At 42.3% G+C, this 68,658-nt stretch overlaps 2 protein-coding genes across 4 annotated transcripts; both read left to right on the forward strand.

Moving 5' to 3' along the window:
* Positions 1-22,689: 22,689 nt before the first annotated feature.
* Positions 22,690-39,215, forward strand: LOC149436148 (nuclear factor 7, ovary-like). Of its 2 annotated transcripts, none has more exons than XM_089661956.1 (2): positions 22,690-22,837; positions 35,411-39,215. In XM_089661956.1, the coding sequence occupies exons 1-2, from the start codon at positions 22,717-22,719 to the stop codon at positions 36,841-36,843; spliced, it is 1,554 nt and encodes a 517-aa protein (XP_089518082.1). In that variant the 5' UTR covers positions 22,690-22,716; the 3' UTR covers positions 36,844-39,215. The 2 variants fall into 2 exon arrangements, with proteins under 2 accessions (XP_089518082.1, XP_089518083.1); XM_089661957.1 differs by having other exon boundaries at positions 22,714-22,797.
* LOC149436149 (E3 ubiquitin/ISG15 ligase TRIM25-like) lies at positions 22,704-53,889 on the forward strand. 2 transcript variants are annotated; one of them, XM_089661954.1, is made up of 2 exons: positions 22,704-22,797; positions 50,908-53,889. In XM_089661954.1, exon 2 carries the CDS (start codon positions 51,056-51,058, stop codon positions 52,670-52,672), a length of 1,617 nt encoding a protein of 538 aa, XP_089518080.1. In that variant the 5' UTR covers positions 22,704-22,797; positions 50,908-51,055; the 3' UTR covers positions 52,673-53,889. The 2 variants fall into 2 exon arrangements, with proteins under 2 accessions (XP_089518080.1, XP_089518081.1); XM_089661955.1 differs by having other exon boundaries at positions 22,751-22,837.
* The last annotated feature ends 14,769 nt before the right edge of the window (positions 53,890-68,658 follow it).

A 68,658-nucleotide genomic window follows, 5' to 3' on the forward strand; every position in this document is an offset into this window, starting at 1 on the left:
TCATCTGTACTAGGCTTGTTGCACTGTGTATGGCCATAGTTCAGGTCCATCTGCAGGGAAAACACAAATTCTACCTTACAGTAGGACTGCCCCCACCCTGCAAGAGTTAAACCCTCGTTTATGTCTAGGGGACCAGAAAAGCACTTTAACTTACCTTATCCTAGTTGCCCCAGCAGCTGGCACTCCACTCCACCAGTGGACTGTCCCTTGTCATCCTCATGTCCAGTGCAGGGTTACAGGCATTGATTGACACTTGATTACATTAGAGGACCTGCAACCACCAGAGCACAGGGGAAAGGCAGCTGTGCGGACTGGGATCAGGTAACTAAAAATGCTTCTTCTGATCAATTAGATTAGTAAATGAGCAGTTAGTGTATGAGAAGCCCTGCTGCAAGGGAAGATATTTGTTTTGTATGGAGTTTAGCTTTAAAGACACAGAACTGCTCGGAGGACATAACTTCAGCCACTTATCACCAGGGAGCCTCCAGGACCACACACCAACTCTCAATCAGTGCTCACTAACTCACTAAGCAGAGACACCAAAAACACTAATTGTGAACAACCCAGCATTCATCCATCCCAAGACTAGAATTGGAGGTCACTCTAATAGAAACATACACCCCATTACCAGGGCTAGGACAAGTGGGGGGACAGAAGGGGCACCTGCCCTGGGAACAGCATTGCTGTTTGGAGAGTGGAGTGCTGAGAGCTTGTCAGCGCCCTGTTTCCCGGCTGCCTGAATGACATGAATGAATGAATAACTCCTGTCATTGAGAACAGAGTACATATTTGTCACCTCCCCAGCCACCTTCTTGACACGTCCTTCCAGGGATTGGCTTGGGCATGATAAATATTCATTTGACTCTCCCTGCCCTATATTCTGGAGTCTTCCAGAAGCAGGTGGGAGGAATCAAACAACCATTTAGGAAACGCTGGCCAGAGAAAAGCAATAGATCACTGTTCCACTCACTACAGTAAAGCGGAAAAACTAAATTTAGCCTGACAACCTAACTAAAGGAGAGCGCTACAGGTGACAGGTTACATTCATTGTTTTCCCACAGAGATATTTATCATAAATCCAGCACTCAGCTTCCTGAAGATCTACCCAGCAGCTAAGGTAAATCATCTGAGCAACAGCAGGCAGCTTGTAACCTGAAACACAAAACCGAAAGAACCAGCAAAGCAGCTCCAGAGAGGCATGTTCTTAATATATGGCTATGGTGATTGTTAATTTAAAAACAAATGGGTGATAGGGGGTGGCAATCCATGGGTCTACATTTCTATTTTTTTCTTTTGTGGCCCTAACATGGGATTGTACACTTAATTAACACCCATAATGCCATAATAACATACCTAAATACTGAAGTAAACACATGATAATAGTTGTGGGAAAACTCTAGGGCGCAGCCACTTTATTGGGTTTAAATACATTTTAAGGCATATGTAAACCCAACATTTCATTTTCCTGATATGTTCCTGCTGTACCCTGTACTTGTATGTAAGTATCCTGTTCTGTTTATATTACTTCCTTTGTGTGAAATACCTGATGTTCCTGCCAGTTCCTCTTCTTTTCTATTACAAACTGACCACACTAGGCATGAGAGCACAGCATGGTCAGTTCTCTAGCTCTGCTGGGAACTCAGTGTGCTCTCCTCCAATGATCAGACTTCTGCTCACTGCACCACCTATCACTGGGAAGATCAGTGTACTGCTGTTTCTTCTCCCATGCCTTTCTATGCAGCTGAGAAGAGAGTGTATGTGACCACTTATACAAGAAACAAACATTATAAATACATTTTTTTCCCTTTTTTTAATATCCTAACATAAATGTTTTGACTTTCATTTCAATTTAAACTGAATGGTTTTTTTGCTTGGGAAGGGTTTACACTTTAATTATGAAATAAACTTTAACCTTTATTACGAAACAAAACTACTGTTAACCATTAACAGACCAACATGCTTAGTAACTTAGACTCAAACAGCAATTTCCTACACTAATTAAATAACATTTTACCAACCAGTGTCCACCCACAGTTTGGGCAACATTACCCATAATCCAGGTTACCAACCTGGCCCCACCCTGTCTCCACGACCTAAATAATCATTCTTTACAAAGCATTGAAAATGTCCTTACCAATATCTGAGAAAATGTTCCAACACACTGCCAAACACACCTCTGAAGAAACCCTCCAGTTTACAATGGTGAAATGAAAAGCCACCAATATCCACATTTTATTGTAACTTTACCTGAACTGAAAACCAGGCTTAGAAAACCACAAAAATGTGGCACCAGTTCAGAGAAAACAGAAGAGAAGAGATTGGTGGCAAGTGCAACTGACTTGCAAACAGAACAGTTTCCATGTTATTTTGAAGGTCGAGCCTGCCCAAATTATTGCCTTTCAGGTGAAGAACAAGGGCACCAGGAAAAAAAAAAAAAAAACAATTGTAGGAAGATCCATCCCCTTCCATCTGGGTAGATACGATCAGAGGGCAGTCGGGTGTAAATTAACAGATCAAAGACTATTTCTCAGCTCCAACAGGCAGGGGTTAGGGATCTGACAACCCACACGGCACAGCATAAAGCTTAGAGCTGAGTGTAATCTGAAACCTGAATGGAGAGAAAGACCACATCCCCCTCTACACAATCTCATAGAGAAACATGCACAGCTGAGGTTGTAAATCACCTTCTGTGTGCTTAAGGGGAGGGGGGGTGGAGGTTTGGCATCATCCAAGATTCTGCATTGTTGGGATAACTTGTCAGGCGTGACAAATATGGATAACAGATAACAGATAACAGATGGAGAGGAGGAGACAGAAATCACACTCGGTGCTTTGGATTGAGGCTAGTACACACTATAGAGGGATAAATTTATTTTTAATTTCAGAGGTTTACCACTTTAATATGTAAGATTTAACTGCAATCAAAGAAACCAATGTTGTTGGCCTTTGCTGACAATCTAAATTATGGAATACCACTGCCTCAGGGTTTCATGTCTGACTGCAAAAGCCAGAAATTTACTTAAAATGAAGGTAAGATAGTGAGCACCAGATAGGGGGATGTCTGACATAGAATAAAAAAAAAAACAGCCACTAAACTGAACTGGAAAACCTTGGTAGTTTAAAGTTCCTGGTCAAAAGGAGAAAACAAACAAACAAAAAGAAGATTTGATGTCAGATTTAACCATTTACCCTCCTGAGGATTTACCTCCCTTCCTGACCAGACCATTTTTTTACGTTACAGCGCTGTGTTACTTTAACTGGCAATTGTGCAGTCATGCAAGGCTGCATCCAAATGAAATTTACGGGGTTTTTTTCCCCACAAATTGAGCTTTCGTTTGGTGGTATTTAATCGCCTGTGCGTTTTTTATTTTTTGCTCTATAAAAAAAAAAAAAAAAAAAAGACAATTTTGGAGAAAAAAAAACTATTTTTGACTTTTTGCTATTAAACATGTCCAGTAAAAAAAAAAATAAAAAAAAAAAATCAAATTTCATCAAACATTTACACCAAAATGTACCGTATTCTGTTACATGTCTTTGCTAAAAAAAAAATCCCAATACGTGTAAATTAATTGGTTTACGTGAAAGTTACAAATGGCGGTATATCCTTCCTCTTGTGTTAGTTTCCTGTTACCATCTCCTATGTTAACGGGTCGGTTTTGACCCATGTCTTAAATCAGTTGTAAAATACACTAAAAACAAATTATCTATCATCCAATTTGTTTCTCATCTCTTGGTTACCTTGTTAGGCTTCCTTATCCATGAAAATATTGGTTTTAATATTTTTGGTGTGGGCCCCTGGGCCTTTTTTTTGTCAGTATACCCCTCGATTTCAATTAAAAAAAACAATGTAAAATAAACCTCAAGAGAATCATATAAATAAAAGGTTATGTCACCTGACTATTACTGAGGGGATTTAGAACACATCTCTGAAATAAATTTGTTTTGTTTATTTTTTCATTTTAATATTATTAACTATAGTAACATCTATGGTGTTACGGGTCAATTTCGACCCATATATATATAATTACTTCAAAGGCAAAAAAGTCTTTTTTTTCAGCAATAGAACTTTAGTACAAACACAAAATGAAAAACAGAACACATATATATACATATATATATATATATATATATATATATATATCATAAATATAACAAAATATAGATTTGCTTGATTGTTTGTTGTTTGTTTGACCTTGCAAATCAAACCAACAGAAATCAATTACTTGTTCCAACACTAATAAAAAACAAAGTCAGAGGTAAAGTCTGTGTGCAAGAACATGTGTGTGTGTGTGTGTTTAGATGCATGTGTGGCAAAACGTGACACTTTTAGTGTGTTCTTTGCAGAGATATTTGTTGCAGTTGAAGCACAGTACATTTGTCTTTCTGTCCTTACTGCTTGGGCAGACCTGACACCTCTTTTTAGAATCAGGTGGCCTGAGTGGGTTGTGGCTGTTGTGGATGATGTTGAGGCAGGGCTGGCTGAGGAGGATGCTGGCGTGGACAAAGTGCTAGGTAACCTCTGCAGCTGTCTGACCAAGACTGCAGCATCTGGGTCTCGGGGCACCCGTTCCCTTCGCTCAATGTGTGGCTTGACAAGGGAATTTCCCAGCTCCTCAAGAAACATTCTCCGCTTGTTTTTTTTGGTTGAGTTCCATCCTTGGTGGATGTGGGTCCACAACACAAATGCTTTATATGCAGACACATCAAGGATGTTGTAAAACACAACCATTGGCCATCTCCTGGTCATTCGCTGGCAAGTGTAGGTGGCAGTCAGCTTGTCCAGGTTGTCCACTCCTCCTTTGTTTTTGTTATAGTCGAGGATAATTGTAGGCTTTTTGTCACTTCCTGATGACACAGCTGCATCTTTGTGAAGAGTAGACATAAGTATCACATTCCGTTTTTTTTTGTGGACAATATGAGACAACAGTGGTGGTGTCTGTAAAAGCAAACTTTGTGGACAGTGCAGCCCTGTCCTTCACCTGCAAGATTTCAGCAGGCAGCTCAGGTTTATTTTTCTTCACTGTGCCCACCATGGTAAGTTTCCTCCTGAGAAGTTCTTCTCCAAGGTCATAGCTAGTAAACAAATTGTCACAAGTGATATTGTGACCCTGCAGTCCAGTAGTCGAGGACCACACGTTTTCCTTGGTTTTTCTCAGGGATGCCACTTGCAGCTTTGCCTGTGTAAATCTGTAAATTCCCGACATAGCTGGTTTTTGCATCACAGACTGCCCAGATTTTTATGCCATACTTCCCTGGCTTACTGGGTATGTATTGCCGGAAGGGGACAAGACGTTCATCCACTGTCACCTCTGGCCCAGGGTTGAACATCAGTGGAAGGAGCTGCACCCATCTCTCCCAGACATCCCTGATGGGGGCAAGCTTGTCAGATCTTGCTCTGGTATCTCTGTTGTCAAATCTGAGGACTCTTGATATCATTTGAAATGTCTGAAGTGACATTGTTGCCCGGAAAATATTTCTGCCTGTCGATGCTTCCCACAGACTATCAGTGGCCTCATTGCAGGATCTGTACACTCCAGCAAGAAGAAGAACACCAATATAGGCATCCAGGTATTCCTTATCAATGTCTTTCCACATGCTGACACGGACTTTTTTTCCTTCAAGGTTTGTCATAGCAATGATGACTCTTTTTAGTGACAATAGCATAAATAGCTCAAAACATGTCTTGATGTCACTGACTCTCATCCCAGCAAACCTTGTAATTCCAGGGGTCATTTTGATGACATTTGCAGCAGCTGCCCTGCCATCAAGAGGTACTGAGCTCCAACACATCTTACCATTTTTGGACTTGAATATTTCAGCGGGTTTTTGTGCAGGTATACTGGAAAACAAGGCAAAATGAGAATCCCCTAAAGCTCACATGATTGGGAGAGGAGCTGGCTGTCAGTGTGCTGGTTGACAGTGAACTTATGATTTCAGTTTTGGCTCTAATTATTGCTTTATAATCTTATTTTTATAACTGGGTCGAAACTGACCCTAACAACACAAAGGTCATAATTTCACCTTGAGCATTTTATAATTTAGTGAAATCAATTTTTTTATTTTTATTTTGTTGAAATAGAGGTTCCTGACAAAGTCATAAAGGCTTGATGCAATAAACAAATTTATATGGTTATTTTAAGCATTTAAAACCTAAAAACGGGTCGGTGCCGACCCTAACACAAGACGAAGGATATATACTTGAATTTTTTTTTTACTAGTAAAGGCAGCAATCAGCGACTTATAGTGGGACTGCGGCGGGCATTCTGACACTGGGGGGAACTGACTAATTGTCACTGACATCCCCAGTGACACCATATAGTGATCAGTGCTAAAAAAAAGCACTGACACTGTATTAATGGCACTAGGCAGGAAGGGTTAACTGTGTGCTGGGAGTGTTTTACTGGTGGGCAATGTGGTGGCGCTTCATTGTAAGCGCACTGCTCTGGATGACTGTGCACAGCCATCCAGATCAGTGTGCCCGAGCCAACAGGGAGGAGGACTGTTAGTAAACAAAGCAGCCCTCCTCCCCATCAGAGATCCTCGGTAATCATCAGGCGTCGGCGGGTAATTACCGGCCGGAACCCGGTGATTAACAGCCGTGCACCCCCTACCCAGAAATGCAAAATCATGTATATATACACGTGATTTTGCACACCCCTGCCACCCTGTAGCAGTATTTCTGCTATAGGGTGGCAGGGAAGTGGTTAAATACACGGCTTCCAATGTAATCACTAAAATAGCTTGCAACAAACTTATGTACAGAGGTAGAAAACAAAAAAAATGGAAACACTACATGATTTGCAGGTGTGAAAGTGACCACATATTTTGCATGGAAAGAGGAAGTGATGTAACACTCAGTCTTCAGTCCCCTGAAGACTGAGATTGAGCTCTGCAGTCACTTTTTCAGCAGTTGGTTTCTTATTCTGGGTCACAATCCTGCGCAATGTCCTTTTGTCTGTTTCAGCCAGCTGACCATGGCGACCACGCTTATGCTTATTAGACGACATTTTCCCAGAAACTGTATATGCCGTCATAAGCTTTGATATTGTACCTCATGAGACAGCAAAACAGTTTGCCCTCTTTGAAATTCAGTAAGCTCTGTTGTGACTCCATATTACTAGCAGTGCATGTAGTGACTGATGAAAGTGAGGCTTCCCACCTGTTAGCTAGATGTCTCATCACACAGCGGAAGGAAAATAATGTTACATCACTTGCACTTTCAACATGAAACATGTCACTTTCACACCTACAAATCATGTAGTGTTTCTTTTGTAGTGAGAAAAGGCTTCATCGATTAGATCATTAACCACTTGATACCCCCTTAACCCCCCTCCTGCCCAGACCATTTTTCAGTTTTTAGCATACTTTTGAATGACAAATAGTCATGCAACACTACACCTAATTTAATTTTAAATAATTTTTTTGAGACAGATCAAGCTTTCTATAATCACCACTGGGTTTTCATTTTTTACTACTGTATATAAAGAAAAATAAGACAACATTTTGAAAAAGAAACCTTTTCTTAGTTTCTGCTGTAAAACTTTGCAAATAATTAATCCTTTCTCCCTAAATTTAGGCCAAATTGTATTCCGCTACTTTTCTTTAGTAAAATAACCCAAATCAATGTATAATATTTAGTCTGTGTGAAAGTTATAGAGTCTACAAACTATGGTATATATATATATATTTAAAAATTAATCAGTCCTGGTGTACTGACTGAATATCTGATTTCTTGAGGCCCTAAAATGTCAGGACAGTAAAAATACTCTCCAAATTACCCCTTTTTTGACAGTAGACAGTCTGAGGTATTTTTTTTGACGTTTGGTAAAATTAGAATTTTTTTGGAAAATGAAGTGAATAAAATGTGTTTTTTTCACAAAGTTGTAATTTTATTTCTCACACACAGCATAAGCATTCAGTATGTACCACACTCTTGGATAGGTGCTACGTTAGGCAAATTTAGTCTTTAGTATGTAAACAATACAGTTCTCTCCCCTGTCAGCTCTTTCACACTGCTTTGTATGGTTCTGCATAGCAGAGCCATACAAAGCAGTGTGCTTACAGTTGAAAGCACTAACTCAGCCCATAGTGAAACAGCACACAGTTAAGCCTTTGATTGCATGTTAATCACTTCCTGCCCAGTGCCATTAGTACAGTGTCAGTGCTGTTTATTAGCACTGATCACTGAATTGGTGTCAATGGGGATGTCAGTGATACCAAGTCAGTACCACCCAGTGTCAGAATGCCCGCCGCAGTCCTACTATAAGTCGCTGATCACCGCCATTTCTATTAAAAATTAAAACAAACAAACAAAAAAGTAAAAATCCCAGTATATATACCGCCATTTGTAAACACAATAACTTTCACGTAAACAAATTAATTTACATGTATTGGGATTTTTTTTTAGCAAAGACATGTAGCAGAATACATTTTGGCCTAAATTATTGATGACATTTTAATTTTTAAAAAATTTTTTACTGGACATGTTTAATAGCAAAAAGTCAAAAATATAGTTTTTTTCTCAAAAATTGTCACTTTTTGTTTTAATAGTGCATAAAATAAAAAACACACAGGTGATCAAATACCACTGAAAGAAAGCTCTCTTCGTGGGAAAAAAGGAAGTAAATTTCATTTTGGTGCAACATTGCCTGACTGCGCAATTGTTAAAATAAAGCAGCGCCATAACGCAAAAAATGTCCTGGTCAGGAAGGGGGGTAAATCCTCTGGAGGGCAAGTAGTTAAAGGATCTGGCAACAGCCTTCCAGCACTTCACCACAGAATGTTCATGCTGCTTGACAACAAAATCTATTTGAGATGAAGCAAGAGGAGAATGACCTATAGATATAGGCAGGAGCACTAAGCATTATACTGCAGTTACTATTATAAATGCAACCAATGAAAACACAATAATGACATTTCACAGGTCAATAAGACTACTTCACACTGAGAAATTGTTCAAGCGTTTTTGCGTTAAAAAAATGTGCCTGAAAAGCTCAAGAAAACTGTTTCCCTATGTATGTGAATGTATATCTATGTATGTTGCGCTTGCGGTGCGGTGTAAAAACTCCTGCTTGCAGCATCTTTGGGGCATGTTTGGGGAGTTAAAAAAAAAAAAAAAATGCCCCAAAAACATCTCTTCCCATTGAAGTCAATGAAAAACGCCTGAAAAACACATCTGGGAAGTGTTTTTGGTGCAGTTTTAAGTCATGTGTGCTTTAAAAAAAGTGGCAAAAATGCGGTAAGAATGCTTATGCATTTTTGAGGCGTTTTTGTGGCAGATCAGTGTGAAAGTAGCCTTATAAGAGTAAAAGGAAGGGGTAGCTAATTGCTGACAAGGGAAGATCCTGACACAGAAGAAGACTGGCACACAGCAGCACACAGTAAAGACAGGACAGAGTTAAAGGCATTGCTCACTTCTTAGCAAAAAATTGTCTATGGTGGTAAAGGGCACCTCCCGATAAAAGCAAACTGTGCAGCTTTGACTAAAGTTGAAAAATGCCCTTGCTATAGGCGTAGCGCATTTACACAAGTGAAGCCTGACTGAAAAACTCCTGCCCTGCTTTGTTGCTAGGACATTTCTGAGACATACCCAGCACTTACTGTTCACCTGTCCCACCACAGGAGTGAGCTCTTTTTTTTTTTCCAGGTAGGGGGCACGCACGCCCCCTACCCGGAAATGCAAAATCATGTATATTTACACACGATTTTGCACAGCCCTTCCGCCCTGTAGTAGTAGTATTGCTGCTATAGGGCGGCGGGCGAGCGGTTAAAGTAGTTCATGAAATGGATTATCTTTTCTTTGGGTGGTAGCAGGGCAAAAGATCCAAAGGAAGGCTGAAGATAATCCGAAGGTGAGTCCAGATGGCAGATCAAATGGGAGTGAATAAGGAGATGAAAGATTACATTCACTGGCCAGCCATTTTCCCGCCAAAAGATTTGTCACCAATCCAGTGTTCAGCTGACTGACCATCTGCCCAGCAGCGGAGGTATATATTCCTAGCAATAGCAATCCGCTTGTAACCTGACCCACAAAACAGAAAGAACCTGCAAAGCTGTCCCCGAGAAACCTGTGTTTAAAATGGTTGTAAACCCTTACATATACCCAGTGATGTGACTGGCCTCAGGTGATACATAAGTTGTATCTGTTTATCTGCAGTACTCTCTACATCTGTTCAAAGTACAGAATTTATACAGCTTGTCTGAGCTTTCAGAAAACAGGGAGCATGGAGCTAACGTTACACTTTGCAGAGCCCAGTGAGAGCTAATTGGAGGGAAGGAACACACCCCTCTTCACACAACACACAGGAACAGAGCTGAGGCTGTCAATCACAAGTTGTATTCAGGAGCTCCCTCCCCTGTCACCTTTTTATCTCTTGTCAGAAGTGACTCATGCTGATAGCAGAGGAATGAAGCAGCAGTCAGAAATTACACTTAATGCTCTTAACTGAGACAAGTACACGCTATAGCGGGTTTTTAGCTGAATATTTTTCAGTTAGACAGGCTGAGCAGCAACCTGGGCAACAGTCAGCTAGGTCAAATTTGGGTCAGGGCTGAGAGGCTCTGCAGATCATTTCCTTGATACCTCCCCCTGCTCTGGAGTCTTGGAGAAGATTCTAGAAACAGTGGGAGGGTGTGAGTAGGGGGTTGCTTTGCACTCTTAAGGGACCCTGACCAATCCCCAAGTAGGAGGCTTGGCATGGGGTTAGGACAGCCCTTAAAAATGATTGAGCCTGCTCAGTGGGAGGTAGAGTCCCCCAGAGAAAGGACCACCTGTGCAGCAGGGAAGGAGTGGCCCAGCTAGAATGCCTGGTAGCAGCCACCATCCCTCCAGCCAAACAGTAGATGGAGTGAGTGAGTATACCTACACCCCCTGGGCCAGATAGGGGAAGGATCACTCTGGTGGGAAACCAGATTTGCCACCTACCAGGCTATCTAATTCCTGAATGTGACTGACACCAGTTCCCCTGCTCAGGGATACCTCCAGAAAGCTGGGTAAAAAAAAAGGAGTTCTCCAAATGAGAATGTGCTGCAGCAGAGACCTGTAAATAGTTCCAGGAAGTTGTTCTCAGTCCATTGGTTCCATTAGGCATCCCATATACCCCCTTACCCTATCCAAGTTGAAATCTCCCTAATAAACCATCAAAACAAGCTCAAACACCGATGACTGTTTCCTGGAAGCAAGTCTGTGGAAAATGCGTGTTGCCTGGCTGTGCAGAACTATACGGGGACTCAAATGCTCAACAACTCCAAAGGGGGTAGTTCTACACATGTCTGAGGTTTACAACCACTTTTTTTTTTTTTTTTTTTTTTTTAAACAAAGCTTTATTTGAATTTTTCAATTTACATAAACTCAACGGATGAAACACTCCAAAGATGCTTCTTGGCAACAAAGTAACCTTTTTTTTTTTTACAGTACTGCTAGATTGACCAATATGAGCAATACAAAATTTTGCATAGAAAACTGAGCAGAAAGATTCACGATATGTCAGCAGTTAGAACCTCTGAACAGAAACTCTGAAGGCAAATGAGACAAGAGATGGGAGGCATTGTAAGTCAGTATAGAGTGTAGGGAATGTGTAATGGTAAGCTATGATATGTATCCAAAGATAAGGAGGTTAGGACATACCACTGAACTTTGAATGAGAACTGGGGTGCTTAGAGTATGTCAGTTGTCAAGCGTAAGACATGAATGTTGAAGTAGAAAAAAAAAAAAGCGTATGTAGAGGAGATAATCAAAGAAGAAGGATCAGGGAGATAGGTAGATCTATTCAGAAGGAGAAAGAAGTTGAGAAGGAAGCTAGTATGGAGAAAAGATGGAGAAAAAGATGGAGAAAAAAAAAAAAAAAAAGAAAGAGGTGGGAAAATGATGTTGGAACGGGCCAGAGGATCCCCTCCCAAGAAGTCGTTAAGAATATTTGGTAAAGTTGGCAAAGTTTGCCCCCAGTTTGGCGAACCTTTTCATGGCCCTTTGGGAGGAAGATCTTATTTATGCCAGAGATTGGCTGAAACTAGTTATGTATAAGAGGTATATAGATGATATTATTCTCCTCTGGAATGGAGAGGAAGAATCACTTGTTAATTTCTTCACTAGCCTCAATAACAACAAGCTTAATATCAGTCTTACGTTTACATATACCGTATTTTTTCGCCGTATAAGACGCACTTTTTCTTCCCCAAAACTGGGGGGGAAATGTCAGTACGTCTTATGGAGCGAATATGGAGCGGCCGGTCCGGTTTTTCCACCGCGGCCGTGTCAGAATACTGGGCCGGCCGCTCAGCTCTGCAGCGGGACCTTACCTGTTCCTCTATCCAGCGGTGTGCTGTCTTCCCGGCTTCTGTATTGTGGGCACTGGGCATGACAGCCGGGTGCCAAGTGCGCATGCGCAAGAAGTGGTGCTTTTTGTGAATGGTAAGGCGGTACCTGGGACACATGACAGATCCCAGAAGCCGCTGGACCAATCACAAAGCGCAAGTGCTTCTCGCTCATGCGCACTGGGCACCCGGCTGTCATGCCGAGCGCCATTACAGAAGCCGGGAAGACAGCGCGCGGCTGGATCGAGGAACAGGTAAGATTAAACAAAAACTCAGCAGTCATCTGTACTGTCCGCAGTCTCTGGTCATCCCTGTGCTGTCCGCAGTCTCTGGTCATCCCTGTGCTGTCCGCAGTCTCTGGTCATCCCTGTGCTGTCCGCAGTCTCTGGTCATCCCTGTGCTGTCCGCAGTCTCTGGTCATCCCTGTGCTGTCCGCAGTCTCTGGTCATCCCTGTGCTGTCCGCAGTCTCTGGTCATCCCTGTGCTGTCCGCAGTCTCTGGTCATCCCTGTGCTGTCCGCAGTCTCTGGTCATCCCTGTGCTGTCCGCAGTCTCTGGTCATCCCTGTGCTGTCCGCAGTCTCTGGTCATCCCTGTGCTGTGTCTGCACTCCATTAGTTCAGAATTTTTTTTTCCTGTTTTCTGCCTCTAAAACCTAGGTGCGTCTTATGGTCAGGTGCGTCTTATACAGCGAAAAATACGGTACTCAGTCTGAGATAAATTTTTTAGACCTTACACTCATCAATTTTAATGGTAAAATTGTAACAAAATCATTCTTTAAGACTACTGACAGGAATAGCTACATTCCAACCAGTAGCTGTCACCATCCAAATTGGCTTAATAACATTCCGAAAGGCCAATTTATGCACATTTGACGCAACTGTTCAGATCTGAACACTTACTTTGGTCAAGCATTTGTATTAAAAGAAAGGTTTCTGGAAAAGGGCTACAAGGAGGACATCCTTGATAATACAATTCAGATGGTTGCTCAATATGATAGGAGTAATATGTTATCTAATAAACCTAGACCAGTAAAAACAAGGGTCTGTCCCTTTATCACAACATTCTCCACACAATTCAGACAGATTGGGGGAATTATAAAGAAGAATTGGGACTTACTGAAATTAGATCCCATATTATCAAAAATCTTACCGGACAAGCCCGAGGTTATCTATCGGAAAGTGACAGCAATTCGGCATCAAATAGCCCCTAATGCAATTAACCCCCCAACCGGTACCACATTCTTAGAAGAACTGAAAGGGTTTTACCCGTGTAACAAATGTGTTTTCTGTAAGTGTAATGGTACTAGGAAACAATTAACAACTTTACATCTTCCAGAACCAGTATATCATACTATCAAACAATTCATTTCTTGCAACAGCAAGTTTGTAGTGTACCTCCTCCAATGTCCGTGTCACATGCAGTATGTGGGGCGGACGACCAGACGTCTCCGTGACCGATTGAGAGAACATGTAGCCAACATCAAGAAAGACTATAGAGAGCACTCACTCTCAAATCATTATAGGCGTTTTCAGAATTGTGACCCTTCTTCCCTCAAATTTGTGGGAATTGAGGTAATATCACCATACTGGAGAGGTTTTACTAGCCGAAACAAAATGGGTTTTTGAATTAGATACTTTACATCCCAAAGGACACAATATCAAAATCGATATTAACTATTACATAGCTAATAATTAGCACCCCATACACCCATCAATAGGCTGTTTTGCACAAACCCCTCTTGTCCTATTGCTTTGCAATTCTTACAGAGTGTATCATCAGACTGACCAATACGGATCTTATACCTCTATTTTGAACTATTCCATTCATTCTTCATTTTAGCTATCCTATTCAGTTTTAGTTATCTTATTCATTTATGGAAATAATATCCTTTAATCATCCCAAAGGGAATTTGAAGTTTTATGTACTTATCCTCTTCCCCACATTGGAGGGTTGGAACTCTTATCTGTATTACATTAGCGTTATTTACCACTGCATCTAAACACCGATATCTGCCAAGGATTTATCAATGGTACCTTCCCCCATAAACCCATCGTGTTTGGAGACTAATTATCATATAAGGGATTGGATATTACCATTATCTCCGTGAGATCATATCTTCTGATTTGATTGGTCCAATCTGATTTGCCGATTTGATTGGTCCAATCTGTTTGGTCGATTTGATTGGTTCAATCTGATTGTTAATACAATCAAATCAGACCAACCAACTTGGCCAATCAGATTGATCCACTTGGGTCGTCAGATCAATCCAATAAAGAAAGAAGAAGAAACTGTGCGCTGAAACAGAATAAGAAACAGTGCGCTGTCGTTAGTATCAGTGGGAATTGTTGGTGTCAATGGGAGGAATAGTCCAATCTGATTGGTCCAATATGTTTGGTCGATTTGATTGGTCCGATTTGATTGGTCCAATCTGTTTGATAGATTTGATTGGGTCAATCTGATTAATCCAATCTCAAATTTTACCAACCAACCGATTGGCCGATCGGATTGGTCCAATCCGATTGGTCCAATCCGATTGGTCCAATCCGATTGGTCCAATCCGATTGGTCCAATCCGATTGGTCCAATCCGATTGGCCGATTTGACCAATCAAATCGGCCAATCTGATTGGTTCAATCTGATTGGTTGATTTGATTGGTTCAATCTGATTGGTCCAATCTGATTGGCCGATTTGATTGGTCTAAATTAATTGGCCAATCTGATTGGCCGCTTTGATTGGTCCAATCCGATTGGTCCAATCCGATTGGCCGATTTGATTGGTTCAATCTGATTGATAGATTTGATTGGGTCAATCTGATTAATCCAATCTCAAATTTTACCAACCAACCGATTGGCCGATCGGATTGGTCCAATCTGATTGGTCCAATCCGATTGGTCCAATCCGATTGGCCGATTTGACCAATCAAATCGGCCAATCTGATTGGTTCAATCTGATTGGTTGATTTGATTGGTTCAATCTGATTGGTCCAATCTGATTGGCCGATTTGATTGGTCTAAATGAATTGGCCAATCTGATTGGCCGCTTTGATTTGTCCAATCTGATTGGCCGATTTGATTGGTCCAAACCAATCAACCAATCAGATCAGACCAATCAAATTGGTCGTCCAAATCTGCAGATCAGATAGACTGATCTGCAGATTTATAGATTGGGCCAACTAAATTGGCTGATCAAATCGGCCGATTTGATTGGACCAACTATTTCAGCTAATCAGATCAGACCAACCAAATCTGACAATCAGATTGGCCCAATCAAATTGGCTGATCATACAGGTCCTCTCAGATCTGCTGATCAGATGGATCCAATCAAATTGGTCGACTTGATCGATCCAATTAAATTGGCAAAGCAAATTAGACGATCAGATCTGGATGATAAGAATAGTCCAATCAAAAACAGCGAGCCAGATGGTCCAATCAAAATGGTCCAATTAAATTCGCTGATCAGATTGGTCCAATATGATTGGCTGATAATACTGGTCTAACCAGATTAGTATAATTAAATCAGCTAATCAAATTGGTACAATAAAATTAGCCAACCAGCTTGGTCCAATAATAATAATAATTAATCCAAATTGGCTGATCAAATTGGACCACTAAAATTTGACCAACCAAATTGGCTGACCAAATCGGCTGACCAGATTGCTCCAATCAAATTTTTTTTGATTTAATTGGACCAATAAAATGGGCTGATCAATTTGGACCAACCAAATCAGCCAATGTGATTGGACCAATCTCATCTATCGACCAAATCGGCTGACCAGTTTGGTCCCATCATATTGGTACAATACATTGGCTGATCAGATTGGTCTAATTACAATGGTCCGACCAGATTGATCCAGTTATCAGTATCCAGTAATCGGCTGATCATATTCACCATAGTGAACTGAGCAAAAGTGGGAGTGGTTACCTGTCAAAACCAGGTATCTGCTGCCCTCCAAAAAAGTGCCAAATATGGCAATGGAGGGGAGGAGGCAAAGCTTGCACTTTTGGGTGGAGCTCGGCTTTAACAAATTACTATCTGCTAACTCCAATGGCTGCTACTTCATCCTCTCATTACTAGGCCTTCCTGCTGCTTTGATACATTGACTACTCGCTTCTCCTCAATAAACTCCGCCCTCCTGGCCTCCCACACTCTGCTCTCTCCTGGTTCTTCTCCTACCTAACACAGTGTTCCTTCAGTGTTGCCTCCAACTCCTCTCCACTTGCCTCCCAAGGCTCAGTCCTCAGACCCCTTCTCTACATCTCCTCTCTTGGTCGCTTGATAACCTCTCATGGTTTCCAAATTCTGAGAGGTGGAGACCTACCTGGACAACATGGAGGAGAATAGAGATCGTTGGGGTGTGGAGCCCTTTTTTAATAAAAGAAATTAGCAAGGCCTCAGTACATACAGTAATAGGATGTAGGGCAGTGTGCAGGGCCAGTAGCTTGTAGGGCAAAATACAGGGGCCAGCAGTTTCAGGTTGAGTACAGGGGTCATGAGTGTGTAGGGCGTGTACAGAGGTCAGGAATTTATAGGGCATATTATAGAAGTCAACAGGACACAGGAAGGGGAGTCAGCAGGGCAGTGTAAAGAGGTCAGCAGGGTGAAGGTCAGTGGGGCAGTGTACAGAGGTCAGAAGGGTGAAGGTCAGTGGGGCAGTGTACAGAGGTCAGAAGGGTGAAGGTCAGTGGGGCAGTGTACAGAGGTCAGAAGGGTGAAGGTCAGTGGGGCAGTGTACAGAGGTCAGAAGGGTGAAGGTCAGTGGGGCAGTGTACAGGGGTCAGAAGGGTGAAGGTCAGTGGGGCAGTGTACAGAGGTCAGCAGAGTGAAGGTCAGTGGGGCAGTGTACAGAGGTCAGCAGAGTGAAGGTCAGTGGGGCAGTGTACAGAGGTCAGCAGAGTGAAGGTCAGTGGGGCAGTGTACAGGGGTCAGAAGGGTGAAGGTCAGTGGGGCAGTGTACAGAGGTCAGAAGGGTGAAGGTCAGTGGGGCAGTGTACAGGGGTCAGAAGGGTGAAGGTCAGTGGGGCAGTGTACAGGGGTCAGAAGGGTGAAGGTCAGTGGGGCAGTGTACAGGGGTCAACAGAGTGAAGGTCAGTGGGGCAGTGTACAGGGGTCAACAGAGTGAAGGTCAGTGGGGCAGTGTACAGGGGTCAGCAGGGTGAAGGTCAGTGGGGTAGTGTACAGGGGTCAGTAGGGTGAAGGTCAGTGGGGCAGTGTACAGGGGTCAGTAGGGTGAAGGTCAGTGGGGCAGTGTACAGGGGTCAGCAGGGTGAAGGTCAGTGGGGTAGTGTACAGGGGTCAGTAGGGTGAAGGTCAGTGGGGCAGTGTACAGGGGTCAGCAGGGTGGCAGTGATTTTACCCATATGAAGAGCAGAGACATATTCCTCTGGTGTCTAATCCCTGCTTGCACTGTTTTCAGTGTAGATATCAAGATTTAAGTTGCAAACATGTAGCTAGTGCTATTAGCAATGTCTTCAAGGTATAACAAAAAGGCAGAAAACATATTTCTCCTTTTACACGAAGGTCACTCTATAATATTTAAAAGATTGGAACCTGAAAAAATGTGTGGTTTGAGTGTGGACGAGGACATAGGGGCCCCATGTTCCCCTATTGCCCGGGGGCCCCATGAGTTGTCAGTCCGCCCCTGATATATACCATAGTTTGTAGGAGCTACAACTTTCACACAAACCAAGCAACAATCACTTATTGTGATTTTTTTTTACCAAAAACTTGTAGCACAATATATTTTGGCCAACATTTATGAAGAAATTAGTTTTTTTAAATGTGTTTTGTAGCAGAAAGTAAAAATTTATTTTTTTTGGATCCAGGGCCAACAAGTGTCTTAGGTCACCCAGGTTAGTGCAGAATGGGGTGTCTCTTTTCTGTGCAGAACCTCAGGAGTCCAGTAAGACCCATGTAGAATGTAAAAACTGGGTCAACCTATGGAAAGGAGATACATACTTCCCTTGATGGAACATTCAAATCAAATTCCTCTGTTTGCTTATAATATAGAGGAAACTTTCCAATGAATGAATGTAGTATTCACACCTAGAGAGAGGATATCAACCCCTTGGTGTACAGTATGATGAGATGTGGTGGCAAATTGCAAGCGGATAGCTTCTTGTTTGGGTTTCACCCAATCCTCCTACCCTTGGGGACTGGATTCAGGAAATGGATACACGTAATGTTTGAGAAATATACCTGTTTTCAACGTAACGCCTCTCAAAAGTTTGAAAATATGTAGAAAAAAAATGGATAGATGTAACACGTTCTAATTTTTCTTTTTTTTTGGGGGGGGGGGGGCTGTTGGATTGGCCTGTTCTTTATATACTGTTAATAATACAGTATATTGGTTGCTCTGCAATATTTTTCAATATCTCTAGAAAACTAGACGATAACTAATCAAATGTATTGATGTTATTGCCTTGTAGTGAAAGTGATTTTTGTTTAAATTTTGGGGTTTTAAAATATTTTTTTATATTTTCTTAATGAAAACTTCAAAAATAAAATCTGAAAAAAAAAAGATTTCACCTTCACGGAAAGGTTCTTCACAGTGAGAGCTGTGAAAATGTGGAATAGATTCCCTCAAGAGTTGGTTCTGGTCAGCTCAGTGGATTGCTTTAAAAAAAGTCCTGGATTCTTTCCTAGACACACAGAATATAACTGGTTACTAACATTTATAGGTAACGTTGATCCAGGGAATATCTGATTGCCTCTCGGGGGGGATCAGGAAGGAATGTTTTTTCCCTGCAGGAGCAAATTGGATCATGCTTTGCTGGGTTTTTTTTCCTTCCTCTGGATCAACTGTGGGTATAGGATTATAACCTTTTTTTTTTTTAATGGTTGAACTGGATGGACTTTTGTCTTTATTCAGCCAGACTAACTATGTAACTATATGGTGGATTTTACTAGGTCATCCAGCAGCTGGTTATCAGCCACTACTAGATGTAGGGACCTGTGCCACATGACAAAGTTGCAGGTACTAGAAAGGGAGATGTATGCTTAGGGAGGACTCCGAGTGGAGTTGTTGAATGTACTTAAAATATCTGTTGCTGAATAGCTGGTGAACAGTAAAGATGAGCATAGATCCTGCTGAACTGGCCAAATTTCGCTTTGTGTGTGGCCCTCCCTGTTCAACAGAAGTAGATCATTAGATTGCCTCCTGTAGAACGGTTCTGTTGAAAAACCTCTTTTGACCAGCGGCTTGCAGCCAGTCAGCTGCAGCACTGATCAATGTAATCTGACAGTAGCGGAAGCCATTGTCAGAATACAATGTTTCAGTGAAAGGGATTCCTCCATCTACCTTGCTTTTGTGGAAATCTGTTTGTAACTGTCAATGGCCAGCTTTAGAATTCTGAAGGACCTTCAAATTTGGAAGCCTTCAAGCATTTTTGCAGTGTTTTTGCTGTGTATTGTGTTTTAAATCTGCCTAGCAACAAGAACATTTTAAAAAATTAAAAAGAAAAAACACAAAATGCATCAAAAACGCAAATGCAAAAACGCAAAATGCAATGCAGAAATGGCCCAAATGCAACCTGCATAGGTGTTCACCTAGCCTTGTCCTAGGTGTACTGTATAAGGTGAGTTGTGACTAATATTTAGTCGCATTAATAAATCCCATCTCCCAGCTGTTTTTTTTTTCTTCAAATGGTGCTTAGCAGCTTAAAAACATTAAAAAAAAAAAAAAAGATCTGCCTACAAGACTCACCTCCATTCCAATGCAGTCATTTTTTTCCACTCAGTCTTTTGGGTTATATGACAGCCGGTTCCATTCAACCTGGAAGACTGAGGATGTACGGTTAGTGAAGGATGTCATGGACCCAGTCCCTAAAGTAAATGGCACCCCTGCCTTGACCCTGTAATATTACAGAGACTGGCCCCCATTGAGGGAAAGAGGACCTAATGGGGTTATTCACTAAAACTGGACAGGGCATAATCTGGTGCAGCTGTGCATAGAAACCAATCAGCTTTCAGGTTTTATTGCCAAAGCTTATTTGAACAAGCTGAAGTTAGAAGCTGATTGGCTACCATGCACAGCTGCACCAGATTTTGAGTGCTCCAGATTTAGTAAATCTCCCCCAGTGTGTCATGTGACTGGTCTGAAGACATCTGGTACATAATGAAGCCTAATATACTGTACATGTGGGGAACCGCGAGGGGAAAGGTGGGTTGGGAGAAATGATGGGGAGGAGGAGACCCTGCATTGGACTTTCAGAGATAACCTCCATCTGAATAATAGTGATACTGTCTATCAAACTGTATGTGAAGAATTATTACCATAAGACTATACCCCTAAAAAGGCATTTTGAGAATGGCGGCAGTGCCAAGCGAGCATTGGTTGGTGCTCCCCATGACTGTGAAATTTGGATGCGCTTAAAACAGCAACACACTGTGCAAAAACAAGTGCCTAGTCTGCCAATCAAAATATAAACACACCAGGTTAAATGAAATATATACCCAAAATAAATATATATATACATAAATAATATTAACGTGAGACTCCAATCCTTGAAATAATACAAAGTGACCCGTGCTTAAAACCAGCAACGCACTGTGTAAAAAACGCCTGGTCTGCTAAACAATATGTATACACACCAGGTAGAGTGAAATATACCAAAAATTAGACATCCATTATTAATATATCAAGTGATAGGTGCAACAACACAAATGGAAAAAAATAAACAAACGACAATTGAATAAAATCATTTAGTGTAAACATTGATAGTGACCCGTCCAACAAAAAGTGCTTCAATCTTCAGTGTACACTATAAGTGCTCTCAGTGACACTCTTTGTGACTTATCCCACAGTGGCTAAAGTGCCTCCTCACTTCCTAACATCAACCCTTAACCCTTTGAGGACTGTAAGATTTTGGAACGCCAAAAGAATCAATTTTTTTGTTTTTAAAGTTCGTACACTTCAGTTGCTGTAACTAAGCCATTTCATGAAATAATTGACAAAAAGCTAGATTCATTTGTTGTTTGTTGATAAAAACTAATATTTTGACTCAAAACTCTTTTTTTTTTTTTGTTTAAGTTCTTAATCAGATGATACACGCAATTAAAAACATGGGACAAATACGTCCCTTGGTCCTCAAAGGGCCACAACACCTTGGGTAATCCTCAAACCAGACGGCTTCCCACACTATGGCTCCACTGACTCAAATGGGGCTCCGATTATGGCTCAGCGCATCAAATAACCCTTTCACACAAAAGGCTCAGGCATGCATGACAGGGGTAAAGAAGATCTGCTGGATCCAGAGGTCTCCTTAAGGATATGCGGGTATTCAGCCTGGGTACAGGGCTCCCTCCTCCTGGATGCAGGATGTATTTGGATTTCTCTGTGGGTTTAATAGCTCCTCAATTGGAGCCAAAAAGAAGGGGGTGCCAATAGTGTAGTAAATTCTGGTAATTTTATTGAACAAATGCTTAAAAAGTAAAGTGCCAGAGTGCATGTACAAGTAAAGTGCCAATATGTGACAAAAGCAGAGTACTGCAGCACTGACCCTAAGATGGCCGCCGGACCTCCTCAAGGTCTCGGCCTTTAGGAGGAGCTGACAGCGTGTGACATCATTGCCGCCGAGACCACGAGGAGGTCCGGCGGCTATCTTACTTAGGGTCAGTGCTGCAGTACTCTGCTTTTGTCACATATTGACACTTTACTTGTACTTGCACTCTGGCACTTTACTTTTTAAGCATTTGTTCAATAAAATTACCAGAATTTACTACACTATTGGCACCCCCTTCTTTTTGGCTCCAATTGAGGAGCTATTAAACCCACAGAGAAATCCGAATACATCCAGCATCCAGGAGGAGGGAGCCCTGTACCCAGGCTGAATACCCGCATATCGTTAAGGACCTCTGGATCCAGCAGATTATTACTTCACCCAAGCTTGATGACCATTTCCCTGAGGGAAGCTCACCATCTACCTGCTGTTTAACTCCATCTGATGGTTATATACATGCGCATTTCCTATGCGCAGTCGGTGAGTGCGCACTTCTTCCATTTGTTTCCTGTCACAAGTTTTTACGATATCTGAGATATCATCATTTGAACGAACTTACTATGAACAAACTTTTTGTGTCATTTATTCACTATTAGCGCTGCACTTTATTTATTTATTACAAGTTTAAGGTTATTGTGATTTCCTTTAAGTGTTCCAGCAGCTATCTGTTTATAGAGCGCTCGCTTGATCATTTTTTATCAATCAGATTGCATAGTATATGCTCAGCATGCAAGCAGACAGCATGGAGGGGAAGGAGTTAAATGTGGAACTTTGGTTTCCACATGATAGTACACAATGCATGTTATGTCATGTGACTGTACACATAGACAGCTGAGAAGAAAACATTAACCTTCTCGGAAATCTTGTGGCTGGGGCTCATCACATGATCAGTATCCTGACCAGGCTATGGTGTGGAGGCGGTACCGTAAGGACACGCAGCTGTGGAATCAAACCAACAAGGGAGAGGCTCCCCAGACTGGTACAAATGTGAGTTTGGGAACGGATTGGTGTAACGCTGACAGTCCTGGTAAGGACTTGGATCTGTGGAGTGGCTGAGATTGGGATGGGGGTGGGGGATGCTGAAAGAGGATACATCTGCCTCGTCATTTCACCCTGTCATACACATTTGATAGAATTCTAACTATTGGCTCGTATTCTTTACGTATGGATTGCACAATACCTCTTTTCCCGTCCTGTACGCTGGGTGTAATTCTCAGTATGTGATCTTATGTTTTAAGTATAGTGAACTCGGTGTAGAGTCATTCACCCTGAGGTCATCACAGAGGACAAGGGGGCACTCTTTACGTCTGGAGGAAAAGAAATTTAATCTCCAAACACGGAAAGGTTTCTTTACAGTGAGAGCTGTGAAAATGTGGAATAGACTCCCTCGAGTTGGTTCTGGCCAGCTCAGTGGATTGCTATAAAAAAGGCCTGGATTGTTTCCTAGATACACAGAATATAACTGGATACTAACATTTATAGGTAAAGTTGATCCAGGGAATATCCGATTTCCTCTCGGGGGATCAGGAAGGAATTATTTCTCCTGCAGGAGCAAATTGGATCATGATTTGCCGGGTTTTTTTGCCTTCCTCTGGATCAACTGTGGGTGTAGGAATATAACTTTTTTTTTTAATGGTTGAACTGGATGGGCTTTTGTTTTTTTTCAGCCAGACTAACTATGTAACTAAGTATGGAAGCTGCCTGGTACCACTTCCTTGTTCTCCTTTCTGGGTGCAATTTTCAGTATTTGTATTTATTCTGAGTGTGTGGACGTATTGGGCGTAAAACTTGGAATCCATTCATATTTAGTATGTATCGATGCTACACATTGGCACCTCTCTTGTTCTGTATGCTGGGTTTAATTCTTGGTATCTGTTCTTATTCTATATGTATAGAATATACATGTAGCGCTACCCCCTTAGGAGTCGCTAAAGTTTGGGTCCTCCTATAGTCCTGCACAGCCAGGCAACATGCATTTCCTTCATTCAGACTTGCATCCAGGAGGCAGTAACCAGTCCTTGAGCTTTGTTTTAAAGTTTGATTAGGGGATTGAATTTGGATGGGGTAAGGGGTGTATGGGACGCCCAAGGATAATGGCTTGAGGACAAAATCGTTAGCAGCTATATACACAGCAGAAACTCTTCTGGAGAGCCTATTGTACCACCCCAGACCTTAGTTGAATCCTCTCCTCATCCAGCTGTACTGGGTGAAAACCTGGGTAGGGGATCCAGTGCATGCCACTGCAGTGTGAACCAGTCCTGGGTAATAAAGCTAATCCAGTTTCCCACTAGTGTGTCTCTTTCCCCTTACTGGCCCAGGGGGTGCAGGTCTACTCACTCAGTCCTTTTCCTATGCTACTGCTGGGTCAGTGGCTGCTACCAGGTCTTCTAACTGGGCATCCTTCCATGCTGCATGGGTGGTTCTTGCTTTGGTGGCTGGCAAAGTCCTGAGCATTCCTCCCTCCAAGGTCCTCTGCCTGTAGATGAGCCCTGTCATATCTAGGCTCCCTCCCATGCTCCTGCTCTCCAGCCTCTTATTTCTCCATCTTCCAACCAAAATGTCCTGCTGCGAAGCAGGCTGTCACTTTTAAGGGGTGTCCTGCCACATGCCAAGCCTCCTGTTTGGGATTGACCAGGAAAACTCAAAAGTGCAGATCATCCACTCCTTACCTCCACCTTACAGAACCTTCTCCAAAGCTCCAGAGCAGGGGGAAATCTCAGAGCTGGTGTGCAGAGCCTCTCAGCCCTGAACCAAATATGACCATGCTGACTATTCTCCAGGCTGCTGCTCAGCCTTTCTACCTATTAGATTGTAAGCTCTTACAAGTAGGGCCCTCTTAATCCTCGCTTTGATTGTATTGTAGCTGTACTGAATCCCCTTATATTGTAAAGAGCTGGCACACTGTTGGCGCTATAGAAGTCCTGTATTATATTATTAATAATAATAATTTGACCTCCTGACTATTTCACAGACTGCTACTAGGAGGGTGCTACATACGAGGGGCGACTGAAAAGTTCTCAGCCTACCCATGAAGCATTTGTCTTAGCCCAATTTTATTTTTGCTACTCATAGTACATATCTTTGCAAGGTTCCATACCAAATTTCTCACAAATAGCTTTTTCTTTGTTTCAGTTATTGAAGACGGAAGCGCAGAAGGTCATCATTGTCTGCAAGATGGAGAAAGTGAGCAAACGTGCTGTTATCCAATACCTGCTGAAAAAGGGAATGAGTGGACAGGACATCCACAAGGACATGATGGAAACATTAGGGGAGGATGCCCCTTCCTATTCCACTGTTAAAAGTGGGTGGTGGAATTCAAGATTTTGGACTCTCCAGCTTTAGTAAATAAACCCCGACGTGTCTGTCGCGTTCGTTTTCAGCAGTCAACTTTCTATGGACCCACCGACTTGACACCTTGTGCATGTCCAGCACTACTGTTTAAAATGTGTCCAACACGTTCCTGGGATATGCCTACTTTTCTCTGCAATGAAACGTTCTGTCGCACGCCTGTCTGCCATCATGAGATACTGGATTGAGGTGATGTTTTCCTCCATACAGGCAGTTGCTGGCCTTCCACTGCGAGTGGCATCTTGAACAGAGGGGTTCCCCCTCTTAAATTTCACCACCCACTTTGTAATGGTGGAATAAGAAGGGGCATCCTCCCCTAATTTCCATTATGTCCTTCAGGATGTCGTGTCCACTCATTCCCTTTTTCAGCAGGTATTGGTTAACAGCACGTTTGCTCACTTTCTCCATCTTTCAAACAATTATTACCTTCTGTGCTTCAGTCTTCCATAACTGAAACAAACAAAAGCTATTTGGGAGAAATTTGGTATGGAACCTTGCAAAGATATGTACTATGAGTAGCAAAAATAAAATTGGGCTAAGACAAATGCTTCATGGGTAGGCCAAGAACTTTTCAGTCATGCCTCGTACATGGTACCACTTCTCTTGCGTCCTGAAAGTGATTCTTATTCACGAGGTCTAAGTGCACCGTACACTTTTCAAATTTCTGCTGTCCTTTGTTCTGGTCATACACTGTTAGAATTCTGACTGATTCAGAGGAATCTGCAAAATATTGTAACAATGGGTGGTTTATTACTTAATGTGGAAGTTCAGTCAAACACTAAGGCAGGCCATAGACTATGCGATTTTTCTTTCTGGCAACCATGGGTTGCATTGGAGAGGAGGGGGCGGAGGGGTGCCGCCACCTGTCTCTGCCGAGAGAACACCATGATTGTTGATAGTGGCTATAACTGTATTTCACGTGTTTTTTGTTTTGTTTTTTTACAGGCGATGTTATTAGTCCCACTACTTAAACAATTTAGCCATGCCCAGTTTTCTTTGCTGTATGCAGCACTTTCTCACCATCTTATGGGGCCCAGCATGGCTTACCTGCCTCGGAGCTCTATATTCCACCATGACAATATCACCACACATTTTGTCCATCATTTCCATATCACCCCATTTGCATTTCATCAACATCTATGGTACTCCACGTATGATTGGCTTTCCATAACTTTATCCAACGGCTGTGCCCATGTGTATTTAACCACTTCATCGCCCGGTTTTGTTCAATGGTGATATCTTCACTTCTACTTACCACCTCATACCACTCCACTTCACTTCTAAGCATGCGCTACACCCCCCCAGATTTTCGTTGACCCCCCCTCCCCCAACAGCCATCCACACCTCCTGCCTCCATCCCGACTGCTGTGCTGTGCATCAAACTTCTCCCAGGGCCGGGACACAGCTGGTGTAATGTAGAGGGGGAGGGGCAGGGCACCAGTATCATTGATCGCGTTGGGCATCCATTCACTACCCCAGCTGCGATCTCCAGCACTCGCATCTCTTCAGCCAGGGAAACTACCCCAAGGTTCCTCCTCCTATTGATCAGCGAAGAAAAGGGTGGTGAACAGGGGCGGACTGACCATTCGAGCACTCGGACACTGACCAAGGGCCAGGGGTCAGTAGGGGGCCCCATGAGATGCCCCTGGTGCCTTAATTTGCTTTTTCATAGGCTTTTTTGGCTGTGGGTGAGGACACAGGGGCCCCATGATCCCCTATTGCCCGGGGGCCACATGAGTTGTCAGTCTGCCCCTGGTGGTGAACAGAAGTGAAGGAGTCAGAGAGGAAATTGGAAAGGATGGAGGCAAAGAAGGATGTTCAGGATGGAGAGCATGCATTTATAGAGAAGGATCATAGAACTACAGAAGAGTTACAAAGGGAATGAGAGTGATTGTAGATGGAAGATTTGTGGTGGGGGGGGGGGGGGGGTAATGGGAGGATTTATGGGGGCATTTGTACAGAAAGGGATGGGGGATTGGGTGGAGAGGATAGCATCAATGCTCATAATGGGGAGGGGGTGTAAGAGGATTTTTTCTAGAAGGAGGGGCTGGGAGTGCAGGGTTTATGCTGGAAAGGTGCAGGGGAAAATAAGAGGATTCATGGTGGCAATTGCACTAGAAAGGAGGGGTGGATAGGATCTGTGCTTGGAAGGCAGTCTGGGAAGGAGGTGTAAGTGGATTTAAGCTAAAATCAGGAGTTGGGGGGACTAAAATGATTTATGCTGGGAGCCCCTCCCACTGTTAGGGCCAGTTCACACCATTCCCGCACAGTAACGCACTGTACAGTCCTGTGTGATTAAAATGCTGTTCTGTGTAGTGCGATTTCAGCCCATTGTTTTTGAATAGGATAAAATCACACCGCCCCAAAAGTAGTACATGCACTACGTTTTAAAACGCACTGCAACTGGATTGTATGGTACAAAAGTACCATGCGATCCGGTGAGGACAAATGCACTGCATTTGGGGTGTCATTAACTTTGTATTGACACCCACTGCAGATCGCTAATGTAGTCCATTTTGCATGCAGTCCAAATCACACAGGAACACATAGAACATTCTTGTGCATTTCAAGTGACCTTTGGTAACTTATTAATGAACCATTGCATTCTGTGTCCCTTTTAAGCCAATATTAAGCGCAATGATGGCCACACCCAATATTTGCCCTAGCACTTTGTTTTTCACAGGCAGTAGAGTCCAACTTATGATCTTGCACACAGGCCTACTGTGTTCAGAGAACACTCTGATAACCAACCTTACTGAGCAGGTGGAAAATACACCATCTTATGTCACTCTTGTTATGTGAGAGAGCTGAATCCCTCTCAAAAAATACATACAGCCCTGAGTGTGTAGCTGGCTGTTATGTTGCAGTTCTGACCTGTGAATTGCCCAGATCCGGAATGGCAGCCCAGCTGCAGTAGCTGGCTATACACTGTGCTGTGGGTAAAAGAATGCAATCCCAGCCGTGTGCTGTGTGGGGAAAAGGAGATCTGCCACCTGTGCCTAGGCTGTGTACAATGCAGGGATGGGAAAAGGGCTCTGTTGAGTGGACCCCTGTGCACTGCCCTACTGACCCCTATCCTCCACCCTGTAAACCCCATACACTGCCCTTCTGCCCCCTGTCCTTCGCACCTACTGTCTGTACACAGCCCTACAAAGTAATGGTCTCTGTACACTGCACTACAAACTGCTGACCTTCCATCCTCTGTCCTCGTGACATTTTTTACTGCACCCCCACAGACAGGCTAGACCTGGCCCTGCTTCTAAGGCTTCATGCACAATGGACGCATGAGGCCAGACAACATAAATTGTGGGTGTATTTTCATGCTCAGGAGACACAGCTGAAACATACAGCCACCCATAATGAAAGGCTGTACATGTATTATATAGGCTTGTGTGGGTTTAGTTGTATATGGCATATACCTACATACAGCTGGTCAATACTAGGGGATGCTGTATGCTGCAATTGTCTCCTAAGCATGGAAATATGCCTGCAGTTTACATTGTATGGCCTCATGTGACTGTTTGCCGGAGACCTGAACCTCCTTAAGTATGCTCCCCTAAATTTTCCATACGTTGCTCCATTTATCCCTATCCTACTCATATCACCTTACTTCTAGTCAACCATCACCTACTTACATTCCAATCCTGCATAGTCTCTATGTCTCTCTATGTTTACCAAACTTCCCCACATCTTTCCATCCTCCCTTTCAAACCTAACTTTTTAGCCTTCTTCGATGTCAGTTCCATTCTTCTACTTCATGTTAGCCCACTTTCATTTTGAATCTCATGTCATGTCAGCACAGGCTTCTGGGCTTATTCAGTCCTGCTGAGACATTTTGCTCAGTCATCCAGAGGGAAACTGACAGCACCAAATGACCCTATAGTGCATCCAACCAAGCAATGCCACCTGGCAACTATGAGCTGTTTTAATCGGGCTCTCCTGCTGACCCAATGGGTCCAAGCACAAGAGGGCTGCCTGTTTCCCCTATCAGCAGATCTGAAATGGGTATCAAGAATAGGCAGGGGGCTGTGAAGAATGGGGAACTTTGCATAAGCACACAAGCAACCCCCTCCATAGACAGAAACATGCTACTAGCCCTAGAAGAAGGGGTATGATTGCTGTGGAAGGGGAGGACTCACTGCTTTTGAGGAGGAGGAGTCACTGATCTGGAGGGGTCGAAGTCCCTGCTCTAATTCATGTTTGTGAATTTCATCTTGAGCTACTGAGCTCTGGTAACAACAGCATTAAATAGAGTGACTAAGGAATGCCTTAAAAGGTGTACAGATACCAGGAGCTACCAGTATAATAACAAAAATAATGTGATGTTTCATCATTACCAGACACAAAAAAAGGAAAAAAAAAATTAAAATTAGTTTTGTAGTGTTGACTAGAGATGAGCGAATCGAACTAGGCGAACCGGAATTCGAGTCGAATTTCAGGAAATATTCGATTCGTGTCGAAACCGAAATTTTGCCTACTTCGGGTGCGCGAATCGAACATTTCCCGATCAGCCGGCAAAAGTGTCCCTGCAGTGAGCTCCGCTATTTCTGACAGTTCTCTGACAGAAGGAACACATGTTTAGCGGTTGAAACATTGTATCTATTAGTTTACATTTAGGATACAGATGTTTCAACCACTGTACATGTGAAGAAGTTGTGAGAGAACTGTCAGAAATAGAGGAACTCTGCACATACACTTTTTGCCGGCTTGGAATTATTCTTCTTTTCATCCTACTTCTTCTTCTTCTTCATCCTCAGAAGAAGAGGATGAGGATGAGGATGAAGAAGAAGAAGAAGAAGAAGAAGAAGAAGTAGGATGAAAAGAAGAATAATTCCAAGCCGGCAAAAAGTGTATGTGCAGAGTTCCTCTATTTCTGACAGTTCTCTCACAGCTTCTTCACATGTACAGCGGTTGAAACATCTGTATCCTAAATGGAAACTAATAGATACAATTTGTATCTATTAGTTTCCATTTAGGATACAGATATTTCAACCGCTGTACATGTGAAGAAGCTGTGAGAGAACTGTCAGAAATAGAGGAACTCTGCACATACACTTTTTGCCGGCTTGGAATTATTCTTCTTTTCATTCTTCTTCTTCTTCCTCATCCTCATCCTCATCCTCATCCTCTTCTTCTGAGGATGAGGATGAAGAAGAAGAAGAAGAAGAAGAAGTAGGATGAAAAGAAGAATAATTCCAAGCCGGCAAAAAGTGTATGTGCAGAGTTCCTCTATTCTGCAGATACACTTAGAGGAGCTCTGCAGATACACTTAGAGGAGCTCTGCACATACACTTTTTGCCGGCTTGGAATTAATCTTATTTTCATCCTTCTTCTTCTTCTTCTTCTTCTTCTTCTTCATCCTCATCCTCAGAAGAAGAAGAGGATGAGGATGAGGATGAAGAAGAAGAAGAAGAAGTAGGATGAAAATAAGAATAATTCCAAACCGGAAAAAAGTGTATGTGCAGAGCTCCTCTAAGTGTATCTGCAGAGCTCCTCTAAGTGTATCTGCAGAATAGAGGAACTCTGCACATACACTTTTTGCCGGAAACCGCTGTATGGAGTGAATGTCCCAGAACTGTCAGAAATAGACTATTTATGACAGTTCTGGGACATTCACTGCATACAGCTGTTTTAACCGCTGTATGGAGGGAATGTCATGGAACTGTCAGAAATAGACTATTAATGACAGTTCTGGGACTGTCCTTCAATGCAGCGGTTGAAACATTGTATGTATTTGTTTCCATAAATGGATCCATTTATGGAAACAAATACATACAATGTTTCAACCGCTGTATGGAAGGACAGTCCCACAACTGTCATTAATAGTCTATTTCTGACAGTTCCATGACATTCCCTCCATACAGCGGTTAAAACAGCTGTATGGAGTGAATGTCCCAGATCTATCAGAAATAGACTATTTATGACAGTTCTGGGACATTCACTGCATACAGCTGTTTTAACCGCTGTATGGAGGGAATGTCATGGAACTGTCAGAAATAGACTATTAATGACAGTTCTGGGACTGTCCTTCAATGCAGCGGTTGAAACATTGTATGTATTTGTTTCCATAAATGGATCCATTTATGGAAACAAATACATACAATGTTTCAACCGCTGTATGGAAGGACAGTCCCACAACTGTCATTAATAGTCTATTTCTGACAGTTCCATGACATTCCCTCCATACAGCGGTTAAAACAGCTGTATGGAGTGAATGTCCCAGATCTATCAGAAATAGACTATTTATGACAGTTCTGGGACATTCACTGCATACAGCTGTTTTAACCGCTGTATGGAGGGAATGTCATGGAACTGTCAGAAATAGACTATTAATGACAGTTGTGGGACTGTCCTTCAATGCAGCGGTTGAAACATTGTATGTATTTGTTTCCATAAATGGATCCATTTATGGAAACAAATACATACAATGTTTCAACCGCTGTATGGAAGGACAGTCCCACAACTGTCATTAATAGTCTATTTCTGACAGTTCCATGACATTCCCTCCATACAGCGGTTAAAACAGCTGTATGGAGTGAATGTCCCAGATCTATCAGAAATAGACTATTTATGACAGTTCTGGGACATTCACTGCATACAGCTGTTTTAACCGCTGTATGGAGGGAATGTCATGGAACTGTCAGAAATAGACTATTAATGACAGTTCTGGGACTGTCCTTCCATGCAGCGGTTGAAACATTGTATGTATTTGTTTCCATAAATGGATCCATTTATGGAAACAAATACATACAATGTTTCAACCGCTGTATGGAAGGACAGTCCCACAACTGTCATTAATAGTCTATTTCTGACAGTTCCATGACATTCCCTCCATACAGCGGTTAAAACAGCTGTATGGAGTGAATGTCCCAGATCTATCAGAAATAGACTATTTATGACAGTTCTGGGACATTCACTGCATACAGCTGTTTTAACCGCTGTATGGAGGGAATGTCATGGAACTGTCAGAAATAGACTATTAATGACAGTTCTGGGACTGTCCTTCAATGCAGCGGTTGAAACATTGTATGTATTTGTTTCCATAAATGGATCCATTTATGGAAACAAATACATACAATGTTTCAACCGCTGCATGGAAGGACAGTCCCAGAACTGTCATTAATAGTCTATTTCTGACAGTTCCATGACATTCCCTCCATACAGCGGTTAAAACAGCTGTATGGAGTGAATGTCCCAGATCTATCAGAAATAGACTATTTATGACAGTTCTGGGACATTCACTGCATACAGCTGTTTTAACCGCTGTATGGAGGGAATGTCATGGAACTGTCAGAAATAGACTATTAATGACAGTTCTGGGACTGTCCTTCCATGCAGCGGTTGAAACATTGTATGTATTTGTTTCCATAAATGGATCCATTTATGGAAACAAATACATACAATGTTTCAACCGCTGCATGGAAGGACAGTCCCAGAACTGTCATTAATAGTCTATTTCTGACAGTTCTATGACATTCCCTCCATACAGCGGTTGAAACCGCTGTATGGAGTGAATGTCCCAGAACTGTCAGAAATAGACAGAAACTGTCACAGAACTGTCCTTCTTCTCATCCTTCTCCTTCTTCTCATCCTTCTTCTCATCCTTCTTCTCATCCTTCTCCTTCTTCTCATCCTTCTCCTTCTTCTCATCCTTCTTCTCATCCTTCTCCTTCTTCTCATCCTTCTCCTTCTCCTTCTCATCCTTCTCCTTCTCCTTCTCATCCTTCTCCTTCTCCTTCTCATCCTTCTCCTTCTCATCCTTCTCCTTCTCCTTCTCATCCTTCTCCTTCTTCTCATCCTTCTCCTTCTTCTCATCCTTCTCCTTCTCCTTCTTTTCATCCTTCTCCTTCTCCTTCTCATCCTTCTCCTTCTTCTCATCCTTTTTCTTCTCATCCTTCTCCTTCTCCTTCTTCTCATCCTTCTCCTTCTTCTCATCCTTCTCCTTCTTCTCATCCTTCTCCTTCTCATCCTTCTCCTTCTTCTCATCCTTCTCCTTCTTCTCCTTCTTCTCATCATTCTCCTTCTTCTCATCCTTCTCCTTCTTCTCATCCTTCTCCTTCTTCTCATCCTTCTCCTTCTTCTCATCCTTCTCCTTCTTCTCATCCTTCTCATCCTTCTTCTCATCCTTCTTCTTCTCATCCTTCTCCTTCTTCTCATCCTTCTCCTTCTCCTTCTTCTCATCCTTCTCCTTCTTCTCATCCTTCTCCTTCTTCTCATCCTTCTCCTTCTCCTTCTCCTTCTTCTCTTCCTTCTCCTTCTTCTCATCCTTCTCCTTCTTCTCATCCTTCTTCTTCTCATCCTTCTCCTCCTTCTTCTCATCCTTCTTCTCATCCTTCTCCTTCTTCTCATCCTTCTCCTTCTTCTCATCCTTCTCCTTCTTCTCATCCTTCTCCTTCTTCTCATCCTTCTCCTTCTTCTCATCCTTCTCCTTCTTCTCATCCTTCTCCTTCTTCTCATCCTTCTCCTTCTTCTCATCCTTCTCCTTCTTCTCATCCTTCTCCTTCTTCTCATCCTTCTCCTTCTTCTCATCCTTCTCCTTCTTCTCATCCTTCTCCTTCTTCTCATCCTTCTCCTTCTTCTCATCCTTCTCCTTCTCCTTCTTCTCATCCTTCTCCTTCTTATCATCCTTCTCCTTCTTCTCATCATTCTCCTTCTTCTCATCCTTCTCCTTCTTCTCATCCTTCTTCTTCTCATCCTTTTCCTTCTTCTCATCCTTTTCCTTCTTCTCATCCTTCTTCTTCTCATCCTTCTCCTTCTCATCCTTCTCTTTCTTCTCATCCTTCTCCTTCTCCTTCTTCTCATCCTTCTCCTTCTTCTCATCCTTCTCCTTCTCCTTCTTCTCATCCTTCTCCTTCTCCTTCTTCTCATCCTTCTCCTTATTCTCATCCTTCTCCTTCTCATCCTTCTCCTTCTCATCCTTCTCCTTCTCATCCTTCTCCTTCTTCTCATCCTTCTCCTTCTCCTTCTTCTCATCCTTCTCCTTCTCCTTCTTCTCATCCTTCTCCTTCTCCTTCTTCTCATCCTTCTCCTTCTCCTTCTTCTCATCCTTCTCCTTCTTCTCATCCTTCTCCTTCTTCTCATCCTTCTCCTTCTCCTTCTTCTCATCCTTCTCCTTCTCCTTCTTCTCATCCTTCTCCTTCTCCTTCTTCTCATCCTTCTCCTTCTCCTTCTCCTTCCTCATCTCCAAGGGCATTTAAATTAAAGGTACAGTGTTCTGCACTAATTTAAAGGCTCTCTGAAGCCTAGAAACCCTTTAAATAAGTCATCTTCGTAGCGGAGAAATTCGCATCGAATCGAATTTCACACTGGAATTCGCCGAATCAGCCGAATCGAATTTTTCATTTCTTCGCTCATCTCTAGTGTTGACTGTAATAATAAACAAAGGAAATATATAAAAAAAAAAACTATTATAAGTTCTGTAGCAAACCTCAGTATTGCCCCTTTTGTTTCACACAAGAAACATTTTTGCCAAAGCTTTTTTCATTATAAAACAATTACTTGTTTCCAGATAGACCCATTTATTTGTATAAAATAGTTTTAAGGATGATCTATGTCCCTCCATATATTTAACTTCTTCATGCCGGCCGCACACATATATGTGGGCTCTCAGCATGTGGGCCTCAACACCGAGAGGCTGCATATATGTGTACCAGAGTGTAATCCAAGTGTGCTGAGAACACGCACCCTGTGTGCTCCCAGAACAGTTACCGGCAGCTAACGGAAATCTCTTGATCTCTACTTGAGAGCTGTCCGATCATGTGACTGCTGTCACAGCCAATCACAGCAGTCACGTGATGATAAAACCCTGCCCCACCTCCTGGCATCTGAAACCCCTTAAAGGGTTGGAGGCTCCAGCTCCAAGTGGTTAAGTCTGGCTATAGATGGATTGGTTTTCAGCTGGCTGATCAAAAAAACAGAACAAATTCCCTCTTCCACACAAGCAAAGTGGGTGGGGGAATCCTCCCTGCTGTGCTTTCATATTCTGACAGTGGGGACTCCTCCTGATGTCACAATACACAGAACAGTGCTGCAGCCATTGATCAAATGAAAATTTTCTAACCAAAGATTAATCAAAATTGGGTTGGCCCCATCTGAATTGGACAAATCTTGATCCATCTATGGCCAGCTTAATCCTGTGACTACAAGATGAGTCACAATCTTGGCCTTGCTTCATCCAAGCTTGCGTAAACAAACCCGCTACAGCTCTGTGTGTGTTACAGGCTTTAATATCAACTCCCTCTTCTGCTTTCAGCAATGGCATCTTCTGATCTGAGAGAGGAGCTGAAATGTCCCGTTTGTTGGGAAATTTATATAGAACCTGTAAGCCTGAAATGCGGACACAGCTTCTGCCAGGATTGTATCATTCGTCAGCTGATCACACAGAAGGGATTGGGGTGTTATTCCTGTCCTCAATGCAAAGACGAGTCCCAGGAGTGGCCTGCGTTACACAGGAACATTGCTCTACGGAACATATCGGAACACTACTTATCTAAACCCTCACTAGAGAACCAGCAATGCTCTGCCCACAAACTGAATCTGAAGTATTACTGTGTTCAGGACGGTGCCTGTATTTGTGAAAAGTGCTCAGAAGATGACCATCAGGGACACCAAATGGAGTCACTGGATGAAGCCTCCGAAAAGAAGAAGGAAAAACTCAAATGTGCTCACCGCAAATTGATGATAGAGAAAGAGGAGACAGAGAACAGAGCTAGGAGTCTGCAGGAACACAGGAAGAAAGTAGAGGAAAAAGTAGCTATGGAAAAAGACAGAGTCACTGCTCTGTTCAGAGACCTCAGGAGACAACTAGAGGACTTGGAGAAGAAGGTCCTGAGCCAGATTGCCATGGAGGCAGAGCGGGTCTCAGTCTTAGTCTCAAATCTGATTGATCAGCTGGTGATAAAGAAGGGCGAGCTGTCAAGAAAGATGTGTGACATTGACCGAAAGCTGTGTAACATGACCGATCCGGTGTCTGACCTAATAGAATCAGCCATAGGTGACTTGTGTAATACTGAGGATGGAGATAATGAGGAAGGAGGAAGACAAGATGCAGTTGATCTAGATGTGGCTGGGATTTCCCACACAATACACACAGGTGTTGCCCATGTAACAGGGGTAACGGTATGTTTCTATTTACAGAAACCTGAAGACCTGTTACTGGATATAAACACGGCTCATAACGATCTACACATATCAGAAGACATGAAAGCTGCATCCTATTTACCAAACCAGAATCACCCCAAAACACCAGAGAGGTTTCAGGATTATACTCAAGTGATAAGCAGTCAGAGTTTCTCCTCCGGGCAACATTACTGGGAAGTGGATGTTGGAGGATCAGAGTATTGGAGTATCGGGATGTGTTACCCCAGTATAGACCGGGTAGGATACCAGTCCCAGATTGAATGCATTGAAAAGGCCTGGTGTTTGCGCAGGAGTGGCAATCGGTATTTTGTGATACATGATAGCACCAGGGTCCGGGTACCTGATAATATATCACCTCACAGAGTCAGAATATATCTGGATTATGAGGCTGGAGGGGTCTCATTTTATGCCCTGTGTGACCCAATCCAACACCTCCACACCTTCACGGCCAACTTCACTGAGCCCCTCCATGCAGCATTACGTATATGGAATGGTTGTATAAAGCTATCAAGAGGGGAATCTAGTAGAATATTAGTTGATACTTAGAATACCCTCTGTACAATTATCAAAGACAAAAAACTAGTAATAGAACGCTCAATAAGCCACCACCTGCATTGACATGTGTTCCCACATCTGCACAAAAAATTAGACCGCTTGGATATAGGCAGATAGAAATGGATGATCATTGGTTGCATCTGCCCCCCATAGACATACATTGTGGTTCAGTCTGGATCCGTCTGAAAAACTGATGGATGTATTCAAATTGAACGCAACTTAAAAGCAATTGCCCCCTTAAGAGAATATCAGATCATAAGCCTCCAGTATTCAGCTATTCACCCACTTCCGGTATACGTGATGATGTCATAGGCTCTGCCCCTGCATGTTTCGCCACTAGCCATGTGCCTTTGTCAAAGGACTGCTGCACTAATTTGAAGTGAACTATAATAATTTAGTGCAATTGTATCATCTTTTATAATAAAACGTGGTTTTAAAGTAATGGAAAGTGCAATGATGGTCTTTGCTTTAGTGGTCCAGAAGAACTATTCAGGAAGGAGTCATGGTGACCATTCCCATTAACCCCTTAAATGGTAAGGTGCAGTGAGACCCATTTTTCCATATAGGTATACATCTCCAGGTGAGAGCATAAGGCGACATGTGGAAGAGCACATGGAATTCACATCTTTGGATTTATTCACTGGCACTGGCTGGACTTACACTTAATTTTTTTATTGATTTATTCTACTTATTTTTATTTGGTTATATTATGTATAAAATTTCCAGCAAGCTAGTCAGTTTTTGAAAATTTGGCACTGCTAATGGACAAAAACATTGGACTTCTATTGTAGGATTGCTGGCTTATTTTATTTGGTTGCATTTATTGTTTATATTTTATACATATAACATTGTAAAAAAAATTCCAGCATGCGCATTATTTTGTGAAATTTTGTGTTAAGTACATTTTGGGTACACAATTGTTTTATATGCTGATAGGATGAGGCAGTGTGCAGGGACTGCTGCCATTATCCTGCCTGGTTTTGTAGTCAACCACTTTTATATGAGGTTTTTCCATCTGCCTTCCACTGACCACTGTGATTTGCTCTCATAAGGGCCCGTTCACAGATGCAAACCAATGATCATCCATTTATATCTGCCTACATTCATGGCCTTTGGGTCCATTTATTTGTTTTTTTTGTTTGTTTTTTTTTTTAAACGGAACAGAGTTGCATTCCCTTTCATTTAGATGGACCTATAAGGGATATAAACAGATATTGTATATTTGCTTCAGTTCCATTTATGTCTGTTTTAGGCACAAAAAAAGGTTTTTTTGTATATACTTTTGTCATCTACGATTGGTTTCTGCATTAATTAAAAAAACATGTTGCAAAACTAGATGTAGACTGATTTACGCTGAACTGAATTGAAGTCAGCTGAACTGAACTGGCAACTAATGTAAACTGAACCGAGTATTCATCATTTTGTCTTAATAAAAGACATGACTGAACTGATGACTCCCCTGTGAAAGGAACCTTACTTTTTTATTGCTCAGATGACAGCTAGCCTTCTTCCTATTAAAGTGTTATTAAACCCGTGACCCTGCATTCACTATATCTGGCCTGCCACAGTACACAGAACATTGAAATGCAATTATTTTAATAAACAAACTGCTAAATACCTTTTCTCATCAGCAGTTAGAGCAGTCTTGTGACTTCAGTGTCCAGCTGAGCACTGGTTAAAGCTTGTAAGAGGTTAAAGCTTGTCATTCTTTTCTGACTGCCCTGTGAGGCTGCATAACCCCTGACCCTCTGTCTGAATGCACTGTCTGCACAGATTAGTCCTGTGCTGATTACATGGTCCTGTGCTGATTACATGCACCCTCCCAAAAGAAAAAAAAAAAACTCTCTAGCCATACACAATAAACTGAGCATGTGCAGAGTGACTCCTAGAGCTCTGTACTATTAGCAGATGGATTGAGGACAGCAGAAGAAGGGGAGGATCAGAGAAGACAGCCTTTTTACACATGTGGAGGATTAACCCCTTAGGTTCAACAGTGGGTATAACAAGCATGCTTTACTGCATATACAGACTGATATTACTGTTGTGGGTTTAGTAACACTTTATTCAAAAAGGGTGAATCTGAAAATCCCCCTGTACTGGTAGCTGCCATTATCACTTTCACAAAGTAATTCTGTAATGGAGATCTTTATGCTACAATTCAGTGCATGCCTTAATCATCTATCTTGAAAAATAAATAGAAAATATAAGGACAACAATCAAAGGGTTGGTGTCATTGTTTAGTTTTATCTTTTCAGTTTCAGTCTGGTTGTGTGTTAAGGATTTGTTCATGAATGAAAGAATGTGATTGAAATACTAATGATATAATAAAAGTATGTATCAATAAAGTGCGTGTTAAAACTGAAGTTTTATCTACTTATGTTGTTTTGCTTTTCCTGGTTCTTTCTTTCTTTTCCCTCTCATCAACATGGTAATTAAACTTTTAGGGTCCATACACACTGGGTTTAAAAAAACACCAGCTCCATTAGCAGAAAAACAAAAAACACTCATATAGAGCATTTTTGTAGAGGCATTCAAAAACATTTTAGCATTTTTTTCTGCCAGAAGACCCCTCTCAAAAACAAACCAGAAGGATTTTTTACTCTGCCTCTAAATGCTGGGCTTAAATGATACCTCTAAACTTCCTAATGTGCATGGCCACAGGATAACATTGAGCTGCTTCTACAGGCAAACCAAAAAACTCCTACAGAAGAAGAGTTTTTTAAGCCCAATGTGCCCAGACCCTTAGAGAAACTGTATTCGTTTTCATTATATACCTTATTTTATACCCTATGGTGCCATCTCTGTGCAATGCAGGCAGGTTATGGCTAATGGGAGGATCTAGCAGTGTCCTCTGATGTCTCACCAAAGCCCCCCCAACGAGGCTCCTAAAAAAAAAATAAATAAAAATAAATAAATAAATAAAATAATTTAAAACCGGTTAAAAAAAAAAAAAAAAAAGTAAAAAATGGTAAACTCCCCCCCCCCCCAAAAAACAAAACAAAACAAAAAAAAAAAAAAAAAAAAAAAAAACTACTGACACCAGTAGCGAAACTACCATGGTCACAATGGTCAGAATGGCTACACTTGTGACCAGGCCATTGCGTTCCGCCACCATGCTCAGATAGAAGGTCCCCAACTGAGGGTCAGGGGGGCACTTCATGGTTTCTTGCACCGGGACCCTGAAGGTTCTAGTTATGCCACTGCCTCAAGTGCAACTTTTGAAAATCAACTGAGGGCCACACATAAAATTCAGTGAATATTCAGTGTCAGAGAAAGCAGACACAACAGGATATAGTCAAAGTCTACAGGAAAGAGATGGTCAAAGACTGTGGACATAATATAGGATATGGTCAGACACTGCAAATAGGATAGAAGAAATGGTCAGAGACTACAGACATACAAGAGATGGCTAAAGACTGCGGACATTGTACAGGATATGGTCTGAGACAGCAGACATACTGCAGGAGAATGTCAGAGACTGAACATGCTGTAGGAGTTGTTGGAGACTGGGGACATGGTTCTGGAGAAATTCACTGATTGGAGACATATTACATGAGACTGCTAAAAATCACTATAAATAGGATACTAGAGATGGTCAGAGACTGTGGTTATAGTCAGTGGTGTATTTAGTTCTTGTGCTGCCCTAGGCAACACTGAAATTGGTTGCCCCTCACCAACCATCGCCCCCCACCACTCTGCAACAACCAGCCCCCCCACTCTCCGACAACCCCCTGGCCCTCTCCACTCTCCGCAACCCCCCCCCACACCCCCGCTGAGAGCAGCTGGCCTTCCCTAGAGCAGAGCCAAGCCCAGTGTGTTCCTTCCTTGTGCAGGAAGCTTACACCCTCCAGCAACGTACAGTTTCCTTGGATTCCATGGCGGAGCCTCACCAGCTCCCCATCTCTGCCACCCCTGTCCCTTCTTCCGTCCCCCCCCTACGAAAATTGGAAAATTGCTGCCCTAGGCAAATGCCTTGTTTGCCTTGTGGTACATACACCGATGGCTATAGTACAAGAGAAACTGCTGACATGATATAAATGATGATTAGAGACTGCTCTCATGATATAAGAGATGGTCAGAGACTGCTCTCATGGTACAAGAGATGGTTGGAAACTTTGGATGGTATAGGAGATGGTCAGAGACTGCGGACATATTGCAGACATCTGTCAGAGACTGAACATGTTACAGGAGTTGTTGGAGACTGGGGACATGATTTAGGAGAAAGTCACTGGCTGGAGACTTATTACACAAAATTGCCAGAGATCACTGCTATAACAGGGCAATGGGGAAACACAGATTAGTGTCTGCAGGGGCCCCGAGGGCTGAACAAAAAGTGCCAAAGGTCTGCAGGCATGGCACCAGGATTCTTAACACTTGCTTTGCAATATACAGTACATGCGTCAGTCTTGAGGTAAGATTTGATTAAGCATGGTTCTCCCTATGCAGCATGCAATCACTTGTGATAAAGATAAGATTAGTTTTATTGGCTGCAATATTTAGAGACCTTTGGATTGTGATTCAGAAACAGTAAATGATTGCCCTTTGGAACTAGTCACAGTACAATAATGAATAGGCACAGTATGCCCATACAATCGTGTATTTTCACCATTGAGAAGCAATTAATCAAAATCATATTGATAACTGTATTACCATGATTTATTGAACAATTGCAAGGGTGAAAGTGCAGGATTATATGGACATATCTATTCATTATTACACTGTAAGTAGTATTGACTTGTAACTAGGGGACATGTCTTACCCACTCAGTGATATTGGCACAATGCATCTTGTTTGTTGTCTCACTTCATGCTGCTTTTCATGTTTCAATTTTGAAAGTGCTATTGTGCAATGTAGAATAGCGTAAAGCCTCGTACACACTTCTAGTTTTTTTTTCGTCCATCGGACGCTGCCCTACACACAGGCTGAATGTCGTCCGGTTTCTAACGAACCAGCCGATGCTGCCCGACATTTGGCTATTGTGTACTAGCATTAAAGGATAAGTTCACCTTTTAGACAAAAACAATAAATGCACATTTTTGCAGGCAAAAAAATGTGCATGAATTATTTTTGTCTACAGGAGCCTGGAAAGCATTGCACCAGCGAGTTTCCTGCAGACCTGGCAGAATATCTGCTTGCTGTACAGGATGTACGAACAAGCAGATATTCTGGCAGGAAGCTTCAATGAACTACCACAGCGTTCCACAGAGCTCATTGAAAACTACAAGCCCACAAAGCTGCTAAGGCTGTTGGGACTTGCAGTTCATTCATGGAAGTCCGTAAATGAATGATGCGGCTATGTGGGTGGAGTCCCACACGGCCGTGCTGTTTTCTGTCGTACTATCTTGAGGGGGAGGGGTGGCAGCATCTGCGGTTATGGGAACATGTTACACAAAGGTGAACTTATCCTTTTAAGAGTGGGGATAATGTAATGTTGTAGGCAGCGGTGATACTAACGCAGGCCATACATGGATCGAATTCAAAATTAATTTTCTTTAGAAAATTGGAAATTTCGTACATTTTGAAAATCCATGGTGCCACCATTGATTTCAAGATTCGACCAACCAAGCCTTCAATTTCCCATGTTGCTACAGAAAAGAATTTTCGTGGACAAGAATTTTCTTTTCTTTCCAGGTCACAGCTCTTGCTTATTTCTTTTTCAATTCTATTTCATACATGAGTCTCCCATCACGGATTAGAAATTCCTTCATTTTTAAAAAAATTTCCAACATATCCGATCACTCAAATTCGATGGTCGCACAAAAATCGGCCAGATGACGGAGATCGCTGGGGGCGTGCGGGAGGGCGCGATCTGGGAGGACATCATATGACGCCCTCCAAGAACTGGAGAAGCCGTCATATAAACGCAGTTTGCAAGTGTACAGGAGATGAGCGATCAGACAACAGCCTATGTGGATAGTACTTAGTATTGAAAACAGGAGAAGTGTGTTCTGGGTTTTGTAAAGCTCACTAAATACTATAAAATCTGATTGTGCAAACTTCTTTTGATCTACCATCAACTATGTAGTGCAAGGACCTGCCTGATTGGATACAGAGTGATTGGATAGATGGTGTGTCCTCCTATGATATAGTTTTGGTAAACCTAAAGGGGATTGTACAATCAGACTGTTTAATGTATGGCCACTTATACACTTAAATAATGGCACTGAAAATGCACCTACTTAATTTTAACAGCACACCAAACACAGAAACAAGCACACAATTTGACATATGAAAACTCGCAGTAGAGAATGTGCAACCCAAATCACGACAAAATGTTCCATGAGCTACTTTGCCACGTGTAACACAGCCCACTGAAATCAACAGGTTGCCCTATGTGTGTCACTGGAAAAACAAGCCAAAAGACATGCTCCCACTATTCTCGGTGTGAATGGGGTCTGAAAGTGAAACTGGTTTGTTAACACAAGAACAATAGGACTTCATTTACATCTGTATGTTCTTGTGTTATTATGTTAAGGGCACCCCAAGTGTGGCAAATACACCAAAAACTGGTAACGTGCCGTGCTCCGCTCCAAAAAAAGTTTTGGCGTTTCTCTAGGGCGATAGTTGTGTGTAGGGCAGCCCATTCTAAAGTGAGTTTTTGCTACGTGGAGATGCGGACAGGACCTGACAACTGAGTGTCTCCGTCCACTCCCTCCTATGTACTTGTATAAAGATGGCCATATACTATGCAATCTGATTGTACAATCTCTGTACAATTTCCTTTAGATTTACCAAAACTTTGGAAAAGGAGAACACCTGAACAATTTATTCAACTAGTATCAAATCAGAGAGGCCCTTGTACTACACAGCTGATGGGAGATCTATAGGAGATTATACAATCAGATTGTATAGAAAGTGGGCGGAAGGTAGCATTGTAATGAGGGGGGTCTGGTCCAGAGTGGTGAACACACCCTATCACACCCTCTGTGGTGCAACAAGGAAGTGAAGGCTTCTGGGAGATGGCCTAAGGGAGGTGAATGCAGAGAGAGGATCTACAGGAAGTGATGGAATCTGAAAATCATTTAAAAAATTTAAAGAGAAAAAGCACATTGGATGGCTGGGCCAGAAATTGCATTGGTAAACACTTCTATTCATTATGAAAAGTGAAATTCTGCCCGAAAAGGTGAACTTATTCTTTAACTGCTTTCCCAATGCCCTATAGTAGAACTACTCCTACAGGGCGGCAGGGCTGCGCAAAATCCCGTATATATATGTGATTTGCATCTCCAAATAGGGGCACATGCGTGCCCTGCCCTAACCGCACCACCATTGGAGGCTAGGGATGTCAATCACCAGGTCCCGGCTGGAGATTCACCGCTGGCATCAGGCGATCATTGGGCAAAGCTGACAGGGGAGAGACCTGTGTGTAAACAACACAGCTCTCTCCTGCCAGCAAGGACATGCTGCTGTGTATTCTTTTGCACAGCAAATAAATACAAAGCAGCATGTCTCCCTAGTTAAACACACAGAGCACATCATGTTAAAAAAGCACACAGTTAACCCTTTGATTGCCCCAGTTAACCCCTTCCTGCCCAGTGTCATTAGTAACAGTGTCAGTGCTTTTTATTCGCACTGATCACTGTATTAGTGTCATTGGGATGTCAGTGGCAGTTAGTCAGTTCCCACCCAGTGTCAAAATGCCCGCCACAGTCCTGCTATAAGTTGCTGATCGCTGCCATTACTAGTATAGAAAAATTAGTAAAATAAAAATTCCAGTAAATATACACACCGCCATTTGTAGATGCTATGACTTTCACGTAAACCAATTTACATGTATTCGGATTTTTTTAATTTTTTTTTTTAGCAAAGACATGTAGAAGAATACATTTTGGCCTAAATTTGTGCAGAGGTGATCAAATACCACCAAACGAAATCTCTATTTGTGATAAAAAAAAAAAAAGGACATAAATCTCATTTGGGTGCAGCATTGCATGACCACGCAATTGTCAGTTAAAGTAACGCAGCACCATATCGCAAAAAATGGCCTGGTCAGGAAGGGGGGGTAAATCCTCTGGAGGGCAAGTGGTTAACTACCCAACCTATTATAAACATTTTCAGCCATTCTTAAATGTTTACATTTGTTGTTTTGAGCAACCAGTATGAAGGAGAATTAGTGGTAAAAAGGACTTGTGGGTTTACCCAATCATTTTCTGTATATGCATCCTTTATGATCTGCATAACTAGGGTCATGGTAGAGGGCGTGTCCTTTGCTTTCATACCTGGCGGTGAAAGGTGTCCCTCTTTCCCCATCTCAGAAAATTGGGAGGTATGCAGGTACAGTAAAACACTGGTTCATCTGCCAGAAATCCAGTGAACTCCTAACATCCTGTGTTCTGTTTCTCTGCTGCAATAAAATCCCAAGCATCTCTGCCTGAGTTCTGCTGAATTATACCGCCCTCCTTATCTCCATAATATAAATGGGAGGTGTTCTGTAATCCTGCAGCAAAGAACTGGGCAAGGTTGACAATTATTTTCCTAGCATAGCATTGCTATGCATTAATTTCCAAGATGCTGTCCATGTACTGTGTGTAGGGAAAGGGCTCTTGGGAGTTGTAGTTTTGGTGGGCTTACCTTTGTCAATAGGAAACTACCTAGTTCCTTCCTTCCAGCAGGTGCCTCTGCAACAATTTTAGAAGCATGGTAATGACATCATAGGGAATAATAAAGCTGTTTCTCACAGGATGAACAACGTAAAAAAAAATTATGCACACTGTAGAGGGAAGAGGTTGGAATGGGAGTAAATTTAGGTCATGACATTGTGGGCAGGCCTACCGTGTTCATGCACTGGAAGTACCTTTGCCTGAGGTCACGCTCACCAATGCCCAGAACCAAGCAGGGACTGCGGTCATGTGCAAAGTAAAACATTAAGGCAGTTCCCCGACTGTAGTAATGAAGTGGAGTTGCTCTGTTAGGTGATGTCCCATCACTCTACACACGGTGACTTCTACTTGTTGGAGTGGCCGGTCAAGCCGCACCACCTCCACCAGTCAGCGTACCTCTGTTACCTCACTCCCAGTAACAGTATGTGATCCCACCAGACACATAGCGCGGATCTCATGTGTGTCCTGCATTACGGTTCGTCATCCATGCCATGCAGCTAAACTGAAGGTCTCTGTGACATTGGTCTGCTCCCGGTTGCTATAGCACAGGGGTCTCCAAATTGTGGCCTGAGGGCCGGATATGGCCCTTTGCTACCCTTCAGGCACTATTCCTTCCACTGAGACCAACAATGGGACAGCACTTCTTCCACTGAAACCAATGATGGTGTACTATTCTTCCCACTAATACCATTGATGGGGCACTACTCCTCCTACTGACCATCAACCCTGAGGCCATGTTTATTCTCACTGATGCTGGGGCTAGAATATTTTCTATCCTCACTGGTCCTAATCCGTCCATCCTAAAGTCTGAAGGTCCATATACTGGCCCATTGTTTGAAAAGTTTGGAGACCCCTGCTATAGCAGATGGACCATGAGGTAGAGGGCCAAAAGCAGTGACCCCCCCAGCTACTGGAGGACACCTCACCCTGCCCAGGTACCACACCTAGGACTCGTTGCCTTGTATCTTGAACACGTACTTGGTTACAATTTACAACAACCTTGCTCTTCCTTAACCCACTGCATAGACACTGTAATGTGGTGTTCGGTGAAGCCATTCTCACTCATGCACTATATTGTACATTATATACTTCTCACCATTGTCTTAACAGTTGCCGGGAAGCTGCTGTACCCAAAGGTTTTTTTTAACCTAGAATGCATGAAGGTAAAAAAAAAAAAAATCTGCCTTTATAACCACTTTAATGAAGGTCTTCTGTATGGTAGGCTCAGATAGATAGTGTACACAAAATCAGATGTAATAGAAGATGGGTTTTTTTTGTTTTAAAATGATTGTGCTGAAGTTTATACATGTCTGCAAGACTCATGCTTGTAGTACGGTAATGTAAGCCTATTTTATGGGTACAAGAAGGCTTTTGTTTTAGTTAACCACGCCCCTTTATGCCCCTCCCACTGCTAACCTAATTTTGAAATGTAGAAACCTAGAAAAGTGACAGCAAAAAAAGATAGTGGTCCATCGAGTCTGCACGTTTTTTGTGTGTTTTTTTTGTTTTGGGGTTTTGTAGATCTATCCTGGTCTCAAGCATGTTTGAAGCTATTTACTGTTGACTGGCTCACTACCTCTGCTGGAAGTTTATTCCAAGCATCAACTACTCTTTCATTAAAATAGTACTTTCTGAGATTAGTTTTGAACTTTCCTCCAGTTAGTTTAAGGTCACGTCCCGTGTTCTTGATTTTGTGTTGAAAATACTGCACTCCTGAGCCTTATTCACCCCCTCACATTTGCCACGAAGTACATAGCGTGCCACATTACTTCCCCACCTAAGGTTCTCAAACACTCCTCAGGTCTTTTAAAATCTTACCAACACCCCAACCACAATGAAAACCATGTCCACTCTTTGCTACAGTGCACTAAGCATGCCACAATTTAACCAAGCAATGGGCCCAGCCTATGAACTTGCACACAGTCCCAAACATTTCATAAAACGCCCATGCTTCAGACCAGGCTCAAGGAAAGTTTACCAGGCTTTACTGAATCTCTCAACAAGATAAAGTGCAATACAGTTCCAGACTAACTGAACTTTGTGACAGCCCAGGCATACCTTCTAGAGGTGAGAGTCCATAGTGGCTATTCCTGGTAGTACTCCAGTATTCTCAGTAGCGGCAGACTACAGGACACAGCAGTCCCTCCTCCTGGGTCTCAGTGGGAAAACACAACAGCAGAGCCCCAGGTAGGGTTGCCATCTCATCCCTTTAAAGCCAAACACATATTAATTACACAGGTTCTGTGGCTGATTAAAATGGTAATTAAACTCAGTGCCTTATCTGCATTAAATTAGCCCCAGAACCTGTGTAATTAATGTGTTCGGTTTTAAAGGGATGAGGTGGCAACCCTATACAGGACACAGCAGTCCCTCCTCCTGGGTCTCAGTGGGAAAACACAGCAGCAGAGCCCCAGGCCTCAGCCTTCCTCCAATTTATACCACAGGTGGGCCAACTGAAGTCCAAAATAACAGCAAACCGGGAATAATCAGATTAACCATTTCCCTACCCAGCTTGGGCCAATCACTGACTACCTTAAGCAGTACCCAACCTACTTGCACCTATACCAATCCTTTGGCCTCGTTCACACATGTGATGGTCCTAATGTGACAGCCATGCTCCCGGTTGCTATAGCACAGGGGTCTCCAAATTGTGGCCTGAGGGCCGGATATGGCCCTTTGCTACCCTTCAGGCACTATTCCTTCCACTGAGACCAACAATGGGACAGCACTTCTTCCACTGAAACCAATGATGGTGTACTATTCTTCCCACTAATACCATTGATGGGGCACTACTCCTCCTACTGACCATCAACCCTGAGGCCATGTTTATTCTCACTGATGCTGGGGCTAGAATATTTTCTATCCTCACTGGTCCTAATCCGTCCATCCTAAAGTCTGAAGGTCCATATACTGGCCCATTGTTTGAAAAGTTTGGAGACCCCTGCTATAGCAGATGGACCATGAGGTAGAGGGCCAAAAGCAGTGACCCCCCCAGCTACTGGAGGACACCTCACCCTGCCCAGGTACCACACCTAGGACTCGTTGCCTTGTATCTTGAACACGTACTTGGTTACAATTTACAACAACCTTGCTCTTCCTTAACCCACTGCATAGACACTGTAATGTGGTGTTCGGTGAAGCCATTCTCACTCATGCACTATATTGTACATTATATACTTCTCAAACACTCCTCAGGTCTTTTAAAATCTTACCAACACCCCAACCACAATGAAAACCATGCCCACTCTTTGCTACAGTGCACTAAGCATGCCACAATTTAACCAAGCAATGGGCCCAGCCTATGAACTTGCACACAGTCCCAAACATTTCATAAAACGCCCATGCTTCAGACCAGGCTCAAGGAAAGTTTACCAGGCTTTACTGAATCTCTCAACAAGATAAAGTGCAATACAGTTCCAGACTAACTGAACTTTGTGACAGCCCAGGCATACCTTCTAGAGGTGAGAGTCCATAGTGGCTATTCCTGGTAGTACTCCAGTATTCTCAGTAGCGGCAGACTACAGGACACAGCAGTCCCTCCTCCTGGGTCTCAGTGGGAAAACACAACAGCAGAGCCCCAGGTAGGGTTGCCATCTCATCCCTTTAAAGCCAAACACATATTAATTACACAGGTTCTGTGGCTGATTAAAATGGTAATTAAACTCAGTGCCTTATCTGCATTAAATTAGCCCCAGAACCTGTGTAATTAATGTGTTCGGTTTTAAAGGGATGAGGTGGCAACCCTATACAGGACACAGCAGTCCCTCCTCCTGGGTCTCAGTGGGAAAACACAGCAGCAGAGCCCCAGGCCTCAGCCTTCCTCCAATTTATACCACAGGTGGGCCAACTGAAGTCCAAAATAACAGCAAACCGGGAATAATCAGATTAACCATTTCCCTACCCAGCTTGGGCCAATCACTGACTACCTTAAGCAGTACCCAACCTACTTGCACCTATACCAATCCTTTGGCCTCGTTCACACATGTGATGGTCCTAATGTGACAGCCATGCAGGTGAGTGGCCCCAAACACACTGCATTCAAGTTCTGCACAGCCACGGAGTCCTAATAGACTTGAGACACTAACGGACACTGATACCAATTTAATATATAAAAAAAAAAAATCTTCACCTTTGACCGTGACCTTGACCCAAACACTAACCCTGGCATTGAACTAGATCAAACCTTGATCTTTTGATTTTTTTTCTTTTATTTTTTAATATTTATCTTTTTTTTTTTAAGCGCTTCCTGACCGGCCTATAGCAGATATACTGCGGGTGCGCAAAATCGTATGTATGTATGAGTGTGTGTATATATATATTTATATATAATGTGTGTGTGTGATTTTGCATTTCCGGTAGGGGGGTGCATGCGCGCCCTACCCGTGCCGCCATTTGTGGCCGCAGCTGTCAATCACCGGGTCCCGGTCGGTGCTTACTCGCTGGCGCCCGGTGATTGCTGAGCATTTCTGACAGTGAGAACTGTATGTAGACAAAACAGTTCTCCTCCCTGTCAGCTCATGCACACTGCCTTACATGGCTGTGCACAGCACAGCACAGCCATGCAAAGCAGTAAGCTTACACTGAAGCACATGGATACAGCCCAATGTAAAACAGCACACAATTAACCCTTTGATTGCCCCTTCCAGCACCTGGAAGTTGAGATGCCACAAAAAACCGCCCCGGTCAGATTATACAGGCATCATTGCCCATGTGAACAAGACCTTAGCAAAAATAATTTACAGCTGTATTATTTTGCACATACATGGTTACATAGTTGATAAGGTTGAATAAAGACACCAGTCCATCTAGTTCAGCCTGGGAACATACATATCCGTTTTGTGACTTTATTTATTAAAGCAACATTATAGTCATTTTTTCAGATACTAATATAACGTATATGTATTAGCTGTTTTTCTATAAATTTCCTCTTCTGAGCCTATTTTTTTTAAACTGTCCCCCAGTCGCACTGACATTTATTTGTGCCCTTTGTATCACCTCTGGAGTTGAGTCCCATAGGAGTCTTTTCTATGTGCGTGTGCAATCCCCCTTTGAACTATAACTGTACTTGCAGCTGTTCACACTCATAGGCAGCCCAGATCCACTGTCAATCACTGCTGTCAGAGGAGGACAAGCATGGCTTCTCTGAATGACTGCATGTACAGTTGTAGTTCAAAGCATGAACGTGCACACACAGGAGACTTCTACGGGACTTCATAGGTCCTAGTGACAGAGGGGGGTACAAATAAAACAGGGGTGTGTTTTTTTACAGTTTAAAAAGTAAGTTCAGAGGAAGAAATTTATAGAAAAATCAGCTAATGCATGTAAGTTATATTAGCATTTTTTAAAAAGACATTCATGTCACTAAGTATGCAAATAATAAATATGCAAATAATAAGCCCTTGCTACAAATGTATCTAATCTTTTTTTGTATTACCTTTATTCTTTATCTAAACAGGCAGCTTTAACCAGGGATTCACTTATCAAGGTTGCTCTATGTGAACAATCCTGTGAATGCAGCATGAGTCACAGCCCCAGCCTCACCCTGGGTAGGAACACGCACTCTCAGCAGTCTGAAACATCCTCATGTCTCTCTGCTGGCAGTGATGGCGTCTGCTAATCTGAGAAAGCTGCTGGAATGTTCCGGTTGTCTGAACATTTACACCGATCCCGTTTTGCTAAATTGTGGACACAACTACTGCCGATCCTGTATTGATCGTGTGCTGGATACACAGGAGGGGGCTGGAGGTTATTCCTGTCCTGAATGCAGAGAGGAGTTCCAGGAGCGACCTGCACTGCACAAGAATATAATATTAGGTAACATAGTTGAGGATTTCCTGTCTGCTCAGCCAGATCAAGAGGAACCCGGCATCTCCTGTACTTACTGTATTCATGCTCTTGTGCCTGCTGTTCAGATCTGTCTGCTGTGTGAAGCTTCTCTGTGCAGTAACCATTTGAAGGTCCACAGCAAGTCACAAGAACACGTCCTATCTGACCCCACAACTTCTCCAGAGGATAGGAAAAGCTCCCTCCATAAGAAGATCCTGGAGTATAACAGCACTGAGAACTCTGAGTCTGTCCGTGTGTCCTGCTGTCTGATTGCAATACATAAAGGTGACCAAGTGGAATCAATGAATGAAATCTCTGAGAGGACAAAGAAGATGAAAAATATTCTGCAGAAACTGATGACAAAGAAAGAGGAGATGGAGAAGAAAGTCCAGAATCTGCAGGAACATCAGAGGAAAGTAAAGAAAACAGCAGACATTGAAATAAAGAGGGTCATTGACTTGTTTTTGGAACTCAGGAGACAGCTGGACAACCTGGAGAACAGAATCCTAAGTGAGATCTCCAGGCAGGAAAATGAGCATTATCTTTTAATTTCAGATATGATCCAGCAGATAGAAACAAAAAAGGATGAATTGTCCAGGAGGTTGAATCACATTGAGGAGCTGTGTAGCAAGACAGATCCACTGACTGTCCCACAGGAACTAGACACAGGTGACTTGTGTAATACTGTGGATGAAGATAATGAGGACACAGAGACATTTGCAGAACAGCTACAAACTGATGGTGATCTGAATGTGACTGAAATCTCGCAAATATTACGCAAAGGTTTAGCTAATGTAATAACAGAGGTTAATGGAGGGATCTATATACAGGAAGCCATAGACATTTTGCTGGATGGAAACTCTGCTACCCATAATATTCATATATCAGATGATATGAAAACTGCAACCTTGTTGGGAAACCAAAATCGCCCAGAAACACCAGAGACTTTTCAGTTTTATCCTCAGGTTATAAGCAGAGGGACCTTCAACTCAGGGAGACATTACTGGGAAGTGGACGTCAGGGGATCCCATTATTGGAAAGTCGGCATGTGTTATCCTAGTATACAAAGAAAAGGAGGAGAAAGGAGTGCAGGAGGCCTGTCTGGTCTACAGGAATTTGGATATAATGACAAGTCTTGGGTAATGGAGAGGTGGAATACTGACTATTTTATGATACATGACCACATAAGGTTCCAGTTACCTGATATTATCACAGGTGATAAGATTAGAGTATTACTAGATTATGAGGCTGGGCAGATTTCATTTTATGATCTGGGCAACCCAATCCACCACCTGCACACCTACATTGCCACCTTCACTGAGCCTCTCCATGCTGCTCTACTTGTATGGGATGATTATGGTTTTTTAACAATATGTGGGGGTAATCGACATTAAAATGTGAGATTTCTACCTGAAACTGGTGAGATCATAGGGAATTTGACTAGGTTGAATTTACAGCCAATGGAAATAGGTAGTGTCACTCAGTGTCCTGCCATGTTTTCTATAGAATGTTCCTCTTTTATAGAGCCCAGCTGTCAGTAATGACTGTTATACCTGAAAAACCTGTCATATTATTGGACTCCTCAGATGACCAGAATACGTCAGCACTTGGGGAAGAGTGCTGTTAGGTCAATCTTAACCAACTCCTGTGGCCAAGAACTTGGGTCTTCCCACACCTCAATTTTGTCCAGCAGGCTTATCCATCCTAGTTATCAGTCAATACTTGTGATAGGGACCCAAGCACAGGAGCAGGCTGAGATTTATACAATAGAGGGACCCAGATTTCAGGGCTCCCTGAGTGCTCTACAAGGTATGACTGGGCTGGGGGGCATTTGCCACCTAGGCGAATGCAAATAAGATATGTTGGGCTGGTGGCACCATTGAGACCATGATTAGAATGAGACCCACATTCAATGACAGCTGCTGGCCATTCTATAGATACCTGTCTTCCAGCACCAATTTAGTTGGCAGCTCCAAGATTTCATGTGCCATGTAATTTCAATGTGGAGAGCCATAGAGAAAGATGATGCCATAATATGTGATCACAATCCAGTCTTACTGTCTCTCCTCTCTCCCCGTCCTCTACAATCCAGACTTGTTACTTCTTTCTAGCTTTCTTAATCTCAATGCCCCCAAAAATTAGCTAATGCCCTATTGATTTATGCTTCTTAAAGTGTATGTATAGCCAAACATTTTTTTTTTTGCATAGAGTAGGGAAGGGTAGCATCTTCTGTCAGGTTATTTATTGCTGACTGCCCCACTGGGGAGATTTCCCCTTCCTTCCTGTTCTGGATGCACAAGAGAAAATGGAAATGGAAGGAATAAAAGGGAAAACTAAAGGGAATTTCCATCTTTGACAATTGTCAGCAGAACCTTTATCCCCAATGGAAAATTTCCCCTCACCTCCTGCTCCGGTGCCAACTGTAAAATTTTGCATTTCCCAACACTTTCTGGTCACCAGGACAAAACATGGAGGGAATTGTATTATGTGAAAATAGTTATGCATTTATATATATATTTAAATGAAAATGATATGAAATAATCCTTCCCTACTTCATCCAAAACTGTAAAAATGTTTTTTTACATACATTTTAATAAATAAAATGAACTGAGTTTTTTGAGTTATGTGTTTTTTGAGTTAGTTATCTAAGATTTTGGATAATTGAATATTGTCTGTTTACAAATATATATAAATGGGCCACTGTACAAGAGACTCAGATTTCCAGTATGACTGCTCTCAGAGCACCCAACTCTCTGTACTTCCAGACCACAAACAATAAAAGTTGCTGAGGATGCATTTTTTTTAAATTTCTTAAGCGTGAATTGTATAATAAAGAAAATACAAAAATGTAGGTGAATAGCATTCATTTTACATTTTAGTTCTAAAATTTGTAGGCTTATTTGATACAGTATATTCACACAAGAGCAAACCGCTAAATGCAAAGCATAATAGCATAGAAACCGATGGGAGCTTTTCAATAGTCTGATCTCAGTGAACCAAATTCTGATTGGTTGCTGCGGATTACCACACTGCTTGAAATTGTAATTGCATAGTCTGTATCTGTCTTGCTCAGAAATTTTTTTTATAAATTCCATGTGAAGTCTGTTAGGGCAAAAATATATGCTATACATGCATATTATGTTTTATTTCTTAAAAACCCTGCAAGTACAGAAAAATACCTGTTGATCTGCCAGAAATGCACTCAGCATCTAAATTCTGGTGTGTATTAATACAACAAACAGCATTTCTGTGGTCCAAGTGGTGTCAGACCTGCCCAGTGTTATTTGTTAAACTACTGAATCTCCCCCTCCTTCTACCTATCTCCACACCCTAGAAAAATCATTGTTTTGTAGTCCAAGATAAGCACAGCAAAAGGTTAATAACTTCACATCATCCTCCTCCCTCACCCCTCGGCGAAGTGAAAATTTTCCCCCTCATTCCCAACCCCTGCAACCTCCTGAGCAGGGGCGGACTGACAACTCATGGGGCCCCCGGGCAATAGGGGATCATGGGGCCCTTGTGTCCTTGCCCAAACTCAAAAAAACTATGAAAAAGGCACAGGGGCATCTCATGGGGCCCCCTACTGACCCTCCGGGCAATAGGGGATCATGGGGCCCCTCTGTCCTTGCCCAAACCCAAAAAAGCCTATGAAAAAGTTACCAGGGGTATCTCATGGGGCCCCCTACTGACCCCGGGCCCTCGGGCAGTGCCCGGGTTTCCAAATGGTCAGTCCGCCCCTGCTCCTGAGACACACAAGATGTCCCAGGGGACTGCGGGACCATTCAGAAACCACACTTTGACTTGCACATGGGATCCAGCTGTGAAGCCCCAGGAAGTCACAGCCAGCTTCCCACCAGCAAGATGGGGACCTGATAACCAGCAAAGAACCAGCCGGGGTAATGACAGCACTGGATTATGTATTTGTAGCTGCTGACTTATTTTTTTTTCAAACATAACCGGAGTTCCTCATTAAAATGTTAGTTCATCTATAAAGAAAATCTGTAGGGTGACCTTACACTGGACCCCTTCCTCATCCCCCCCCGGCCCTGCTGTACTAGAGTCCTCTGCTGTCAGACACTGGCATGCTGCTTCTCTCTTCATAATTCAGAAAATTTGCTGAATGGTGAATGTTTTTTGGAGAATAAGGATATTAGTTAACCTCCCTGGGGGTATTCCCAAGTGTAGCTCGGGGTAAAGTTTCAGCACCACAAGCGGTAACCCCGAGCTACATTCTGGAATACCCTGCAGCGTTGTTCCAGGATCTGTTCTTAACTTACCTTGTCCTGCGCTCCCGCGATGTCCCTCCTGCAGTGTCCCCTGCAATGTCCTCGGGCCGATGCCGGCATCCGTCTTCTGGGTTCCGTTCCCTGCGACGTCAGGACATATGGGGGACTGAACTGGCAGGAAACGTAAAAATGTGAAAAAGTGACATTCACTAAATACACTAAAATTACATAGTAAAACATTACTGTATCAAAGCATTTCACATACATTTTGTCCCTAATGCTTTGTCCTGTGCCCTGCCTGCATTTTTACCGTTCTTTCTGCCTGGAAAATGAGAAATGTCCATGGCGTCCAAAAAGTGTCCCTTTAGGTCAAAAGCGATTTTAGACCAGCTAGAAAACCGCGATAGTGAATTTGAACCACTTGCAGAATTGAGTGATAATGATTTGTGGGGAAATTCGTCATCAGACACTGAAAACGATTTTGCGACTTTGCTCAGTGATGTGCAAACTTGGTGCTATATTTCAAATTTCAGTGTTTTTGGTTTGATTATAATATTGAATTAAATTTATTATATTATTTTTTATGATTATTTATTAAATTATAATTTATGATTTCGTGTTTCAAATTTTAACATACCCGAGATGTTTACTAGACACTTGTTCGGACAGATTTCAGTGAGTTATTCCTAAAAATTACAGGCCTACAATAAAAAAATACATATTTCCATGCAAAAAAATGTACCTCTTTGAGCAGAGAAATACTGACATAATGAGACCGCTAGGGAGGCTAATGTCACTTTAGGTCTCATACACACAGGCGTACCTATCTTTACACCTGTGTGAAAGCCAATCTTTGCCCACAAAGGATGCACAAGTGTTCCTTGCATGTGCATGCCTGTAGTTCCATGTATGTCTGTTGGGATGCAGTGGATATAAGGACACAGCCACTGCTCTCAATTTTATTGCCATGTGGGTGCATGTACCTGCACCTGTACAAATGGGACTGTCTACACACGGATGCATGAAACAGCTTTGCATACCCTGCGGGCCAAAATGACCTTTTGCACAGGTGTACAGATAGGTACGCCCATGTGAATGCAATCTTATGCTGCAAAGACATCTGGATTGGGTTGTACCCATGCCACAGCAGTGCTTCCTAAGTGCTTCATAAAAATTAAACCCCCTACTGTGTTCCGAGAGCATTACTGCCACCAAATGTGACCTATTCAAGTGAATGCAGCTTCACCTGCAACTGCTTGGTGTAGGGTTGCAACGTAGTGGTGCAGTGTTTACAGGGTTAAAACAGGTGGTGAGAAGGGGACATGTTGATTCCTCACTGCCTGTTAAACACCTCTGAAAAATAATTTGCCATTAGCCGCTTTTCAGAGGAAAACAGAAACAACTTGTTTTTCATTTGGGGGATCAAAGATTTTACATAAATAGATTAAAGCTGATCATTGTAACCCCCTCATGTCAGTGTTAAAGCAGAACTAAACTCCTAGAAATACTAGCGGTTGCATCCCCCACCAACCAAATTCATCTCCTCCCCAAGTTTCTTCCAGGTGCTTGGTTTTCAGCCTCTTGATTGGTCGTGGGGGGGGGGGGGTGACTTCATCCCATGCATTTTCATGTGTGTCTGTTATTCTGACACAGCTGCACATGCGCAGCTCAGTGTATATTCAATAGAAAATTGCATGTAGGCAAGTGTCTACTTTAAATGGTTTTTCTTAACCCTCTAACAGCCATTTTTGATGGACAGCTTGGAAAGTTGAAAAATAACAGACTAGCAGAACGACAGGTAAAAAAAACTATTGCAGGGGGATGCAGAAAAACAAAGACTGCATCAGAAAGCATATTTTTACTTATTTTGCATTTAGTCCCACTTTTAGTTAAAAAAAAAAAAATAAAAAAAATAAACAAAGTATCAAAATGATCCTTAGATAATTAATAGTGGCAGACTAAAAATGCTAATTGTAGTCTTTAAAAAAGAGACCACTTTATTAAAGAGGTGGTAAATCCACTTCTTTGATCTTTACCTCTAGGTAAGTCTATAATAAGGCTTATGCAGGCCATAGACGGGAGAAAACTTAAAAAAAAAAAAACGAAAAATCAGTCGTTCAATCAGCCGACATTACCACCATTGGTTAAAAAAAGTCGGCTGATTTTCATCCCATCTACGGCCGGCAATTATATAGAATATGCAGAAGAAGCAGAAATAGAATATGAAGAAGGAGAAGAAGTAGAATATGAAGAAGGAGAAAAAGTTGCAACATTGTATCTATTTGTATCAATTTCAGATACAGATGTTTCTATTTGGATACAAATAGATACAATGTTGCTATACTTTTAAATGTCAAATATAATATCAGACTGAAATTCTTTTTTTTTCTTCTCCTTATTCATATTCTTTTTCTTCTTTTTCTTCATCATCTTTATAGTCTATTTCTTCTTTTACTTCTTCTTATTCATATTCTATTTCTTCTACTTCTACTTCATATTTTATTTCTTCTTTTTATTCATATTCTATTTCTTCTTCTCATTCATATTCTCTTTTTTTCCTTTTCTTCTTTTCCTTCTTCTTTCATGCCACTGCTCATGCGCATTTTTTAAAATCGGAAAAAGATCGGCAGATTTGTCCATCATTGCCACGAAAATCAGCAGAACGACAAATTTGGCCGATTATTTTCCAGCAGTGCCGATAATCCAAAAGGTCAAAATCACTAAAAACAGCCGACCGTTTACCACACTAACGATCCGAAAATCGGCCGATTTTTTTTTTTCAGATGATTTTCAGCCGTTTTTCATTCCATCTATGGCCCGCATTACATAGGTACAGTAAATGTCTCCTAAATGTGCACTGTTTATGAGATATTTACTTTTGCAGCAGCTGGTCACATCACCAGCGCATGTGCTCTAAAGGAATGGGATACCCGTGCTGTTCTTTCAGAGCTCTGTGACGCAGTCATGACTCCCATGTGCATGCGCAGGAGTGACGTCATCGCAGCTTAGCCATTCATAAGGCTGAAGTCCATGAACCCAGAAGGAAGACCTGGTAAAGATGGAAGCACCGTGACCTGTGATAGCACGCCGCTGGTGGGCTTCAGTTTGAGGTGTGTCAAAGTGCTAGTATGCTGGGCATACTAGCACATTATGACTAAAACCACTTGGTGGTCCATTTTGTTCTTCTTTGGTGCGGTTTACTACCACTTTAAAACAATTAAAATTGGTCACACTTATCAAAAATTTTCCGTAAGGAATATTAATAATCTACAAAGTTTTATGTAAAAAGGTCTGTCATCAACAGTAGTTACAGTCCTCCTATATAGAGGTGTTCCTGGATATTCATCAAAGGTAACTATTATGTCAGAAACAACTTTCCATTCCAGAATTTGTCTAAAGGTATGTCAGTTCTCAGTGTAAAATCAGGGATCTTGATGGCAGCCCTTGTGAGAGGCAAGATGACTACACAGTATGTAGCAGCAGATAATGCTGGATGAGTCAACATTGAATGCTTGACATGTAGGGATCCATTAAGGCTACATTCGCACGTGCATTTTGCCATGGTGTGATTATCAGTGACAGGAATCTACTGATTCCTGCTGCTGTTTTTGACAGGTGTGAGCAGCTAACTGTGGCCACTGAGCCCATACAATGACAGGTTGTCACATTCATAATTTCTAGGGCCAATGTATATACCAGTATGTCTTTGGAGTTTAGGAGGATACCCATGCAAGCACAGGGAGAACATGCAAGCTCCAGGCAGATAGTACCAGGGTTGGGATTCAAACCAACAACCCTAATACTGGCAGGCAGAAGTGCTAACCACATAGCTGCTGTGCTGCTAACATTTTCCATTAGCAATCATCAAAAGCAGCAGATAGATACTACAAATTCCAGGGCCAAAATCTTTCCCCCAATGGAGCCCATCAAAAATATCTTTGTAGTCAAAGGACAGAAATTCACTAGGCTACGGGCTTCACCAGTGCCTCTATAGGTCTGACAACATTCCACACCCATTTGGCACCCATCACTCTTCCTCTGTGGGGACCTTCTCTGTAACCCTAACACTTACCCCCCCCCCCCAATAACCCTAATACTGTAACCCTAGTATTAACCATCCATGTAGATCTATTACTAGCCATCTCTGTAAACCCAACACTAATCCTCCCTATAACTCTCCTTGCAACTCTAACACCATACCCTCCTGGTACTCTAATACTAACTCTCCCTGTAACCAATAATAATCCTCTATGTAACCCTAACATTAACCCTCACTGTATTCATTACATTAACCCTCCTTGTAACCCTAACAGTAACCCTCATTGTAACCCCAACACTAACTCTCCTTACAACTTTCCCTGTAATCCTAATCATAACCATCATTTTAACCCCAACACTTAAACATTTAAAACAACTAACAGTACTGAGATGACAGTGTTTAATCTTCATCAGTCCCCAAGGACCACCCAAACCCACTGTTTTTGCGTAAAGTAGCAGATAAAAAATGTAGGCAGGGCCATTAGAACACGAGCATAACATTTCTTTCCTAGGTGCCACTAATGCAGGCCATAGACGGTTTGTTTATCGGCCGATTTTCCGTCCAAAAAACAAAACATCGGTCGTTCTGTAAACTGATGTTGCCACCAATGATTGCGAAAATTGGCCGTTTTTCACAAATTTTCCAGCATAACCGATAAAAGAAATGAGGAGGAACCGCGAAAATCGGTCGATGCCTTTGCCCCACTAACAGTGTGAAAATCGGCTGATTATTCTTTCGGACGGAAAATCGGCCGATAAACGAACCGTCTATGGCCTGCATTACAGGCCTCTTGTTCTAATTTATGTTAGCATGATTCCCTGCTCCATGAGGGAGCATATAACATGTACAGTTGACATCACATGTTCCTTACCATTCCTGACAGTGCACCCTGCATTCTTCATGGCTGAGCCAGATACCAGTTCAGATGACCGGTCATTGGTAGCAATACATTTTCAAAGCTTTACTTTCACAACTTCAAGGTAGACAAGCCACACAACTTCTCACCAATTAAGGCAGCAGTTGTTGGTACTTTCCCAGATTAGGCAATTTATGTCCTTTCCCCAACTTCCTCCTATCCAGGGTACCAGGATCTCTCCAGGCATTTCCCAGCCAGGGAATCCCAGTTGCTGGAAGCTCTACATCGCTGCAGAAAGGGCCTCACCAGGTCCCTTGGGGGCCAACTCTGGAGTCTCACTCTTGTCCTCTAGTCTATCTGCCCAAACTCTTCCTATTCTCTAACATATTCCACTATTTATACATAGGGGAGGGCGTTCTCCTAGTGACCAAACTGGGGATTGTACCAACACCACCTTACACACAGACATAAGGCACCAAATGCACCTTACATGTGTTCAGTGCATTACGTCATGCACTACTTTACACAAATAGCTGCTTACATCTGCCTTGACCTGTTTATGTCTATGGATGGTGTAACAGACTCCTGACATCCCGACTGGGTATCTTTGCCAAGAAGCTGTTTCCTAAGCTCTGGAACACGAAGCAAGTGACTATAGCTGTAGTTACCCCAATGTACTAGACAACACGTTTTTGGAGTAAACAAGAAGAACTGCTTTATTAGAGAAACACACTGAATTTATGCAGAAAACCATCAGATAAGAGCTAATCTCATTATTATAGACAAAGCTTACCCCAGACAGTCCGGCGCCCGCATAGGAATACATTATACATAGGAAGCCATATGTTACAATGATAATTCTTCCTGGATAACTTGAAAACGCAATAAAACACAGAGTTCTCCAGGCAATGTTTCTACTGCTGCCCAAGTCTGTGACAATATTGGCCCCTGTTCCATATTCATTAGATCCAGTTAGATCCAATACAAGTCAGCTTGGGGATGTCTGGAAGCTATACTACAATCCCAGTGTGCCGGGAAAGTCCATTTGCATTGCTGCTTTATCATCCCAGCCTGTACTGCACAGTATAGTTGTAAGGCTGCAGGGCAAGACTCCACCTCAATAAGCATCTGTTGTCCCTGGAAACTCAATTCAACCAGATTATGGGGTTGTGGTCAGTGAGCACCATGAAGGATCATCCATAGAGATATGGCTGAAGTTTTTTCAGGGCCCACACCAATGCCAAACATTCTTTTTCCACAGCTGCATACCCCACCTCCTAGGATAGCAGCTTGCAACTGATGTAGGCAACAGGGTGCTCACTGCCGTCAGCTTCCACTTGGTGTAGCACTGCTTCCAATCCAAAGGTAGAGGCATCTGTATGGACACAAAAATGTCTGTTTGGGTCAGGAGCAGCCAAGACTGGGGCAGAAACTAAAGAATTTTTTTTAGGTGCTGGAAAGCATTCTTGCATTCTGAGGACCACAAGACCTCAGGCGCCCATATAGGAATACTGGACATTATACATAGGAAGCCATATGTTACAATGACAGTTCTATTTGTATAACTTAAAAACAAAATAAAACACAGAGTTCTCAACTTTTCCCCGCTCGTTATGCATATTTGATACTGATGCTTAATGCATTTTTGTACTACTGTTGGTTTATTGTTTGTATAATACCAAAAAACATATTGAAAGTAAATTGTCACACCTCATACAATATCTGCAGAGGGAGAGTCGTCCACCTGTGTTGTATAACATGGATAAAGGAACCTGTTTTTTTTTCTTTCAACTTGCAATTGGCACATCTCCCTGTCCTGTGGATATTTTATCTCCTCAAAGCTTTCATATAATAGACTTCCAGCAGAGGTAGGGAGTCAGTCAACAGTAAGGGAATTAAACCCTTTCACTTCCCAAGCCATTTTTGCATATTTTCTTTCCTGTTTTCAAACAATACTTTCAGTAACAAAATACATTTTTAACCACTTCTGAGCTGCCTGCCTGCAATGTATTACGGACAGGCGGCACCATCAGAACCAGGAACATACCCTGCTGTTTATTTCCTGCTTTGGAGCGCGCATGCGCACAACCCCCCTGCTAACACTTGCTGTTATTCGCTGTAGGAGATGCTTGTCAATGGGTCTCGGCTGTGATTTTGGCAGGGACTCTGCAGATCTCCTACAGCGAATGGAGAAGCAGAGCTGTTCCTGTATTTGTAAGTACAGGCACAGGATCTAGCTGGATCTTCTCTGCCTGGAACCATTGTGTTCCAGAGAGAGAAGATTGAGACACAGCATGTGAGTAAATGCAGCACACTGCACCCACACACCTTAACTAGAGACATTTAACCCTTTGATTGCCACATTATCCCTCTGATTGCCCCCTGTCACCCTACCAGTACCATTAGTACAGTGTCAGTGTACAATATATTTCACTGATCATTGTATTACTGCCACTAGCAATGTCAGATAGCGTCCGGGTCAGTTAGCGCCCCCCCCCCCCCCAGCCAGGTTCAGCTAGCTAACCCACTATTCCACTCATGCTATAGGCCGCTGATCACCGTCATTACTAGTATAGTGTTTGTACATATCAATATATTGATCACAAACAATACTATACCAGTGCCCCCTTAATATTCGTGTCTCCAAAATTACAGTTTAGCAGGATCAGCCCCGTTTGCTGCCAGCACTTGCGTTTAGCCCCAACGCTACCCCCCAACCTCTAACAAGAAGTGCAGTGTCAGTGTAATTTCTGTTCACTGTCACCTTTGATACATTGCACACAAAACCACAGCGTTAACAGAGTCAGGCCTGATCTCTGCTAGCACTAACAGGTGAATTTTATTGTTAGCGGTTCAAGTAGTCCCTGACTGCCATACGCTCTTTTTCCCGGGAGTTGCACTAGGTACCTGTAAATTTAGAGCTCAAAATGTCCCAAAAAAGGTACACTAATGAAGAGGCCTACAGGATTTTGAGCATGTCAGATGAGAGCAAAGGGGAAGCCTCTCTGACAGAATCCGCCTCAGAATACGAACCTGTAGAAATCAGCGGCACCTCGACAGGTAACTCAGACAATGGAGAAGAGGTCCCTGGTAAGATCAAGCGTACACGACCCCATGATGCTGAAGTGCTAGGAACGCATGATTTGTCTCATATGCAGCAGAGTGAGCTGGTGAGCACCAGCGGCCTAGTATATCCTGGTCTTTTTGATACCAGCACTGCAGTATCACTTGGTGATGTGGCGAGTCCCATAAGTGCAGTACAAGCTGGTGCGGTAGCTAGCACAAGCAGTGTCCCGCAGTCACCAAGACCTCGCACACTGGCCCGTAGAGCTCATAGTGTCCTTCCAGACGTGCTTGCAAATTCTGATTGGCAGCCCAGAGATTCTGCAGCACCCATACTTCCCCCATTCACTGCCCAACCCAAAATTCAGGTGGAAACAGCAAGTTTAACTACTCCCCTTGATTTTATGGAGCTATTTTTCACAGATTTGTATAATTTGATTGTGTGCCAAAGCAATCTATACACACAACAATATATCGTCTCCAACCCAAATTCAGCTCTTGCCAGACCATTTGCATGGAAAGCTATAATGGTTTCCGAATTTAAAACTTTTTTGGGCATAACCCTCAACATGGGCATTACAAAAAAGAGTTGTGGTCGTATTGGTCCACAGACCAGATTCATCACATGCTCATGCTCTCAGCTGCCATGGCCAGATGTAGATATGAGATGATAATGCGCTTCATGTGGATCGGATCTACAAAATTTGGCCCCTCATAAACCACCTCACTGAGAAATTTGCAGATGTGTATATGCTCCAGGAAAACATCTGCGTGGATGAGTCCCTCGTTCACTTTACTGGCCGCCTTGCATTCAAACACTACCTCCCCAGTAAGCGTGCCAGATATGGGGTCAAATTGTAGAAGATCAGTGAGGGGGGCCACTGGTTATAGATATAATTTTAGGGTTTATAAGGGAAGAGACAGTGAAGTAGAGCCCCCTGATAGCCCAGACTACATGGGGAGCAGTGGCAAGATAGTATAGAACTTTGTGTCGCCTTTGTTTCGCAAGGGGTACCACTTATATGTGGACAATTTCTATTCAAGCTTGCCACTATTTAGACATCTGTACAATCTTGGAATTAGCTTATGTGGCACCATGTGACCTAATCGCCTGGGCTTCCCCCAACGGCTTGTAAGCACCCAACTTAGAAAGGGTGAGAAAGCCTGCTTGAGAAATGATGAATTGCTTGCAGTGAAGTGGAAGGAAAAACGTGATGTTTTCATTCTGTCTTCCATTAACGCAGACACGACCATCTAAATTTCCATGGCATTTGGGGTTGTTGAGAAACCCCTCTTGTGTCCACAACTATAACCTTAACATGGGAGGGGTGGACTTCAACTATCAAATGATGAATTCGTACCTAGTTTCCCGCATAGTTCGACACTGGTACAAAAAGATATCTATTTATTTATTTCAATTGACTATATATAAGGCTTTTGCAATTTACAAAGCAACTGGACGAAGTGGATCTTTCCTAAAATTTCAGGAAGAGATCATCACGGCCCTTTTGTATCCAGAAGGTGCTGTGGCCCAATCCCCAAATCCAGATGCAGTTAGATGGCTGCATGCACGGCATTTTTTGGATGTCCTCTCTGGTACCCCAACCCAAAGGTCACCCCAAATAAGATGTGTCTGTAGCAGACACGGAATAAGATGTGACACCGACTTTTTTTGTCCCTCCTGTCCTGGCCAACCTGGTCTCTGCCTCAAGGACTACTTCTGTTGCTACCACAAACTAGTGGAGTATTAGGATATAATTGGGTACAGCATGGCACAGTCTAGGGCACATATTCACCATTTTCACACAGGGTCTCGAAAGATGTTAGATAGTCAGGAAACTGTCTATCAAATTTTGAGGGACCCAAAAATCAGAGGCTGTTCTTAACAGTTTAAAAAAACAAAATTTAAAAAATAAATAAATAACTTCAAAAAAGAGTTGTCATTTTATTGAGTTAATCTTCTATTGTTACTTTGTTTTATTGTTAACCATTGTTTGCCTTGCAGGAATACCATTCAGTTATTGTTTTATTGAGTTAACGTTCTAGTGTTACTGCGTTTTATTGTTAACCATTGTTGTTTGCTTTCCAGGAACACCATTCAGCTGCAGCACCGATCTGTTTATTCTGACAGCAACGGGGTCTTGCTCTCAGAATATATGTCAGTGCGTGCAGCGCTGTTGGATGAGATTTTTCATCTGCATTTAATAAAAGAACATATATGCTCAAGCATGGGGCTTGGGGTGATCAGTGAGTGGATCACCCCTATGCTTCGACGCATATTTTTTCATTTTTTCTGGTAGAGATTTCTGCATCCATATTGATCGATGTGAATGGAGGAATCTCTTAGGATCTTTTTTTCATTCAGCCCACGGACTGAATGAAAAAAATAACTTTACATGTATGCCCAACATTAGAAGTGGGTGGATGCAGGGTGGTATATGCTAATGGTGGGCATATCACACACTTTTTATGGCAGAGATTTTTTCATCCACATCTATCATTGTGAATGGAGGAAACTGCTAGGTTCTCTTTTTTCGTTCAGCCCATAGGTTGCATGAAAAAAAAAAGAACATTGCATATATGCCCAACAAGCACTAGTGACGTCGTTGGACTTGAGTGGTTATACCAGGATGATGCCTGTAGCCACAGGCATCATCCTGGTATTGCTTTTTTAAGCCAAAGGTCAGCAGTCATGTAAAAGTAATCCTAGTGGCTAATTAGCCACTGGATTGCTTTTACAAGCAGTGGGAGGGGATGCCCCTCTTTCCTGCACCCTTCCACAGCTTTTTCGGGCAGTCCCGTGCCACCGGGAAACCTAGGAAAGCAGCCGTGGTTCTGCCTGCTGACTATAGAGCTGACCAGAGACTGGAATGGTTCCAATCATCTCTATGGTCTAAGAAACCAGAAACTCCTAGCATTTTATCAGTTCAGTTTTCACTGGATATAAACAGAAAGCATCTGATCACACTAATCTTGGTGTGGTCAGATGCTTTAAGGGCAGTGGAAAGATCTACAATCTAATAGACCCCAGATTTCTCAGAAAAGAATACCTGTCACTGCCTATTGCTATCATAGAGGATATTTACATTCCCTGTAATAACAAAAAAAAGTGTTAAAAAATAAATAAATAAAAGAGACAGTGTAAAAATAAAAAAAGCGAAATAAATAGTTTAAAAAAAATTAAAGCACCCCTGTCCCCCTGCGCTCGCGTGCAAAGGTGTACACAAGCATTGGCCCCATGTCAATATGTAAACAGCGGTTGCACCATGCATGTGAGGTATCGCCACAAATGTCAGATCAAGGGCAGTAATTCTAGTACTAGACCTCCTCTGTAAATCTAAAGTGGTAGTCTGTAAAGGCTTTTAAAACGTTGCCTATTAAAAATGTATGTAGTTTGGCGCCGTTGCACAGGGCGTGCGCAGCTGTAAAGCATGCCATATTTGGTATCTATTTACTCAGCAGAATATCGTCTTTTAATGTTACCAAACAAATGGCAATATATTGTGTTTTTGTGCATTACAATTCAAAAAAGTGTAAATTACATTTCAAAAAATCACTGCACAAGTACTGTGTGACATAAAAAATTGCAACACCCACCATTTTATTCTGTAGAGCCTCTGCTTTAAAAAAAATATATAATGTTTGGGGGGTCAAAGTAATTTTCTAGCAAAAAATACTGATTTTTTTCATGTGAACATGTGGTTGATGTGTGTAAATATTGGGCAAAAAATGCCAGTATAGCACAAAACCCACCCTAATGACCCCTTTTTGGAAAGTAGACACACCAAACTATTTGCTGAGAGGCATGTTGAGACAATAGAAGAATTTATTTTTACCACTAGTTTTTGGAAAATTACAAAAAAAAACTATTTACATTTTTTTTACACAAAGTTGTCACTTAAATGATATATTACTGACACATGCCATGGGTATATGTGGAATTGCAAACATATTCTGCTACTTCTCCCGAGTATGGGGATACCACATGTGAGAGACTTTCCAAAAAGGGAGGGGGGGGGGGGTTGTGCAATCCTGGAATTTCAGAGCCTCTGAAACTGTGATAGGTAGTGAGGAAGTGAAATGAAGAAATTTCACATCTTCAGGCTTTCAAAGGGGTCATTGCATTTTAGACTCCTTTATGCAGCTAGGCTCCCAAAACGTTTCACACATGTTATCCCCATACTCGGTAGAAGTAGCAGAATAGATTTTGGGGTGTAATTCCACATATACCCCTGGCTTGTGTGAGCAATATATCATTTAAGTGACAAATTTGTGTAAAAAATAATGTTTTTTTGTCACATTCCAAAAACTTGTGGTTATAAAAAAAATTTTCCATTGACTCAAAATGCCTCTCAGCAATTAGCTTAGGGTGTATTTGGGGGGGTTGTGCTATCCTGGAATTTCAGAGCCTTTAAAACTGTGATAGGTAGAGAGGAAGTGAAATGAAGAATTTACACACCATCAAGCATTCAAAGGGGTCATTGGATTTCAGGCTCCTGTATGCAGCTAGGCTTCCAAAAAGTCTATCACATGTGGTATCCCCATACTGAGGAGAAGTAGCAGAATATCGATTGGGGGTGTAATTCCACATATAACCATGGCATGTGTGAGCAATATATCAATTAAGTGACAACTTTCTGTAAAAAAAAAAATTTTTTTTTGTCATTTTTCAAAAAAGTGTGGACAAAAAATAAATGTTCCATGGACTCAACATGGAAGCTTAGCTTAGGGTGTCTACGTTCTGAAAAGGGGTCATTTGGGCATGTTTGTACTGCCCTGGTATTTGAGCACCTCAAGAAATGTGATAGGCCGTCAGAAAGTAAAATCTGCGTAAATTCCAATATACTGTATATACCATAGTTTGTAGATGCTATAACTTTCACACAAACCAATGAATTTACACTTATTGGAATTTCTTTTACCAAAGACATGTAGCAGAATACATTTTGGCCTAAATGTATGACTAACTTTGAGTTTAGTGGATATTTTTTATAACAGAAAGTAGAAAATGTAATTTTTTTCACACATTTCGGTCATTTTTCGTTTATATCACAAAAAATAAAAAAAACAGTGGTGGTAAAATACCAACAAAAGAAAGCTCTGTTTGTGTGAAAAATGTAGTTTGGGTATAGTGTTGCATGATTGCACAATTACCAGCTGAAATTGCACAGTGCCAAATAGCAAACAATGGCCTGA

This window comes from Staurois parvus, unplaced genomic scaffold (assembly GCF_062004578.1).
Source record: "Staurois parvus isolate SC_StPar_1 unplaced genomic scaffold, SC_StPar_1.0 ptg001417l, whole genome shotgun sequence".
NCBI classification, from domain to species: Eukaryota; Metazoa; Chordata; class Amphibia; order Anura; family Ranidae; genus Staurois; species Staurois parvus.

Excerpts from the sequence above, each read along its gene's own strand:
- LOC149436148 (XM_089661956.1), top strand. The coding sequence starts at position 22,717 with ATGGTGTGGAGGCGGTACCGTAAGGACACGCAGCTGTGGAATCAAACC. Across the intron at positions 22,838-35,410 it reads GTGTAACGCTGACAGTCCTG|CAATGGCATCTTCTGATCTG; the intron begins GTAAGGACTTGG and ends TTCTGCTTTCAG.
- LOC149436149 (XM_089661954.1), top strand. The coding sequence starts at position 51,056 with ATGGCGTCTGCTAATCTGAGAAAGCTGCTGGAATGTTCCGGTTGTCTG.